Below are 72,089 nucleotides of genomic sequence, written 5' to 3' on the forward strand. Positions count from 1 at the left end.
GAATCGTGAAATACCATTTTTGTGGCGCAAAAAGAAATGAAATTCTACAAAAGAAAATAAATTTTGACACAGTGTTTGGAACTGTTCATATTAAGCTTTATATTCTTTTTTGAATTTGATTTGCTTGATGTTAACGTTTGTGGAGAACCCTAGGATTGCTGGGTTATCCACACACATTGAAAAAATATTGCAAAAATATAAAAAAAAGTTAATGTAATTTATAAATAATGGTCTGTTGAATTGTTGTGTTAAATAGTATTTATACCTTACAGAATTTGTGAACAGTGCGCTCTTGGGCTCAAACAGGTTCTCTTTGACATTTGTTCTTTAAAAATGAGTACAATTTCACACATTGTTATAATTTGGCTGCCTTTATTTGTTAATATCAGCTACCAAAATTCCATCTTTTCTACGATCCCCTAGAAGTGAATTTCAGGGAAGTCGGTATGTAGCCACAGTTTTAGATTACTGGAAGGAAGCTGGTACATATAAATGTTTTATTTACATATAACTGAGTATACAGGACAGGAAATCAATTAAAACATAGCATCTCGACAAAAGAAGAACAACAGCAAACTTGCCAATTTTGAAATCACCTGGTCAAAAGTGGAGGAGGTGGGGATCTAAGGCGTGTAAGAGGGGCTTAGAGCCAAGAGCTGGCCAAGCAGATGCTCCCACTCTGCACTAAAAACAAACTACGTAGGCAGCTTTTAGACTGCCAGATGGACTTCAGCTGAGTAGAGCCTCACACAATAAGCTAGAAACATGCTCTCTCCAGTGGCTTCCAGCTCGCACTGTGCACACTGTCTGATAACGGCTCTTCACCGGAACCCCATGTGAGAAATGCAAATATTGTGTGGCACGATGGTACCATTTGATTTGGCAGGTCTGCAACAGATATGCAGAAGATAGCAATTTACAACACCTGTCCTTCCATTCACTGGAGAAACAATGCAACCAACTGTCCAATCTAAAGATGATGAGATAAATAATAACCATATAATAAACCCAGTACACCAACAATGATATTGCAACACTGACAGCTGGCTCCTAAATTATACTTTTAACAAGTTGAGAAACCACACCTGCACCAAAGGACTTAGCCCAATAACAAGACTAACCTGCAACCCCAAATACCTTTCCTTGATGATTAATTTTTTCCAAGCAGTGTCTCAACTGTATGACCACACAGTTCAGGGGGTCCAATGAAAACCTCTCTCAGGGTGGATTTAACCTTCATGTTTTCAGAATGGGTCCCCTACACCTGCACCTTAACCGGTCTTGTTTTTACTAATTAGGAAAGTTCAGCCATGTATAACAATAAGAAAGAGTATTGAATACCTTATAAGAAAGCACTAGTGAAGAACTAGAGGTAAAATGTCTGCTTCAAATGTGGTAAAACAAAGATTAAGACATTGAAGATAAAATTATTTTAAAGACGTTAAGATAATATTTCAAATTATTACAAGGAGGTACCGAAGAATAAGAGGACACATCCAGTCTCTTAAACGATCCCAAATTATTTTAAGCTTGAACTGTCATGAATAGTTTTTAATAATTAAAATTTCTCAGCTGCAAATGTATTGGAACAGTGTGGAATACCCCAGTGTGGGATTCGGTAAAATCTGTAGGTTAAACTGGGTAAAGTACACTCACAGCGCCAGTTTCATTAACATGAACCCCCATGCTAAGTATTCCTGTTCTCTTTTTTTGTGTCCAGGTAGATCATTCCACTGTTATCACTATTTTTAGTATTACCAATCAACGAAAGGAAAATGTAAGTATTATTTCTAAAATAGTCTTTTACAACATTCGGGAAGCCTTTTGAATCTTCTAAATGCAAATATTCCAGGAACTGCAGCATTTACATCCTTTAGCACATGAAAACTACAGAGTGTTCCAAGCAAGTCAACAAACACATTCAAAATTATAGCTGTGATTTAAAAACTGAAGATGGCTAAATTGGCTGCACGTCTCAGAACAGAGTACGCAGTGTTTATAACATGTCTTTGATCAACAGCCATTACAACACCGCAAGTATGAAAGTGCCTTTAATAGAGACAAGCTATCACAAGTTATAAGTGGCATCATCGTTCCCTGGGCACACGCATTTCATTTTTTACTAATGCCATCGTTTAAAATGGAAAATATTGTCCAAGAAAAAAATAACATAAATAGGCAGCTCACTGCAGTGTACTTTTATAAAAACATTTGAACGGTGACACACTAACGATGGAACAAAGTAAAGTTCAAAAGATTAATATAAAACAAACAAAAAATTCGTGTTCCTGTACTATAAATGTCCAACGAATTCATGGTGGAAGTCAATACTGAAATTAGCTGTTTTTTGTGAAGTAAGACTTTTGTGTGTAATAGTTGGTATTCAGATCCTTATTTCTATGATCAACTATCAATGTTTATATATTTTAAAAAGCTATAGTATGGGACTAGGCCCACTCTATTATCTGAAGGAAGACCTCCCTTTACTGACAATTCTATTCTCCTTGACTATGGAAGTGCCTTCCAGTTTGTTCTTGTGGTTGGAGTGTTTAACATTCACTGCTGTATTATCCTTGTACTTGTGTTTGGTACCTTTTTGTAACTTGCACACACCACCTTCCCTTGTAACACACAGTATGCTACCTCTCACATTTTGTTTACCTTTGATACTTGCACAAGTGCCACCATTGCCTACGTTACGTTGATTCTTGTGCCTGAGTGTCTAGCATATTTTGCAGTATTATACCTCTATTTGTACTTTGTTTTCTCTTATAACCTGCACACTTGTCACTTTTACCTCATGGCACCTTTGCTACCTCATGTATTTTGTTTGCTCACAATTGTCACTTTTACCTCATGTAACTTAACGTCTGCTTTTGTCATTTGTTCACGTGTAATGTTCTCCTCATGTAACAGTTCTGTTCCTTTTGTGAAGCGCTCTGATGCCTTCGGGTAAAGTCCGCGCTATATAAAAACGCATAAATAAATAAAATATATTCGGAGTTTAGTTAACAAATCTACATCACTAAGCAACTAATTGCTTCTTTAACGCATAAGGTTCATCAGGACTCATAAACGAATACATTGTCCCCAAAGAAGAACATTTACCATTATTGCACTTAATATCTGGGGCATAAAACCACCACTGCAAAATTTTGAAAAATGAAAATGTATTGTGGCAGTCAGAAATAGGGTTATTATTGGATAAAAGCGGTGGGGCGTGGCTAAGGAGGCCATCATGGTGGACGTGCTCTGATCAAGGTCCGCTACTCACTCCCGCTAATTTGACAATTATCCTGCCTGGAACTCAACATTCTTTCCGCAAAACCAGTCCCCCCATGCTACCAGTCTCAGCTGTGACTCCCAGGAACGAGATTGCTGTCCTGGGAGATGGGATCGGAGAATTGAGGTGGCAGGACTGGTAGGCCTGGACCTGCAACACACAAGGCGGACGCGCCTGTGGAGTGGCTCTTGAGCAGAGAGTGAACAGATAGGACTCTTGGTCACTGTCACCTGTCACTGTTATGTTAAAAAATGTTATGTTAAAAATTTGTGTAAAGCGCGCGTACACAAGGCTGGTTTTATGGCGCTACTCTGAGAGATACCTGACCCTAGGGAGTTACTTGAAAGCTTGACTGAATAGCCAGGTCTTGAGGAGCCTCCTGAAGCTTAGGAGATTGTTGCATGATGATATTTCAGAGGGGAGAGAATTCCAGAGTAAGGGAGCTAGAACGGCAAACTGAGCGCCGCCCAGGTGCTTTAGTTTGAAGTCGGGGTTGACAGAAGGTGCTTATGGGCCAAGCGCAAATTGCGCATGGGTATGTGCCTATGAATAAGGCTATCCAAGAATTTCGGGTTTTTTCCATTCAGGGATTTGAAGATGAGACAGCATACCTCAAAGGTGCAACGCTGTGGGATGGGGAGACAGTGCAGCTTCCTCATGTGGGGTGTGACATGATGGTGCCTAGGCAATTGAAAAATCAGTCTTGCTGCTTGGTTCTGTACCAGTTGCAGGCGTTTGGTTAGGTAGAGTGGGATGCCAATATATAGAGTTGGCGTAGTCAACATGGGACATAACCATAGCAAGGACCATCTGGGTCAAAGCATTCTGGGAGAGATATCTTCTGATCTTTCTTATTTTACTCACCTGGAAAAAACATGTGGCTATCACTGACCCAATATGGGACTTCATGGTGAGGCTGTGATTAATTGTTACCCCAAGGCTTTTGGCTGAGGCAGATGGGGAGGAAGGTTGGCCCAGTTCCTTCGGCCAAAAGTGTGAGACCCATGGGTTGTGAATGCCCCATGTTAGAACTAGCTTGGTTATGTACGGGTTGAGTTTTAGGTGATTGCTATTCATCCACCCGCTAATGAATAGCATGGTGGACTGGAAATGGCAAACCAAGTCAGGGGAGGTGCAAATGGGGAATATTAGTTGGAAGTCATCAGCATAATTGAAAGTGCAGACTTTCTTCTCTCTCAAAGCCTGGATCAGTGGTAGGTGGTAGAGGTTGAACAGGAGGGAGGAAAGTGAGGAGCCCTGCGGAACACCACATGTGGTCTCATTTTTGGGAGCTGTATACTGGGCAATGCAAACCGTCGGGGAGCAGTTTCCCAAGAAGTAGCGGATCTAGCCCAGGGCAGACCCCTGGATCCCCGCGTCTCTGACACGGTCGACCAGTTTACCATGGTCAACCATGCCAAAAGCTGGGGAGAGATCAAGTAGGACAAGGGCCTGCGATGAGCCCTTGTAGGCATCGCTGCGGAGAGTGTCCAATACTGTCAGTATGACAGCCTCTGTGGAGTGTGCAGGGCGAAACCCTGCTTGATAAGGATCGAGGTATTCAGACTCTTCTAAGAATCCGGAGAGGTATCTAGTGACGTAGGCTTCCAGGACCTTAGCCAGGTATGGTAAAAGAGAGATAGGACAGTAGTTTGTCAGGGTTTGAGGGTCTGCCCCTGGTTTCTTCAGGAGGGGGACAATTGCCTCCTTGAAGGTTTCAGGGACAAGGCCCAGGGACAATGACTCTTTCAGGAGAGATAGAGCCGGGCTGGGACGAATAGTGAATATTTCTTAAGATGCCAGGGGGGATCACAGTCCCTTGGTGAGCCTGATCTTACTATGGAAAGGAGATCCAAGAATGTCTGGTTGCTGAGTGTAGGGAAATGAGTGAAGGTGCTGAGGTATTAAGGTGTAGTTGGGCTAACCTCAGGAATAGGGTATGCTGGAATGTTGGCCTTGATTTTTGCAATTTTGTCAATGAGGAATGTGTTCAGGGAGTTACATAGGGTTTGAGAGGTACTGGATTTAATTTGAACTTTGTCAGGGTTAGACAGCTCATTGACAATTAAGAACATCTCCTTGGACCTATTGGTTGCAGTCAAGATTTTAGAGGAGAAATAGGCAGCTTTGGTGTCAAAATAGCTTTTATGTAGGTTTTCATCAGGTCTAAATAGGACCTTTAAGTCCTCAGATAGGTAATTATATCTCCACTTTCTTTCAAGTTGCCAAAGATCTAGTTTTTGGGCTTTTAAGTTGGTAGAGAACCATCTCTGAGCTTAGTGACGATGGGCAAGGTGTGTTTTCCTAAGGGGTGCATGCTTGTTGCTGGCTGCTGATAACCATGTAGTTAGATTTCCTTCACTAGGGTTGATAGAGAGGAGATTAGGTAACACTGAGTAGGCCAGAGTGTTGAGGAATAGAGTGTTGTCGACTTTGTTCCAGTTCCTTGTTGTTTCCCCTTCATGGGTGGGGGTTTTGGCCATGGTAATGTTGTTGATGGTGAATTAACTAGATAGTGATCTATCCATTTTCAAGGTGTGACTGACATGGCGTACGTGGTAAGTTTAGTCATCCAGACCTGGTCAAGTGTATGCCTTTTGATGTGGGTGGCGGAGGACACCTGTTGAGTAAGATTTAGCCCTGTAAGTAGCTCGGATAGTTCGATAGATTGAGGACTGCCTGAAGAGTAGTTAACCCAATAGTTAAAATCACTGATCAGCATAATTTTAGCATGGTTGGTTGTTAATGAGTTACCTGTTCGCCCAAGGATTGTGGGAATAAAGGCATGCTATGAGGGGGCTTATACAGCAGGACACAAATCAGGGGGCTGGCTGCATTGGACTCTATTTTGATAACAAGGTTGTCTACTGACAGTAGATCTAGCGGTGTTAAGGCAGTACATTTCCAGTCATGGCGTATTAAAGTGGCTACACCTCCACCCACTTTCCCCTGAGGGCGGTGGGCTTGGAGGATGTAGTCCCCGGGTAGGGCTGCCTGGATGTCAGGTGAGGAATCTTGAGAAAGCCAGGTTTCTTTTAGCCGAAGGATGTCAGGCTGCTCGAGCTTTAGTAGGAGAAATATATCTAGCTGGTACTTTACCATGGAGTGGGTATTTAGGTATAGGACGGATATCTTCAGGGCTGCGATTCCCTCTAATGGCTGGGGGGTACTGCCCTATAGATAAGGCGAGCTAGTTTAGGAAATGAGGTTCTAGTAGCCATCATAATCCCATGTGTGACCAGTCTGGAGCAGGTAGAGGGATTAGGTGTAAATTTGAGTGAGTGAAGCTGTTTAAGCTCATCCGTGGAGTAGGCAAATATTTGAGCATAATAACTGGCCCCAGGCCCCGGACGTCCGCGGACAGGAGCTTGGTGCACCACCGGCACGCCCGCTGCACGCGTCTACTGTGCTCCTGCTCTGCAACTGGCATTTAATGTCTGGTAGTATCCTTGGCTCCACCTCCCTCCGTTGTGATTGGGCACCAGGCATGCGTCACACCAGGAAGCACCTGGGCCAAAGATTGAGCCACAGGCAGAGTCTGCAATTTACACAAGTGCAGGCAAATTCGAACATTGTGGGTACATATTTTTAAAATAGGTTAAAATGCTTAAAAGTCTAGGCAATTTGTCTCGTAAGGCAGCGGCACATCACTCAAGGTACCCGCACCCGCGCTGCAGCCGGCATTTAATGGCTGGTAGCAGTCTTGGCTCCAACCCCCTCCGCTGTGATTAGGCACCAGGCACATGTCCACCAGGAAGCAACTGGGCCAAAGATCGACCAATAGGCGGAGTCAGCAATTTACACAAGTGCAGGGAAATACAAACAATGTGAGTAAATATTTTTAAAAGCGGTTAAAATGGTTAAAAGTCTAGGCAATTTGTCCTGTAAGGCAGCGGCACATTACTCAAAGTGACCGCTCCGGTGCTGCAACCAGCATTTAATGCCCGGTAGCGGCCTTGCCTCCACCCCCCTCCGCTGTGATTGGGCACCAGGCACGCGTCACACCAGGAAGCAACTGGGCCAAAGATCAAGCCACAGGCAGTCGGCAATTTACCCAAGTGCAAGCAAATTCACCTTACAGGCTGGCTGCCTATAAGGTGGGCAGACCATGCTGTGAAGCTGGAGTGCTGAAATCAGACCATCACTGAACATGTTTCAGAGTGAAGATGACTGGCACAGTGTGCCTGGAGGGAAACGGCGAGGGCCAAGACGGAACGCAGTGCAGAGTGCCTCCTTGGATCGCCCATTGGTGATGGTATAGACGGGCAGTGTGATCTGCTCCACGTAGGAAACTTGCAGCCGTGTGGATTGCTTAAGGGGAGCACAGCTTTACAGCCCAGAACCCCACTGATGCCCTTAAAGGAGGGGTCCTGATCTTGAGTGAGCCTGCCCTTCCAGGCTGAGAGCTGGTGCACCTACATAGGGATAAAACTGGTGGCCACAGAAAGTGAGCTGCTGCTGTTAAGAGCTACTGCGACCTCAACATATGCTGTTATTGCCGTGTACTAGGTGTAGAGGTCAGTGTGGGACTGGGTGGGTATCCCTATAGTGACATGCACTTGGTGAGCACAGGGGTTTACATTACTGTGCACCCCCGCCCTCTTGTGCTTTTCTGGAGGACTTGGATCCACAACCCTTTCTTTGGAACTCCATCCTTGGCCTCTCTTAACTTATTGCAACTATCTTGACTTCCCATTGTTTGCTATAATAGTGTTATTTTCTACTGGGGTTGTGTATCTTTCCTTTACTTGCCTGTATCCTTAGCGAGTACTGTTGTTTATCAGTGTGTCCCAAGGCCACTAAGCTCTATGATTGTATACCAAGTTACTCTCTTTGTGTACTGCAATCACTAATATCAAGGAGTCAAATTCAAGGTCAAGGACACAAAGCTTACCATAGGGCAGTTGTCTTTTAAATGATCAAACAGGAAAGCACAAGATGCCAGACTTGAGAACTTCACGTGAACCTGCTCTAATATCAGGGCAGGAAAAACAGACAGTCCTCCCTAAAATCAGATAGGGCACCATATGCAAATGATCATATTCTCATGCAAGCAAGGCAGCCTTAGGCAGAAAGATCAAATACTGTAAATGAGACTACCAGTGACAAAATAAATTGTTCATAAAGAGATGGCAAGGATGATGGCCTATAGATCTCCACTAGTAACATCTTAGAAGAGAAAGATGTTGCAGAATTCTAAATCTTCAGGGAATACAATGTAGGAATTACCAGAACAGATACCAATTAACCATCTACACAAATGCATCATTTATGAATAAGTCCCTATCCTCATGTAAAACTAGTGATGGTACAGGTTTAAATAGCCACGGGCAGCGAACAGCTGCGTGATTGATTAAAGTCACAGCTTCTTGAAATTTAAAAGATTTGAGAAACATAATGGATGAAGAGTGGTGGATAAATGACTATGAGAAACAGATGATCAAAGGGGGATTCCCCAACCAAAAGGCAACATGGAAGTTAGAGACATGGAAGCTATTGCACATTCCATGCCTGTGCAATAAATACTGCTTTTTACATCTGTACTTCAGTGTATTCAATGGCATTTTCTGTAATGGCAGCTTTGCTTACATTGCATTAAGTAATTAGATACATCTTACAGAAATCTTGAGAACAGATCTGGAGTGGCAAAACCCAAACAATGCAGAGCTGCGGCAGAAGATGTTAGTCCTAAATTAATCCATTGCTACATTGCAAATAAACTGCAATTGATAGAGAACTTGAGCGAGCTGGAATCTGTCTACACTGAAAGGCAGGCATGTGGAGTTATATATATATAGATGTGTCAACACTCCAAACTAGGAAGTGTTGGCAGCCATCTTGTGCCTCGGTAGAACAGAGGCACTAGAAAGCAGCAAAGAAAACACAAAAAGGGGGCAGGGTAAAAACACCCTGACACCCTAGGCCTGCTTAGGGAGTCCCAGGAGGACCACCAGGGTCCCCCCCCCATTTTTTTTTTTTTTAAATAGGCAAAATCCTTGCAGGATCCTACGATAAAATAAAAAAACGAAGCACGGGCTTGCGAGCTTTGATGCTAATGAGCCTCTGGGCCAAGTTCCGGGGGCATGTTGAAAATAAAGTGGGGGGATCAATCCCCCCACACTGCCCCAGGGACCGCCAACCCCGGGGCAAAGTATAAATATTTGCGGGGGCACACGGACCCCCCGCAGACCCGGGGACTACCACCCTCCGGGGCTTAATAGTTTAATGTTGGGGGGCCTCTAAGGCCCCCCCCCGAGCCCCGGGGACTGCCACCCCCGGGCTTGACTTAATTGACATTGTGGGGGGCACACTGCCCCCCCCACAGCCTCAGAGACCGCAACCCTGGGGCTTTTTTGTAATGAAAAAATGGCCTGTGTGTGGGGACTCAAGCCTCCCCACACGCCCCAGGGACGGCCACATCCCCGGGCTCTAAATATTTGTATAGGGGGGTCCGTGATGGACCCCCCAGCCCCACGAACCACCACACCCCAGGGCTTTGGAAATGGTTGGAGGGGGCCACGCGGACCCCCGCTAGAGCCAATAATGGCCCTGGGGACCGCCACCCCCAAGGCCTGCTCCTGCAGTGTCCCGGGGTGCCCACCCCCAGGACACTGTAGTTTGCTATGGCAGGGCAGGAGCCTCGAGGCTCCCGCCCTGCCATAGCAAACTTGGTTTGAATTTTGAAAGAGAGAGCAGGAAAACTGCTCTCTCTTTCAAAATTCAAACCAAATTGCTTTTCCACAGGGGTAGCTGCATGTTAGCAGCTGCCCATGTGGGAAAGCAATGCCGACTCCCGAGGGACGCGGGGAGCCGGCGGGACCCCAAAGGAGCGGGCAGCTCCGGGTATGGTGCTGCAAGTTGCCCGGGAGGGGGCCACACGGTAACCCTCCCCAAAAATTACATTAAGAAAATAATTAAACAGAAAGGCCGGCCTAAGGGGATGGGTTCCACGGGGCCATAAGTGGCCAGAGACGGGGGGCAACGCAGGCACCTCCCAAAAAAAAAACAATAAAAAAAGGCCATGCCCTGGGGGCTGGGGTCCCCGGGGCCAAACAATGAGAAAAAGAAGGGGGCTGCACAGCCCCCCTTTTAAAAAAAAACATAAATAAAAGACCATCATCACGCTGGAGGCCACGCCCCCTCCTTTCATTACTCTGCAAAAGCACCCCTTTGCGCGTTTGCAGATGGGGAACGAATTCCCCTTGAATACTGGGGGTCCCTGGGGGCCAACTAGCCCACCAGGAACCTCCAGTATGCGCCAGGGGGCTGCGTTTCAGAGAGGTGTTCTGAGGCCACGCCCCGTTTTACACCTCTCTGCAACGCAGCTCTGTGGCACTGAGTGGAGGTAGCTGGTGGGCTAGTTGCACCCCAGAGACCCTCAGGATTCAAGAGGAGTTAATCCTCCAACCTAAAACATGCCACGGGGTGTGCTTGCACAGTGGTGAAGGAAGGGGGTGGGCCTGAGTTCACATGTGTGCAAACACACCCTGTGGCACTGTATATGTTGGGGAATAAATTCCTAGTCAATCCTGAGGGTCCCTGGGGGCCAACTTGCCCACCAGGTATCTCCAGTAAGCGCCAGAGAGCTGCGTTGCAGAGTGTTGTAAAAAGGGGCATGGTCTCTGAACACCTCTCCGCAACACAGCCCCCTGGTGCATACTGGAGGTACTTGGTGGGCTAGTTGGCCCCAGGGACCCACAGAATTGAGGAGGAATTAATTCTCTAACTTAAAACGCACCACAATGCGCTTACAACTTAATAACTTCTAAAGCGCACGGTCACCCGTAGGTTTCATGGCGATAATCATGAGGAGTGTCGCAGCGGAGTGACTATGCATAGGCTTGCTCAAACAGCCAAGATTTCAAAGCTTTCCTGAAGCCCAGGAGGTTGTCACAACTCCTGAGTGCCAGGGGAAGAGAGTTCCAGAATGTAGGGGCTAGGTAGGAGAAACGGCAACCTCCTTGCCGTTTCCGTTTGAAGGAGGGGATGCTCAACAGGTGGAGGTGGGCCGATCGGAGACTTCAAGGGGTGCGTGCTTTATGATCATACAATTAATGAATCTGGGGCTTTTACCGTGCAGGGCCTTAAAAGCTAAGCATCCAGTCTTAAAGGCTGCCCGTTGGGCCATCGGTAGCCAGTGAAGTTTCCGCAGCCAGGGTCTGGCTGAAAGCCATTTAGGCTGTTTGTGGATAAGTCTTGCTGCCTGATTTTGGACGATTTGTAGGTGTTTTAGAAGACAAGCTGGCAGGCCGAGGCAGATTGAATTCAAGAAGTCAAGCCGCAAGAGTACCAGAGCTATCACCACCTGTATGAGGGCTGAGTGAGCCAACAGGTGGGCGATTTTTTTGAGTTCACGCCGTTGATAGAAGCTGGAGGAGATCACCGCTCCCCCCTGTCCTTTGAGCGAAAGATCAGCATTGATGGTAACCCCTAGACTTTTCACCGAGGGGGAGGGAATGGGAGGTGGTCACAGTCCCGCCGGCCAGTAGTGTGGGCCCCAGCAGATCTCGCTCTTCCCAGGCAGCACTAATTCCGTCTTACCTGGGTTTAGTTTCAGGTGGTTCAGATGCAGCCATGAAGCATAGAGGCTTGAAACTCAGCTGCGGAGTCAGGGTAGTCCAGTGAGAATATAAGCTAAATATCGTCAGCATAGTTAAAAATAGTGATCTTACTATTTTTTAACGAGTGGATTAGGGGCCTGAGATAAGGATTGAACAGTAGCGGGGAAAGAGAGGAGCCCTGTGGGACCCCACATGTGAAGGTGAGCTTGGGGGCGGTGAAAGTTCCGAGCCTTACTGCTTGAGTACGGTCAGCCAGGAAAGATTTAATCCAGCTGAGTGCGGGTCCTCGCAGGCCTGCCTGCTCGACACAGTTCAACAAGATGTTATGGTCGACCGTGTCGAACGCGGGCGACAGATCCAGGAGCACCAGAGCCTGGTGGCCACCCGTGTTTGCACTTGCTCTGATAGTGTCCAGGACTGCCAGGATCACAGCCTCAGTTGAGTGCTTCGGTCGGAAGCTGGCTTGATTTGGCTCTAAGTAGTCTGATCGTTCAATAAAGCTGGACAGCCCCTGGCCACATGGGCCTCCAGTGCTCCAGTATTTTGGCCAGAAAGGGGAGGAGAGATATAGGGCGGTAGTTTGAGGGATTTGCGGGGTCGGCCCCTGGTTTTCAATGAGGGGAACAACCGTCGCATTCTTGAAGGCGCTAGGAACCTTGCCCTGAGTGAGTGACTCATTGAGGAAAGGGAGTACACTGGGAGGCATAACGGAGTAGATGTCTTTTAAGACATGAGGTGGACAACTGTCATCAGGTGACCCAGATTTGACACGGGTCATTAGCTCTAATAGTATTTTGGGGCAGATAGATGGAAGGATGTCTAGTGTGGATTGGTTGCTGGACATATCTTCCAGTGGTTCCAAGCTGGCCGTGTTAGGGATGCTGGCTTTATTGGTGGAGATTTTGTCCAGAAAAAAGTTGTTCAGGGAATTGCAAAGCTCTTGAATAGGTGCCTGAGTAGGCGATGTTCTCGCATCATTGCACAAATCATTCACAATCTTAAAGATTTCTTTAGAGACATGTCCCTTCAGGCCACGCCCCCTTCCTTCAACACTGTGCAAACGTGCACCGTGGCACGTTTTAAGTTGGGGAATTAATTCTTTTTCAATAGTGAGGGTCCTTGAGGGCCAACTAGCCCAACAGGTATCTGCAGTATGCGCCCGGGAGCTGCGTTGCAGACAGGTGTTCAGAGGCCATGCCCGTTTTTACAACTCTCTAGAACGCAGCTCTGTAGCGCTTACTGGAGGTACCTAGTGGGCTAGTTTGACCCTAGGGACCCTTAGGATTCAAGGGGACTTAATCTCTCAACTTAAAATGGCCAGAGCGCGTGTTTATACAGTGAGGAAGGCAGGGGACGGGGCCTGAGGTGACGTGTGCAAACACGCCCTGTGGCGCATTTTAAGTTGGGAAAATAATTCCCATTCAATCCTGGGGGACCCTGGGGGCCAACTAGCCCACCAGGTGCTTCCAGGAAGCGTCACTGTACTGCAATGCAGAGAGGTGGTGCAGGCCGTGCCCCTTTTTACACTTCTCTGCAATGGTGCTTACTGGATGTACCTAGTGGGCTAATTTGCACCTAGGGACACTCAGGATTCAAGGAGACTTTATCCCCCAAATTAAAACGGCCAAAGGGCGTGTTTGCACACGTCAGCTCAGCGACCCCCCTCCCTTCACCAGTGTGCAAACGCGCCCTGTGGTGCATTTTAAAAGGTAATTTTAATAACCCTGCCTTATTATATACTAGGGGCTTACAGAGGAGGTCATGCTAATAACACATAGTGTTCCCTAGTGTATGTAGGTGTTTTAACTGTATTCTAAGTGTGTTTTAGCATAGCACTGCCTCTAGGACTGGTTAGTCAGAGTCAGTTACCACCAGTAACCATCTGATAAAGTTGAGGGTACAGGATGATTTTGCAACAAGGCCTCTTTCTGCTCATCTGTTTGTTCTTTCTGCACGTCTTCCTTCTTCCTGCACTTTTCTTCGTCTTTGAGGACTTGTGTTGCTTTTTTCTGCATATCTTTTTCTTCTTTTTGTGTGTTATTTCTTTTCTTCACATGTCCTACCTCTGTAGGCATAGTTAGAAACTAGCATTTAAAAAAGCTTTGAAATTCACTTAAAAAACCATAGTTTTCAGTTACGTTAAAGTTAGAAATTAGCATTAAAAAACCTTTGAAATTCACTGAAAAAAACATAGGTTTCAGACATGATATAGTTAGGAATTAGCATTTAAAAAACCTTTGAACTTCACAGAAAAAACATAGGTTTCAGGCACATTATAGTTAGGAATTAGCATTTAAAAAACCTTAGAAATTAACAGAAAAAACCATAGGTTTCAGGGGCGGTATAGTTAGCTGGACATTTCACTCATACAAAACCATTGAAATTCCCCGTTATAGTTAGTTCAGCTAACTATACCTTGCGCGCCCACAATGCACTGCTGATGACGTCACATATTACATCACTCATGACATGGTCAGTGACACTGCTCATGACATCACTGATGACATCTCAAATTACATCACTGATGACATTCCTGATTACATCTTCCTTGTGATAGAGTGGCAGACTTCCTCTCAACCTAATATAACCTTTGATACACACATTCAAAAATAGAAACTACAATTTTCAAAAAAATGGACATACCAATACCAGTTACAACAACCTATTCAGTAATTCCAAGATCTACATACATATCCACTCATTCACCAACAGTCCTATATAGTCACTCATACATGTACTCACTCATCATATGTACTCATACACCTATACATCCTGTTACGCACTGCCACTCATTCATAGAGTTACTCACACACATAGTCACTCATGCTAATAAAGAATAAAACATCCATTTACTTGCATATACAGTTATACACACACCACTACACTTACTTCTACAGAAACGTACACATACTTAGTCTCTTAAACAATCACTTATAGACACACAAACTTATTTATACAGGAACTCTTCCAATCTCTCACGCTCACATATACTCACTTATATACACCAATACTCACATATACTAGTTTTAAACATATGTAGTTACTCATAAAGACACTGAGACAGTCATTCACTCACTAACACACCCATACACACACTCATCCACCCATAGTGTCCTGCATACATGTCTTCAAAACACATACAGTGAGTCACTCAGACGCTCATACTGATACTAAAAAAACAACTAATAACTCACATAGACTCATGTAGCTACTCACCAACCCATGAAGCCACGTATACACAAAGTAAGAGACTGATTCAGATAGTTACATATTTAAACATTACACACTAACTCATGTATTCACTAAGGTTCACTTAATCTGTCAGTTACACAATCAATTTTACAAAACAAACCATCAATTTAGACACTTATTTACCCATTTATTCTTCCATCGACCTTGAGATATAAATATATAAAAAATGTTAAATTTTTAGAAAGACACACATTCACTGGATGATGTCATCAGTGATGTCATTTGAGATGTCATGAGTGATGTCACTGACCATGTCATGAGAGATGTAATATGTGACATCAGCAGTGCATTGTGGGTGTGCGAGTTGTAGTTAGCTGAACTAACTATAACGGGGGAATTGCAATGGTTTTGTACGAGTGAAATGTCCAGCTAACAATAACGCCCCTGAAACCTAGGTTCTAAGTTTTTTTCTGTGAATATATATATATATATATATATATATATATATATTCAATAACCAAAGTCCAATACCCACGCTCTCTGGAAACAACACGGAGACACCAAAATAAAGCCAGTGCTATTTAATCCACAACGCGTTTCGCCGACAAACGGCTTGATCACGTGATACTGGCGGTCGCCAGTAGGTAGTTATAGTTAGGATTTCTTTCAATGCAAAATCTCAAAATTCTATCGTGAATAACTTTGGCGCCGGTTAACGAATCTGCCTGAAAATTTCCTCAAATTTGCCTCGCGGAGCTTCGGTCCTTCCTTTAAAGTTTGAGGGGGATTCGTCAAGCGGGGCCGAGATAAAAGGGGGGTCTCAAAACGTGTTTTCCCATGTTAATTTCCATAGGGTGGTCAACCTCACTTTTAGCTCGAACGGCTGAATGGATTTCCACCAAACTTGGCAAAATTGTAGGGACTGGTACCCCGATGTGCCTTTGCTATGTCTCAAGATATATGCTCCAGTGGTTTTTACGAAAATTAACTTTGAAAAAATATATATTGGGCTACATTGGGCTATATATATGTTAGAGCCCAAATGTAGCCCAATGTAGCCCAAAGATGGCCACCAGAGACAAAAAAAACACAAATGTAGGCCAAATATCAGCCAGATGTAGGCTAACTATAGCCCAATGACAGAATGACCCAGAGTGTTCTAAAGAACAACTAGAGTGCTAACAGTCTTACTTATGACAAAAGTATGGCACACCTGAAGTCATCTTGATTGGAATAAAGTGTTAACACTTAAAACATTTAATTTGCAAAGGAACAAAATGAGGGGGTTCATTTTGCCATAGAAATTATGATTAGTGCTGAAGAAAGAAAAATTAGGGCACATTTTGAGTGACTTCTCAAATCCTCTTATATTTCATTAAAAAAATTCTGATATGCAGTCTCCCAAGATGGCCACCAGAGACAAAAGAGCCCAAATGTAGCCCAAATATCAGCCAGATGTAGCCCAACTATAGCCCAAAGACAGAATGTCCCAGAGTGTTCTAAAGAACAACTAGAATGCTTACAGTCTTACATATGACAAAAGTATGGCACACCTGAAGTCATCTTGAATAAATGGTAACACTTAATACATTTAATTTGAAAAGGAACAAAATGAGGGGTTTCATTTTGCCATAGAAATGTTATATGAAAAAAACATAGGTTTCACACCAGTTATAGTTAGGAATTAGCATTTAAAAAACCTATTAAATTCACTGAAAAAACCATAGGTTTCACACCAGTTATAGTTAGGTGGAAATTTTACTCGCATAAAACCATTGAAATTCCCACGTTATAGTTAGTTGGACTCACTATAACTTGTGCGTGCAATGCACTGCTGATGACGTCACATATTCCATCACTCATGACATGGTCAGTGACATCACTGATGACATCACTTATGACATCATCCAGTGAATGTGTATCTTTCTGAAAAATAAATATTTTTTATATATGTATATCTAAAGGTTGATGGAAGAATAAATGGGCAAATAAATGTCTAAATGGATGTTTTTTTTGTGTAAAATTGATTGGTTAACTGACTTATTAAATGTATCTTACTGAATACATATATTAGCGAGTAATGTTTAAATATCTAAATATCTGTATCTGTGTCTCACTTTGTGTATAAGTGGCTGCATGGGTTGGTGAGTAGCTACATGAGTGTGTATATGGGTTATTAGTTGTTTTTTTGAGTATCAGTATCAGTGTCTGTATGGTTCGGTGGGGGATATTACTTAGAGCACAGATGCATGAATGAGTGACTCACTATTTGTATGTATTTTGAAGACAGCATGTGTGCAAGACTGTATGGGTGGATGATTGTGTGTATGGGTGGGTTAGTGAGTATGTGTTTTTATAATTGATTGTTTAAGAGAGTAAATATGTTTCCGTTTCTGTAGAAGTATGTGTAGTGGTGTGTATATAGCAGTATAATCAAGTAAATGGTTTTTTGATAGTTTATTTGCATGTGTGAATTTGTGTGTGAGTAACTATATGGATGAGTATTAGTGTGTAACAGGATGTATAGGTGTATGAGTACATATGATGAGTAAGTACATGCATGAGTGACTATATAGAACTGTTGGTGAATGAGTGGATGTGTATGTAGATGTTGGAATTACCTAATAAGTTGTTGTAATTGGTATTGGTTTCTCCTTTTTTAAGAAAATGTTAGTTTCTATTTTTTAATGTGTGTGTCTAAGGTTATTTTATGCTGATAGCAGGTCTGCCACTTTGTCACAAGGATGTTGTCATCAGTGATGTCATTTGAGATGTCATCAGTGATGTCATGAGTGATGTCACTGACCATGTCATGAGTGATGTAATATGTGACGTCATCAGCAGTGCATTGCACGCGCAAGTTATAGTGAGTCCAACTAACTATAACGTGGAAATTTCAATGGTTTTATGCGAGTAAAATTTCCACCTAACTATAACTGGTGTGAAACCTATGCTTTTTTCAGTAACTATGTATATATATATATATATATATATATATATATATATATATATATATATATATACATATATGTATCACAAAAATCCCGACCGCCTCTTGCTGCGGTCATAAGCGGGCGCAGACCTCCTCTCCACAAGTGCATCAAGTACCAATGATGAACGCCATTACACCATTATAGTGCCAGCAATGCAAAAGTTTATTCCAATGGTGTCAGAGCAAGTGCCCTCCCATATATATATATATATATCAAACATGATCCTTCCCACTGCCTCTCAGAGCATGGAAGCATCCTAAAAGATGGTTGCTCAGCTCATAACTCGGATCTGTTTGGTCCTAATTGGCTCTTGCACTGCCCACCTGCAGCAGGCATCTGTAAGCCAATAATGAACATAAATAAACAATATTACTTGGAATAAACCAAATCCCTGATATGTTACAAAAGGGGTTCTGTCAAATGGTGTTAGTTAAAGTCTAGGGGTGGGCCGTTGATAATGACATCCTTTCTCCCTTTCATACTGAGTTTAGATCCAAGGTAGGAACAGTGGATCACATTTTTCGTTTCATGGTGATACTCTGGAAGTATGTCGAGATCCAGAAGGACCATCTAGATGTAGTCTTTATTGAACTGAGAGCTGTGATTGATCAGGTTCCTGCAGTCCAATTGTCCAGTTGAGCAACGGCGGACCTAAAGTTCCGCACATCACGCCAGCTCCAATTAGTGATTTTACTGCGCAGCCAACCCAAACGCCAGCCATTGCATGATGCTACTGTGCTCCAGATCAAAAAGTAACTTTTTGTGAAATGGGGGTGCACAGATCATAAAGTCCAATAGTCAAGTAGTGATGTAGAAAATCAATTTCTTTATTCCAAATTCTTAAAATGTACCAAACTGAGACACTTAGCCAACGTGTTTCATTCCCATACTGGGAACTTCATCAGGGCAATGAAAGTGAAGACTGAAATGTACCCACTCACAATCGCCAGTGTAGGCGTTCCGGAATACCATGAACAATGGGTGCTCCCAAAATCAATGAGCGTCCATATATCAACCTTTTAGAAAAGTGGTGTCATTGCAATTGCTTTCCTTGAAAAATTGTACAAAGTAGTTCAGTATATTGCACTGGAGCCAAACAGAAAGATAGCAGGTATGATAATTCCTGCAAAAGAAAATCCAGACGCCTTGTCGGTAGATCTGTATCTTCTTGTGTGTCTGAATTTATGGGCACCTCTCAGTTCAATAGGGACACATCTCCTCCTGATAGAGATTTTAAGGAGATTGCAAGAGAATAATTATACTCAAGTACTATAGGGCAAAGATGGGGAGATAACAGAAAGGTTTAGTGCAACAAATGCGGGGTGGCAGGGATGAGTCCTCACACCAACGCTTTTCTCATTGTATATTAATGATGAAGTTCCTAAACTTGGCTGTGTTTCTATCCCTCAGTTGTTGTTCGCTGATGAAACGCTACTCATTTCATGAACTCCTGTTGGAATTCAGAAGCTACTAAATAAATTCCATGACTTTTGTAACCTCAGAGTGCTATAGATAAAAGCTAAGAAATTTTTATTTATGTCTCAAAGGCCACCAAGGTCATTGCAAAGAAAAATTGACACTTGGGACCCCGGTAATCAAGGTAGTCAATCATTTTGATTATTTGGGTATAAGAATTAGCAGTTCTTAGGCCTTGGACATTGTACAGAGGTCTGTGATGGGACTCATGAGGTGCGATATATAGGTTATCCTGGGAGTGTTCAGTGACGTATTCCACTGAGGGGTGTGCGGAATTGCATAAAATGTAAGTATGTATTGCATGTTGTAATGCCTGGTAATTGTCATGTCTTTGACATGAATTGTATATGTATATTGTGATTTGCTTGATTCAGAAGCTTGATCTTTGCTTATAAAAATAATTATTTTTAAAAAGTTTAAAAAAAAGAATTATCAGTTCTTTGACGTGGACTGCCCATATCGACATGTGCAAAACCACCATATTGCATAAATCAGCTGCTATTAGTAAGATGCATAGGGCAATCTTTCCAGCAGTCAAAGTTTATAGGGTTGCTGAACTGCATTTTATGGGTCTGAGGTCTGGGGTATGGCATCTATAGATTCTCTTATAGCCAGAGAAAACTATTTTATATGATTATTATTTTCTCTTCTCCAATCCAAAACACTGTTCCCAGTGTATTACGATCTAGTTTTTAAGTGGATTGGTGATCTATCTGTCTTGAGACCTCTGGTCTACTGGGTCAGGTCTGGTCTATTCCTGAATTGGAGACTTATAGGCTAGGTCTGTAAGAACTTGTCCAGTTGGACAATAATGTGACTGTTCCATGATTATCCCCCATTAAAACGTGGCTCTATAACTTGAGCTTGGATTCCTGAGCAAAAGTCAATTCGAAGACATCACTTTGGTTGCTGACCAACAATATTAAGATTTTTAAAAGACCATACAGGTCATGAGTTCTGTTTGTTTTTATTTTCTCACGGTCCCATTCAGGAAGTTTAGGCATGTATCCAATAGGAGGATGTGATAGTCTCTCCAGAACCACGGATGCAATTTCAAATAAGTAAAATAAAATAAAAAAAACGACCTAACGTTCTGTGAGGAAGTGTTTGGATCAAAATGCAGTGCAAGGTTTTTTTTGTTTTGTTTGCCTCAGACACTTGCAGGTCCTGCCGTTACCCCCGAAACAGGCCCGAGCGTGCCTTCAGAGCTTGCCTTTAAGCTACAGTCTGATTTCTTGAAAAACCCTTACCTTGAAAGTTTTCTGTGGTTGCTCCAAGAAACAACTAAATGATAAAGCACCTCCTCCCCCTGCCCTTCGGAGAGATCGCTCTAAGTGACATAAACTGCTTTCATTACCACTGATCAGCCCCTGTCCCTGAAAGAGTCGTCCTCCCTGGAGAAGCCACTTCAAGCGCAGGATGATTTTTTTCTGAACTGCAATTCATAAATCTATGCAATTCCCAGGATACTCCCAGGAAAGTAAAAAACTGGCAGTTATTTATGAAGTATTTAATGCATGTGATAAAAGTTTCATGATCCAGGGAGTAGTGAGGCTTCGGTATTCTCTAGTCCATGGGATAACGAGACATGAGTATCGCTGGCTTCTGAATGTTAATGTGACATCAAAAGCGGAGTCATGCGCTGTTCTATTAAGACTAATGCTCTGGGCTACACTCTGTGGGTATGAATCGGCGAATTGTGCTACTTAAAGCGACACGGTTCTCCTTTCACTCGCCCGCAAAGGTTTGCAATCAAATAACTAATTTCATTGGCCCACATTTCTGCCTTTAATATTTTAAAACGTGAAAGCATATTTTCCCGAAGGGGAGTACGCGATTTGACATAATCCTTAAAACTGCTGTTAAGCGCAAGACAAGTCTTTCTTTTAAATACACTGGGCTTCATTTATGAAAATTGACGCATTGCTGCGTGAAAACAGTGATGCATCACTTATCATTGCGCCCTCCTTGTGACATGCTGGATGCATCAGATTTACAGTATGACGCATCATGTCGCAAGGAGTTATAGATATGTCAGTATTTCTGATGTATCTGTAGGCGCAAAAATGACGCATTGCTGGAGTGTGCCACAAAAGTCACGCAACTCCAGCAATAGGTCATTACACATGGGTAAGTCCTATGTTAAATGCGCCAGAGTCACTATTGCACCTGCCATGAGACAGGCGTAAGATATTGACGCAATGGCGTCCTTGAAGTGAGGCAGTGAAATCTCATAGATTTCACTGCGTCACTTCTACAAGGCTTACTTGTGTGGGAACGCCCCTCCAGCATACATTATACCTGGCGCAGGCAAAATGTAGCGTAGGGGTTTACAAAGTGACGCATCTGCTTAGATGCATCACTTTGTAAATAGAACGCAACAGGGGGCATGTGTTACGCTGCCGTTGCATCACAAAAAGTGACGCAACTGCAGTGCAAAACTGACACATGGCCTCATAAATAAGGCCAACTATTCTTTAAAAAAGCGCGAGCCCTGCTCACTCCACTCTGTGGCAACAAGCACAGATTGCTGGTGATGTGAAGACCAAGGTTCGTTTTCCTTTTCTGTCGATATGTATTTTATTTAAAACATCTGATAATTATTGGATGCATTAAATAATCTAACCTTCATTCAATTTCAGCAGGTTAAACATACTGAAATGTAACAGGGGAAAACATATGGTAATCACTGTATCATGTGGGTTTTGGTGCGGTAAACGACAAAATATGTATGCTATTTCCCATAAAATCATAATAGGTGTTATTTATTGCACCCAATAAAGAACGTACCTCTGGTATTGATAATTATCAGGGGTGATAAATCACACCTCCGCTCTTATTCAGGCCCTGTGTCTTTCAAAAGAAACACAAACAATCTGGATGACATTCCTACATTTGCTCAAATCAGGTTCTCTATGAACTGAAGACAGTCAGAATGGCAAAATCAGTAATTCTGATCAAACTCTGACTGAACGTCTTACATAAGGACCTCTGATTCAGGCCCCCTTTCTATTTGACAGTTGGGGTGAGCACAAAGTTTGCAGAGTTTTGGCAACTCTGCATTCCGCTTGGAACGCTGAGTTCTAGTAAAACTATGGCAATCGCTGCCTAGCAGAGTTTTTTCTTGTGATCAGCTCACCAACTTTAAGAAAGCTTTTGCTGATTTTAGAAATTTGGTTTGCCTCTAACTCTATATTGTCAACTAGTAAAATGTCAATATGCCCTAGGGTGACATCGGACCATAACCCGCTTTCATTCATAATAGAAATTGAAACGGACAGGCATCCACCTAGGCCCTTTTCCTTTCCCAGATATCTTTTCTCTGATACTAAGTTTGTGAGTTTGTTGAAAGGACATATAAAAGATTTTATTGATATCAATGGGTCTTCTACATCTCCTTTGATGGTGTGGGATGCATGCAAGGCTAGCATCCGTGGGTTTACACAACAGTTTGTTTGGCAGCAAAATAAAATCAATAGAGTTCACAATAAAAAATTACTAGATGATATATCTAATATCGAAGAGAGGCTATCTAAGATGCTAGCTACTTTTACTACTACAAGGGCAAAAGAAATTGAAGATTTAAATTTAAAACTGATGGAATCAAGACTAGTTTTGAAAAACATTTTTAGGGAGAAAAGCATTTCTAAATTAGCTAAATATAGGCTGAATCAATATGAAAGTGGGGAGAGGATAGGAAAAATTTTGGCATATAAAGTGGCAGAAGACCGAGCCCAAACGCTGATCAAGGAAATAGAAGGTGACGACGGACAATTACATCAAGATTCTAAATCAATTTTACATCAGTTTGCCACATACTACCAAAAGTTATATACGCCTGAAACAATCCCAACAGGAGATAATATAAAAGTCTATCTGACAGAAAATGTTGTACAGAATATAGAGGATGAGCAAGCTGATCACTTAGAAGCAGATATAACAGTAGGAGAAATACAGGCAGCTATTAACTCCCTAGCACTGGGAAAAGCTGCAGGCGAAGATTCAATCCCACTAGAACTTTATAAAAAATGCATGGAAGAATTAATTCCTCTCCTGATTATGGTTATCAAAGCTATTGGTAAAGGAGAACAAGCTCCAAAATCCTGGAATCGCACTCAAATTATATTTTTTCTTAAGAAGGGGAAACCCCCACAAGAGAGAGGGTCTTATAGACCTATATCATTAATTAATGCTGATGCAAAGATATTTGCAAAAATACTAGCAACAAGGCTTGCGTTACTAATGCCACAGATGGTTTCACCATTTCAACACGGGTTTATCACCAAACGGGATACTACCGCTCACATTAATACAGCTATATCGGCATTTGATGTTGCTAGGACGTGTCCCACCCCACTCGGAATGATCCTTTTAGATGCGGAAAAGGCATTCGATCGTGTGGGGTGGGACTTCCTCTGGGCAGCTTTGGTTGCATTCGGCATAAAAGGTCAGTACTTGAAATGGGTTAAATCCCTATATGATCAACCAAGGGGTAAAGTATGCTACTCAGGACAATGCTCACCTATCTTTCCAATTGAACGTGGCACTCGACAAGGGTGCCCTATGTCTCCATTGTTATTTGCTTTAGCAATAGAACCCTTCTTGATTGCATTGCACAAGCAAGAGATGATTGTACCGTTTAAAAATGGCCTTAATGCACTAAAAATAACTGCTTATGCAGATGATGTAGCAGTTTTCTCTACAAATGTCCCTGAAGCGATATCAGGTATAGGTATCGAAGCAGATAAATATGGTATGGCATCAGGGTATAGGTTAAATATCAGCAAAACGCAAATAATCACAAATTTTACTTCACTAACACCAATAGATGGAGTATGTAATGTGGCAACATACCTTGGGGTAAAAATCTCTTCTAATCTTGATTCAATAATTGCACTCAACTATGAACCTTTATTAAAAGAAACTTCTCTTCTTCTTAAGAAATGGCATAAACTTCCAATGGGGATTTTGGGGCGAATTAACTTAATCAAAATGAAGATCTTACCTAGATTTCTATATCTTTTCCGGTCTATACCCTTAAGAGTATGTAATACTTACTTTAGCAGACTGGAGGGTATCATTAGCAGCTTCATATGGGGGTATAAGAAAGCACGACGGGCGATATCTCTGCTTAAACTCCCCTATGACCAAGGTGGACTTGGGTTACCAGACTTTAAATTATATTATTGGGCTGCTTTTTTAACTCGCTTTCGCAGCCTACTTATTTCTGACAAATGTCTTTATTTTCACAAATTCATATTAGGGGATGAGGCTATTATGTTTTTGTACAGACTCAATGACCCCAACTACTTTAAACGAGTACGGTTCAAGACGATTCGAGACACAGTAAATATCTGGCGATCTATCCTTGTTAGGAATAACATCTCCCTATTTCATGCCAAAACACCACTCTGGTATAATCCAGGGTTACCAGATGTTTTTCACGATCCAGCTACTTTTATGCTCTCGGATAATGGCATAAATAATTTGGGAGATTTGTATGACCATACTGGATTTTCTACTTTTGAAAAGCTAAAGATGATGTATAAACTACCAGAAAGGGCTTGGTTTAAATACAATCAGATCAAGGATTATATAATCCGTAGAACAGGCCTTGATAGTATATCTGAATCTGAAATCTGGAGCTGTATGTATAGGGATTCTGACAAGGCACTGATCAGTTGTGGTTATAAGACTTTCTCTATCTTACACAAGGATGATATTAGTAAGGTGGCAGAAAAGTGGAGTGCAAAGTTGGATGTGAATGTAACACCAAATATGATAACCTCCTCACTAAATAGCCTAAATAATGCAGTTCAATCGTCTAGTCTGAAACTACAGCTGTTTAGAACTTTGTTTCAACTGTATTATTCACCAGACAGGATTCTAAAATGGGCTTTTAATAATGAATTGAACGAATCGAATGATCGTACAAAATGTCCTAAATGTGCACTCAAGGGGGCAAACATTGTTCATATGTTTTTTTCATGCCCCGAGCTATCCATTTTTTGGAAGGATGTAGCTGGTGTCATCTCGACCAAATTGGCTAGGCCAATTATACTCACGCAATTGGATATTTTGATTGGAGTTGTTGGGGTAAACAATAGATCTCGTGACCTGATGAATATACTTTTTACATGTGCCAGATTAACTATTGCCAGGGCCTGGATACAAAGTCATCCCCCCACGGTCATGGAATGGTGGCTTTTGGTTAAAGACATTTATAATATGGAAAACTCTTTAGCGATGACTAAGGGACTGAGGCAAAAACGGAAGATACAAGAAATTTGGGGAGTAATTATGTCTTAATGATCCAACAGAAATATTGATTTTTAGTATTGTTTTTTGATTGATGCCTTATCTTATATGAGTTGTCTGACATTGTATATATATGTATTTGATGTTACTCATGATGCTAATAAAAATATTTTAAAAAAAAAAATTAAAAAAAAAAGAAATTTGGTTAGAGAAAACATGGAAAAAAATCAGAGGAAGACTGCAATATTCACTGAGAAAAACAGATTGAAATGACGCTATTGAAGGATTAGGTGCTAAGACTTTAATTTATTGTCACGATATGCTCACCCAGGACCTGATACGCGAAGAAGAGGAAGACCAGTTACCTCCTGTGCTTTTCTTGCAGTCACCATGGGAAACGCTTAGCCAGGATTGCGGTGGTTCCTTTAACCCAACATCTTCCCACTTACTGGAGGAGCAGACATCCCACGTGACGGGGTCACATGCACCTATAGGATTACCGGATGACGAGGCGGTGGCCTTTTTAACCAATACGGAAAGCAAGGAGGTTGTCATGTATTGAGACCACAGAAGCTGCGAGTCCAGAAGAAGCCGGAGGGGAATCCTAGGACAGAGGGAAGACACTGACCAGGCCCCGCTGTGCTACGAAGAGCAGGGGACACCGAAGCCTAAGCACAGCCATCAAGGGAGGAATTACGAGCGGGAGCCGAACCCGATCCGGTACCACAAGACCGCCAGCCATGCTCACGGGGAGCGTGGCTTTCAGAGGTATGTGCTCAAGTGCATGGTTGGTTCTGCAAGGGGTCTCCCACAAGTGTTCATAACCCAGGGGAGAGAGGAGAGTGCTGAGTCTTTAACTCCCAGGATGACTGTATTGTTTTCTTCTTTTTTTTGTTGTATTACACAAACGTTTCAACTGGCCTTGACTTATATTTTCTTCCTTTGTTTTGGTTTAAAAGAAGATTGAATAAAAGTCTTCCTAGCCCACTTGTTGTGTCTGTCTCTGGCTGAATACCCACATATGGTGTGAGAAGTGGGATTCTGTGCATGGTAAGACAAAATGGAATACCATCAACTTATTGCCGGTCGGACAAAATTAGAGTGGGCTCTCGAGAGGCACATGTCATCAGTGCAAGCGGATAGAGAACTCTTTAGGCACAACCATGAATCAGCAAATGGAAGGTCTATACAAAGTATCCGATCGACAAGAAGAGTCCGCCAAAGAGACTACCCCACATCAAGGGTCTCCATCCCCCTTTCCAAACATTGTCTTACAAAAGTATGCCGCCGGGGATGACCCGAATTCTTTCTTTCTGAATTTCGAATGAGCTTCCTAAGCATCAGGCTGGCCTGAAAGCAAGTGGCCTTTTTTTCTGGCTCCCCTAATAATGGGAGAAGCCCAGGCCGCTTATCAAGCGACCAATCCTACAGGCACCTCATGCCATACTGAAATAAAAGAGGTCATCTTGGACCACCTGGGGCTTGATGCCAAAGCTTACCGGGTGCATTTTAGGAAGGAGAAGGGTATCCCCAGGGATACACCTAAAACTCTCTTTCATAAATTGAAGACAGCCGCTGACAAATGGCTTAAACCTCAAGAACATACCAAAGAGGAAATAATGTCAATTATTTACCCCAAGCAGTTTCTGGAAGCCCTGCCTTACCCCACCCGGAGATGGCTAAAACAGCACACTGGCCTTTCTGTGGAACAGACCGTAGAAATGGCCACTACTTATTTCAAGAAACTAGATGGACTGGACTTGACTTATATTTTCTTACTTTTGTTTTGGCTAAAAAGAAGATTGAATAAAAGTCTTCCTAGCCCACTTGTTGTGTTTGTCTCTGGCTGAATACCAACACTTTTGTTTAAAAAATCCCAGAAATTCACTCAGAAACGGTTGAAATTACATTATAGTTAGGTGTTAACACACAAGCTGAGGTAAAAAAAACAAAAAAAAACTGATATTCCCAGTTATGTTAACGTGCCCAAATATCATGCACTGCTTATGACTTCACATATTACATCTCTCATGAAATGTTAAATTACATCATTGATGACACCATTCATGACATCTCAGTCTTAGCCTCTGGCCAGACCCTGAATGTATATATATCTCCGATGATTTTCATTGTTCATGATGAAAAGACATGCTCAACTCATCACAGGCAAATTCAAAAATTGATCCCCTCAGGATGAGCACTCTCACTGCTAATCAGCCGTTAATTGGGGCATATATGTTTGTATAAATAATGTGAAATGATCACAAATACATCGTGAGTATCAGTGAAATTATCATATCAGATGGGATCAACATTTGAATGTGCTCATGATGGATTGAGCACATCTGTTAGTCAAGAAGAAAGAAAATCATCTTGTTTTTCTCTGTAGTTCTTCATGTCTGTTTGATTTTTTTTTATCAAAAAGATTGTCAACAAGCTCCCTTTTTAATAGAGAATGTCACGTTGGTACCATCGGCAGGCATGAACCCAAATTTCAGTTGCTCAAATTGTTTTTGTAAATATGTTTGGTGGCTTATATTGTCTCTGTTTTTTTTCAATAAAGGCATGCTTGGGGCCAGACTGTAGTTGGCATTTCTTACACACTAATGCTTTTCCTAGGTGTAAGGTGATATACCTGCACAAAGTGTTAGACTAATATTTCACCACCATTACTAGGAACTGGAATATAGACTGTTGCTATAATTATTTGGGTTGGTGCCCTCCTTTTTGTTATAGAGTGGTTTGGATGAGCTGACGTGTTAAGGATATTTACACAATTTGTTAGCGTTATTTTCAGAATTTCTACTTACAGAAAAGTGTATCAGGCTTTACAACAGGACTCTCGTTATGGAAGGGAGTATGCTGTGGATAAAATATCTAATTGCTCATACTAAAAAAGCATAACAAATATGTCTTATTTTGTTGGGTATTATTGTCACAATTGTTGATTGGAGGCTTTCTGGCACAACAAAAATAAGCCTTAAGATGCCACACATTTACCATGCACTATCAATATAAAAAAAAAAAAATCAGTATTATATTTCTGACAGAATTGATCCTGTTTGCCAGTAATAGTACCGGGGCATAAATAGTTTGTTATATAGTAATGCCTTTTTCAACTAAGCAGTTCTTTCACAGCGGTAGGTAAAAATGTTGACCAGGTCATTCTTCACTGCAAAAACAAGCTGTTTTTTAAAATTGGGGCAGGACCTCAAAAGCATCCATTATGCGGTCCATAACTACAACAACAAAGACATTCATAATCCACTACAGAGATTTTGTGAGTGGTTCAAAAGTACAGCATCGTAGTCATGGCCAGTTGCCCAGATTCATAGAAACACTGAACTATGAATCCTTTTAAAATGTGGTAACAGTTCATACTTATGGGAGGTCAAAGTCTACGTTTTAAAGTGCCAAACCTAGTAAATCTGCTTTTTTATTTCCAAAAGTGTGCTTTCAAGCAAATTAGTCAGAATATCTTTGTGAAAGAAAGTGCCCTAATGTGTATTTATTTATATATTTATTTGAGCGTTTTATATAGCGCTAGCTAAACTCGAAGGTATCAGAACGCATTACAAAAGTAAATGTTCACATCAAAGATAACAAGTCCATCTTCCTAGTTTTTTCTATCCTTCAATTCTGATGCCTTCCTTTTAACTTCTACTAAGTTATAGTGCTTTTAGTAACATGTATGTTGAAAGTAGACGTGCTGCATTATCACATTTTGAAAGAAGTATTATAATGCAGAAATCACACAGCCTTTCTTTATTGTCTGATGGTCTATGGATGAAAATAAGGCCATCAGACACATGGTGAATTCAGGAAACTACTCTCCAAAGGTCTGGGATTAGGTACTTAGCACAGGTATTCAGACCAAGAAGAATGCAGCACAAAAAGAAAGAGGAAACAACAAAGAGTAATAAAGATTTTCCTCCTTGTTACACCTTGCCTGGGAAGGTGCAGCATTTTCACATATTCTCGGGTCGACCACTCATGGTAAATCTGGAAATGCTCCAACAACCACACATTACCCATGGCAGAGTAACACAAGGCAGCGTCTTTGTGCAGCCTTGGTTACTCCAGATTCCCCAAGCACTGCAGGGCCTTGCAAGCTGACCTTGCATGGCTTAGTAAATCACATTTATGTTTTGTGTCTCCCTTGAATTACCTTGCGTGGCACAAGGGGCGACACAACATTGATGTATATGGCCCTAGGTCACTAGGTCCAATGAATTCCATCTATAGCAGTCAGCAGTCTTTGACAGCTGCAAAGGAATTCCAACTCCCTCTTCGCAGACCCTGTAAGCTAACTGAATCCCCAATGCACCCCTCTCCTCCTGTCAGTTGAGTGAGCTGAAGGTGACTCATCGGGTTTGTGCGAGAGGCTGCTAGTTTTCTGCTGGTTCCCTGCTGCCAGTTTCACGTTTGTTGCCCCCTCACAAGGCTGCAGGGGCTGTGTGGGTCTTCTGCAGTGGCGCCGGAGGAACACATCAAAAGCCAGCAAACAGCTGCACACCCACCTGCCCACCCACCACGGGAGCCGCGAAGGAGCAGGAGGAGCTATAACGCCCGCCAGTTGAGGCAGGAGCCGCAAGAGGTACCCGTCTGGGGGGGTTCCGCCACAACAGGCATCCCGTGGCGGCAAGCACCCGTAAAAGACACCCAGGAGACAGGGAAGCAGCGTGGAAAAAACCTACCTGCAGGGTGCCGTGCATTGTCTTCTGCTGCAGCTGCGGCGGAGGCTGTGGAGGGGTCGCCCGAGGCTGGCGAACCGAACTGCCAGCTGCCTTCTCCGGAGCGGTTGTAGGGCTGGTGGCAGGAGCGGGAGCTGCCAAATCAGCAGTAATTACCTGGCTCAGCCATCATTTACTCCCTAACCGGTGGGAGCCTTCTGCAGGGGCCTCCCATGGAGCTGATCCTAGCAGCTGACAGGAATGCTCTTCTTCTTCTGGAGTGCCTGGGCCTGCTGGCTCCTTTCCTTGAGATGGAGAAGGGGTTCACATAACCAGAGCTGGCAGCAATCATAAGCACAAGCACAAGGTGGGAGGAGTTTGCAGCAGTCAGCCAGGTCAGCCTGTGCAGTTGTCCAACACTGTACCTAAACTGTGCCCAGCAGAGCACTGAGAGCCGAGATCAAAACGGGGAAACAGAGACCCGACAGAGAATCACTGGATAACAGGGGGTAGGTAGGTGGGCCAGCAAGCTAAACAAAGCGCAAAACCAATCTTAGGCCTATCGTAAGTTAGGCAAGCCAGGCAATCAGCAATTACTGAATTTAACGGCCAGAGGAATCTACAAAAATAAGCGCTCAGAAAAAACATACAACAACTAGCTCCTGACTCAGCCCTTCAGCCCGCAGTCACTGACCCCCTCCACCTACCCCGACTTAGCTACTGGTCTCCCGCGCCCAGCGACTTGTGTAACCAGCGCAACCAACGCAAACTGACTCAAGTGTAGCACCTCGTGAGGGGGGTAGATGAAAAGAGAAGGAACAGGGGGCCACAATGAGGTCCAGGAGGTCTAGGGACCCACAGGCACCTCTGAATCCTACTAAATAAAGCCAGGAGAGCAAATAAGGGCAATAAGAAACCCAGTAAGGGCCCTAAGAAGACCAACGAAGACGACTTGAAGAAAGGGGTGATGGAAGAGGACGGAGGAGGTGAAGTGCAGCTGATCTCCCTGACCCACTTACCCCCGGGTCTCACAAGCCCAAATCCTTCACTAAATCTCAAAGGGAGAGGAGAAGCAAGTGGCACAGCTACATTGAGCAAAACTAGTTACCAACTAAAAATCTACACAAAGTTTTCATTCATCAAGGACTCTGGCTCAGTCCTCTGCCTGAACAGCCGGAATGTAAATAACCTGCCTACACCGATGCAACCTAGAACCTACGCACCGGAACAAGAGCCACAGTCAGAGATAATGAAAGAGCCAACGAGAGGTTTGAAGAGAGAGCTTGCCGCAGAGGAGATAGATGACAAAGATGACGAAGATGAAGAAGTTAGCGATGATAGGAAGGGCTCTGATGTGGAACAGATTGAAAAATGCAGTGAGCACCACAGCGGGTGACTTATACAAATATTAGAATGCGGGACACTGACATGGACCTGACCCTGGACCAGGTGCTAAAGACAAAGTCAAGGGAAAACAAGAGCGAACATCAAGACCCCATCCAGAGTGCCCTGAACACTGGAACCATAATAAACTGGACCATGAAGGGTATTCCAAAACCAACTGGAGCGAAAGTTTCCTCAGAAGATTGTCACGATACAGTCAGAAACGTTGAGGAAAACCCAGGGATACAAAAGGCACCCGAGGCGCCTGGTGCACCTGACGCGCATGATACCCCCGAGACATCAGCATCAGTACCTAGCACATCAACCAATCTGAACAAACGGAACATGGGCCCTGGAACAATGGCAGGACAGGGCGCCCCCCGATCACATCAGGATCTCAAGTGTGAGAAAAACATACTCTCAACACAAGATTGCAGACAGGAGCGACCAGAGCACAATAAAGGAAAGGGTAAGACTACTGACAAGTGAGACAAAGCAAAGGGGCAGTCCCTGGACACTCCTACCGGAAAGCATACCATGGCACAGGACTCGCCCGTACCCCAGGTACACGCCCACCAACCAGCACACTCTGAGCAAACCTCAGATCCTCCTCGAAGCCTTCCTCCAGTCCTTGCCAATTCAGCCTCTAATCCATCGAATGCCATGGACCCAGAAGCCTCGTACCTTGCACAAGAGGAGTGGGAAGAATTGGTTGCCTCTTATACAGCACCCCCTCATGAGGTCCCAAAAGAAGTGGCCACAGGCCCGAATAGCAATGTCTTACAACCCATCCCCAGTAATACAAAACCGCAAGCTAAAGAAGACATTTGGGAATCTCTCCTGCACACAATGCAACTGTCCGTTAACACCATCCAATATCAAGCGGATAAGATGGACCTCCAGTTGTCAGTTCTAAATTCACTCTCAATCTTCGGCGCCAACATTGACAATAAGCTAGCCGAGCTGAACAGTCTGGTTAAAAGGGCACAAGAAGAGACAAAATGTATACAATCGAACTGCACCGGCATAGCAATTGTGGACAAGTTGGCCACACTCCCAGCATTAATGGATAATCTTCTCTCAGACATCAGGGTGGCTGTAAAAAACAGTTCATCAACCGAGCAACTTGAGAGGAACAACAGAGGACGGCAGACAAACAACAAGGGAATTCTGAAATCAATTGAGGGGCCCTTAATCCAAGTACAAGAGGTACAGTGGACAAGGGAAAAGGAGCATATAACATTACCAAGATCAAACAGTCAGCCAAGGGATGGAGATCTCTTATCGCCATCAAACAGTAATACAGCAGCTACACAGGCACATTCGCAAAAGGAGGAACTGCAGGAACATCGCCGCTCCTTGAAGCAGGGCAGAAAGCAAAGAAGGAAGGGCCGCAAGTAACAGTTAAACATCCTCATAGAATCTAAAGGCAAGAACAACAAAGCTTGTAATTTGTCACCAGACCCAACACTTGATAAGTCGGCCCAAATGGGCTGTGAAACTTACACGGATCAGGACTCGAGTTCCATCTCGGACCAGGAACAGTGGCACAGGATCCAAAGGAAAAAAAATCGGAAAAGAAAAACTTCCACAAGGGAGACTCCCAAAAAAGAAGACGTCCCCGCCCAGATGAGCAATGCGAAAGTCGCAACACCTAAGACCAGCGGAAGCTTGAATAAGACTGGGAAAAAAAATTAAATTTGAGCACCACCAGAAATAAAAAAACCTCCCCAAACTCAGATAATGGGATAGAAGCAGGCCACTCCCCAGTGGCCACATCAATAGCAAGTACCGCAAGCCAGGAGTTCACGGGAGAATATGAACTGAGGGCCCCAGACAAGAGAATGACAGCAGAGGAATCCATTAGGTTTGAGAAGACCTCAACAACCTCACAGAGCAGTCCAAACCGTAAACAGGGGCACCTAGGTAACCCCATAATTTCTCTGATTCCGGAATATACATCTAGGGGCGCTTTCAACATCCTAAACAGGGGTAACATACTACGCTTGCTGAATTCCATTGACAGCTTAAAAAATATATCCACCAATGATCTGGAGTCAGTGGAATTCACAGTTTTACGGAACACCCAGGGGTAGAAGACACTGAAACAGTATGGGCCAAAACGGAATTAGCTGAGAGAGTGCTCAAAGAACAAGGAAAGCTTAATATCTGGGGCATAAATCTTCGACCATTTGTAAAACCTAGATACTCAGACCCTTTGGCATTTGATTGCCAACAACGGAATGAACATAATTGGGCCAACCAGGACCTTCAGTCACTTTAAGTACTGCGAGGGGCACGCAGCAACACATCTGACAACCTAGAACGAAAAGAGCAAGGCATTAGAAGGCAACATGTCAAGGAAAGAGGCAACCAATTTATACTGGAGTTCATTGTCCAGGACCTTAAACAACAAGTCGGAAAAACATTGACAAAGTAAGTCCGATACCGGGAAATCCTCTAAAATTTTCAAAATCTTCTCCTGGAATATCAATGGCCTAGGAGATAAGCTCATGGACACGGAACTATACCGCTACATGCAAAGATTCAACCTTATTGCATTGCAAGAAACATGGACTGACGCACCTCCAGCACTTCCAGGCTATTCCCTGATTTTAATCTCTCCTACACAGAGTGCAAGATTTGGCTACAAAAAGGGAGGCCTAGCTACATATAGTTCATTAACCGCATCGCTGCAGCGGTTATTTTCGCGCTACGCGGCTTTTTTCTAAAAGCTGCGTTAGATGACAAGCTCAGCTCGTCATCCGCACACGCCCCCCATGGCTGATGACGAGCTGAGCTCGTCATCAGCATCGAAGGGGTTAAGAAGCATATTTACAGTAGTGCCACTAGCACACACAAATTAGACCCACCAAACGCAATGCAAGCACTACGAATCCCCATTCGGGAACAGGTCAAAAATGAGGACATAATTCGGTTAAACCTTTACTTACGCCCCGATGAAAGAAGCAAGGAGCCCAACAGCTGAAAGAAGAGCTCATAAAGCTATTAACCACAGAGAAAACAAACAGTCTGATCATCAGTGGTGATTTTAATCAGAACATGCTCAACAACCCAGCCACAGAAATCACCACAGATGAGGACCCATTTGCAAGGGAACCAAGCCCTTAAGATAACTCTTCTGGAGGAAGAAGTACAAAAACAGCGCAGCGACTCCTAGTGACACCAGAAGAACTTGGTCTCCGAGCACTAAATGGAAGACTTCCAGGTGGCAACGTTCCATAGTACAACAACCAGTTCAACAATTGACTTTACCTTCCTCTCCAGTAACCTGTTTCAATCGGCAAGAGATTTCGGCGCAAAATGCAATAACCGAGCTAATTGAGAGCTGGGAGAAATGTGCAGAAACACTACGCAGTAATATTGGAACAAAGCAGGGGAATAACCGGTTTGAAGGAGCTGGCAAATACATGAACACGCAGTTCCATAATCTTCGAAACAATGCTCATCTAAAAAAACCTAAAGGCTCTCATCGGCCAAGCACTAGGAAGTGTAAGAACAGATCTCGCCGCCAAGGAAGAGTTGAGGCAGCTAAAGTGCGACCACAGGAGGCAGATCTGGTGACTTAAGCGAGGAGCAGAAGAGTTTCTCTGGGCCAAACTCTTACCAGATACAAAACTAACAACAGCGCACAATTCTGGCAAAAGATCAACAATCTGTCCAAGGAGCGGAGTCAAGGCATTAACTCTTATGTCACAGAAGATGACTGGATAATCTTTCTTAGCATGCATTTCAACGGTACTGACATAAATAGCCAAAGAATATCTATTCCCACAAAGGACACTGAGGGTCGATTAATGCTGCGCTGTGAACACCAAGACCCTCAGCAGCTAGATCAGGCAATCGTAATAAAGTGTGCACTGATCAGTAATAGAATCTCAAAGGGAAGATGTGAGGGGACGCCTGGACCAAATGGGATTCCCCCCATACTGTTCAAGCAAGATCCAGAATAGTGGGCCGTCGCTCTTAAACCAATGTTCGAAAAAATCATGCATGCATCAATAATCCCATCATCATGGAGGGGAGCCATCATTTCACCTTCAAAAAGGGAAACCAAAACGACCCAAAAAATTATCGGCTAGTGGCCCTGCTCGACAACGAGGCCAAATACTTTGCGGGACTCCTTCTAGAGGAACTGCCATCATGGCCAGCTGATGTTTCAGCAATTCCATACAACCAAACAGGCTTCTGCAAAGATATGGGTACCACCACCAACATTTTAGCTCTTTCTTTATTAATCAATGCCGTCCTTGAAGCGAAGCAACCACTATATCTGTGCAACATTGACTACAGCTCAGCTTTCGACCATGTCAACAGAAACCTTCTCTGGGAAAAACTAAAAAAGCTGAACATCCCCCCGTTGCTCTTAAAACAACTAATCCTTCTGCACAGCGAGACATGGGTGCAAGTTAAGTTAGTCTCTGGCGAATACCTAACAGGGAAGATCCCAACAAGCACAGGGGTAAAACAGGGCTGTGTACTCGCCCCAATGCTTTCTAATCTTTTCATGGGAGAGCTATCAACGCTGCTAAATAAATGCAACTCGCACGCACAAAGCTAGGGGGCTCCCAGCTGTTGAACCTCTTTTACGCAGACAACCTGTTACTTATCAGCAGGATCCCTGTAGGCCTACAGCGACTGCTGGACATTACGTCAAGATACTCTGCTGCTAACAGGCTAGGCATCAACATCGAAAAATCTAAAGTTATGTGCATTAACCGCCCCAAAAAGAAAATAACACGAAATTGGCTCTTGGCATCCAGGAAGCTGGAAACAGTCCGTGAATATCGATATTTGGGGGTCATCATTGACTGCAAGGGCAACTTCAAGCTGCAATGTGAAGCCATAAAAAGGAGAGGGTAATGGTTGCGGTGGTACTGAGAAACTTAAAAAATGCAGTTTCTGGCCCAAGCTTACAACCTCTCATGAAGGTGATTCAGGAAAAATTAATCCCAGCCATCAATTATGGAAGCGAATCGAAGAGGGGGAGTGACGCTTCCTCAGTAGATGCAACGGTAACAAAGACGCTATGCATGATCTTTGGCCTACCCAGGTATACATCGCCCGCTCAGATGAGACTTGAATTTGGGCTACCAAAAGAAGAGCTGGCATGTAAAGGAACCTACATAAAAAGCTGGCACAAAGTAACCAGGGGAGATCCGAAAACTCCAAATGCTCTCCTGTGGAAGAAACTTCAAGATAAAGAAACTTGCCCCGCAAGGCTGTACTTGGAGGCCGCTATTGACGATCTTTGCTTACGGCAACTATGGGAACTCCGGGCTCCCCAGCAGGCATTCAAAAAGGTGGTCAACGAGACAGTCCGAAAAGAATCATTGCTGCAGGACTAAGCCGCCTTGGCAAAGCGTGCTCACGGCTGGCCTACAGTTAAATAGTACATTACGCCCTCACCCCAAGATTATCTACAGACAGGCTTTACTAAAAAAATAAAAGAGAAGTTCCTTAAATTGCGTCTAGGGCTATTAGCATCAGCGGCCAACTTACCCCCATGGTTACTGTCGCAGCTACCAATTACATGCCGACTTTGCCGGAACGGCAAAGAAAACACAGTTCATCTGATCGCCATCTGAGGCCAACTCATTCAAGGATGTCGCTCCTTCTTGAGACCACTTTTCAACATCCGTAGGATACGGACCTGCAGGCAAGCTGTGCTTGCTTGTTTCAAAGGAGATAATAACCAACTGAGCTGCCGAATGGTCAAATTCCTTGGAACGGCAGAAACCCGCTTTAAAATGTTGAAGGAAACCCAAAAAACCTAGCAGCACAGCGAAGGACAAGAGGATCAATCCACCGCTACCCCCGAAGAGCAAGTTCTAGCTGTCCACTTTGATTTATGCCGAATAACACGGACTATATAACAGGGATACTCCGAAAGTCATTATAATTAATCACTTTTGCTTTTTAATGTATATGGGTTTTTATTGAAGGGGCACTTTTCTTATTCCACCCACACTTTACTATATTACCCCTTGGCCGGCAACAAGGATGAACTTACTGCACATCTTATCATGATAAATAGGCTGTGTAAACTGAATTCATACTTTATTTTGACTCTGTTGCTGCTGTCTTAGTACTTTTTATTGAACAAATTATTGTCTTCAAACGTATGAATTTGACTTATGTTTTATTAATTGAACTTTTTTCTACATTGTAAAGGTTTTAAATAACCATGTACAATAAAGTATTACTGTAACTCCCTCTTCTAGTATCAATCCTAACATGATATTCCACAGACAAGGGGCCTATGAAGTATGGATGGAGCCACAGCTGGACAGGCCAAAAGAGACAAAAGGAAAAAACACAACATAATCCATCTCTGCTATTTCTAGCGCTAAAAGGATAACTTAATGCCATTCTGCCAAGTACTATTTTCCAGACAAATAACCCAAGCACTGTAAACAGAGTTCATACAGTGTGAACAGAACGCTGAATTAGCAGACCGAAATTAAGAGTTTTGGGTCAAATGCACATTTTAAAAAAAGATCATGCAAGAGAAAGGGTTGTCAGCTTTTTGCATGGCTTTCGGGGTGAGAGAACACAGTTTATTGACTATGGGGGTGAACATCTCACTCCACAGTTCTATAATGGGCATATTAGTAACAGGGCAGGGAACCTGTACTACTGCAGTTAAATCACCGAACTAGGAAAAATGCAGTACCTGTCTGCAGCCCTCCTACTCAGAATATCCTCCAACATTTTTGGATGGCTGCTAATTCACACAGGCACAAAGGGCAATCAAATGGTCCTCTGGGCACCTCTTTAATGCACAGACAAGAGCAGTAACATACTGTGGGAGAAGGCACACATTGCTAAATTAGATGCATGACTGGAAACTGCACCATGTGAATGTGAGTTTTCAAGTGCTTTCCTCAAGAAAAAGGTATGCACGTGGTTTGCAATATTGTTCTCTAAGAGCAAACTCAATTTACATATAAATCAGATTACTGTAGAAAATCCACCTATATCTGTGAAAAATAACAGAAAGACGTTTCCTAATGGTATTTCCGCATCACAGTTTTATGATACGCCATCCAATTCAGATTGACTGAGAATTTTGGTGGAACTGGTCATTTCCCACTCTTCAATATCCACAATGATTGAAACCCCATTTCTACATTCTGTGTTTGCATAAAAGGATATTCTGAATTAGTCATTCATTTACACATTTCCCTTAAAGTACTCTCTACATGTCAAACATGAATATTTTTCAGAAACAGCAAGGTCAACTGTGCAAGTCATGTATACTATTAGGTTAGGGTGCCCACAGAATTGCGCTTTGTAGTATAGAGCACGTCCAGTAATTAAGAAGAGCTTAGATCCTAGTCACAACCACCACAAACCACAGTGAACCAAGCAGGAGTGACTTGTGCAGGTAAGAGTGGTGGGGGCAGCAGGCCTGGGTTGCGGGGGATTCTACAGATGACTACAAGGGAAAATGTAATAAATAATTCATTTTCTCTTGTCGTCATCTGTTAAAATCCCCCACCCGGTCCCACCGCTCTTATCTGCATGGCCAATGCTGGAGCCAAGGTTCCCCATTGAAAAACCACAGATAAATGTCTTTGCAAAGCAGATAAGGACATACAAGACCATGCCTTTTTCTTGAAACAAATGTGTTTATAAAACATTTAGAGTACATTTCCTCTCAGTTCCTCTCAACAGCATTGAATCATCGTTTTAAAGTAAAGGAACCTAGGAAGGTATTCATTGCAGAGCTTTACATGTTGTTCCTTTTTCACAAAAAATGCTCACAGCTCAATTTCTAATGAAATTCATTGATGAGTTATGTGAGGCTTGTGTGGAAATCCTACTTATTGTAGGGAGTTTGCAGCAGTTTCACGGGTGGTAATGCAATTTTCCCTGGTGACTAAGGTCTTTGGCTCTGATGTCTGCAAATGGGAGATATGAATTGTTGATCATCCAGTAGTAGACACACAGAAGACTTCACAACTGGGCCCTGGTGGTAAGTCACAAAACAAATTCAGTGAATCACAAACTTTCACCATCAGTATCTAGCTAGCCACTTTACGATCCTACCCTACAGCTAGATTTTCATGACACTTAGAGACCCATTATGAGTCAGCTGGAAATGTCCCAGTATACGCCCACACCCAAAATTACTAATACTAAGGGTGTCAGTAATTCAGCCAGGGAGGAGTTTGCTCCCATTACAAAATGGACCTGACTGTCTTTTAAGATTTGGGGAACTACTAAAGAAATTAGGAGCATGACATTTGATTCCCATGGTATTTCCCATTTTCCCCAGAGTTTCTCTTGGAGATTTCAGGTACTAATGAAATTCAACATATTTTTCAATTGGACACACCAGAGCACCTCTTGCATGCCCATTTCACAAGCAAGAATCCTTGGAATCATTATAGACAGCAAATTGGACATGTCTGTTCATTGTCCTGTTTCAACACCCTGAAGATCCTGAAAAAGATTTCCAAGTGGCTACCCAACAGCACCAGCAAATGGTCACTTAATTATAATAAAAATGTATTTTCTAAAGTGCTTAGCTACTACAAATGAGGTGTCCCGGCGCTAGGTACAGGTATCCGCAGGCCTCCCCTAGATCCCACTCTGATGAGCCAAGTTTTAATTTTTTTCCTGAAAGTACACTCCAACTGAACCTGATGAACCACCAGTAGCAATGCTTTCCACAACTTCAGAGACAAGTAGCTAAAAGGACTTCCTAAATGATTACGCTGCATGTCATCTGCATATGAGATGATGGTTAACCCATAGCACATTGAACAGTGTTGTACTCAAGGATGAGTCTAGCAGAACGCCTTGCTCCAACTGGAGAACTTTTGAGTGGTACGTTTTTTGTGATACCCTTTAAAAAACGAGGCGACCCAGCTCAGTGCTTTATGGCTCACTCCACATTTCTAGAGCCAATCAGGATGTTGTGGGACACAATGTCAAAAGTGGCACATAGATCCAATAATAATAGTGCTGCAGAATTGCCTGCATCCAAAATCTGATGGTTTGACTCTGTTGCTAGCTACAAGGCTTACTCCACACTGTATGAGGGGTGAAACCCCGATTATGTCCTGTGGAGTAAGTTGTGACTCTCTAAAAAGCTCAACAGCTTCTTATTAATGAGCTTATCCATGATCTTGGAAAATAATGGTAGCAGCAAAACTGGACAGTGGTTTTCCGCTTAGTGAGGTCCAACGGAGTTTTGTTTTAAAGTGGCATTGCCACACCATGCTTCCAAAGGATTTAAGTCCTCCACACCAGAATGCTTGAATACGGGAACCCTGTATATGCAGGAATAACTAGCCAACTCACAAAGTGCCTCTAGAGCACTCAGAGCACTGCAGCAGGAGTAGTCCTCAATCTTCCACACTTGGCCCATATCACACCTCACCTAAGTGAACTCCACTACCTCCTGACACACAAACTTGAGCACTTCAAGTTCCTCGTCCACACTTACAAAGCACTTCATAACACAGGCCATTCCTACTTAAATGGCTGCATACAATTCCACCATCTCTCCAGGCACCTCTGTTAGTTGGACTCTCACACACCCAATGCATACACAAAAGAAGATCAGGAGGTTGTGCCTTCCTTACTTTGCCCCTATAGCCTGGAACGACATCCCACAAAACATCAGAGCCTCCTCCTCTTCTCTTTTTGAATTCCAAAACAAGCTGAAGATCGGGCTCTTTAAGTATGCCCTCCTGAGGCTAGCCTCACAACCCGCTCCAGTGCCAGGATACTTTAACAGGTGATAACACATTTTAAAAGTACAGGTAACATAACATTGGAATAAGGCGGGTAAGTCCCATAAGAAAACTCTTTGGGATCTAAGTGGGACTTATTTAGGCCCTTAAAACGATGTATCGTGAAGACTAGGAATTGTGAGTCTGTGTGAGTCATACAATAGGTCCTCATATGGTTTTGTAATAACATAATTATGATAGTGGTTAACAATTACTACATACACACATGTTGACATACAAAAAGGAATCCTTGCAGTCTTTGACAGTACTTTAGAATGTAGGATTTGTTAAACACCATCATCTTCTAATAGGCAGTAAATAGGCCAGTGTAACAATGAGAAATTTAGCACTACACGATATACAGCCTCTGTAAAAACAGAATGCTTGTTTGAACTGTTGTGCCTATAAAGTCTACTGTAAAATGCTTAGATTTGCTGATGAGATTTAGAAGGAAAATAGGTTGGGATCTCAAAACATCCTCTGTTTATCTGACAAGCTACAGAATGTTGGGCTATGGGGAAGAATGTGCCCTTCAACCCCATGCCAGACATTTCATAAACATATTTTATCATGACATTTCAAGTGTTTGGGGTGGGCGGTAGAGGGCCATGGTGAGGGGTGATAGGAGATGTTCCAGCAACATCCTTCAATTCTTGATAGACGGCCACTAAGCCTCTACATGACCAAACAAGGTAGGTCCCCTGTGGAATAGGTATTGGAAATCTTCTGATGCCTTCGTGAGTCAATAGCTGCCTGGGAATAGAGTGGTTCTCCTGTTGTAAGGGTGACCATCTCCACTTTATGCCATCACGGACAGTGTTTCCTGTCTTGACTTTATCTCCTTCAAATCACTGATATCAGGTGTTTTAACCTAATTAGTTCAATGAACGCAAACTAAAACTTCAAAACCGAGCTGACACATAAAAGTTCAGGAATTAAAAATGTGGGCTGAATTTTGAGTTTGGCAGGCAGGGTACTCTGACACATCTGTCCCCCAAACTGACAGCCTCTCCACTTCATTTGGAGTCATGTGAACTGTCATGACATGACAGTCAGGTGGGCTGTCCTGTTTTGGCAGGGTTCCCACTGGCTCTGCTGTCAAAACATCTACACTGATGACCTGACTGAGTTGCGTACTTGCTGTGGTGGCAGCTCCTCTAAAGGCACAGGATATCCAGAGAGCCAGCAGAGCTCTCAAATGATGAAAATCAGTAGTCCAGCCAGAGTGACAGAGAACACACCTCTACCACCATTATGGAAAGTGGTCTGCCCACCAATGTCAAAATCAGGCCCTGTCTCTTTAATGATATGTAGTGAGGAGATCACCGTACCTGTTGATCAATATAGAAACTTTCAAGGAAAAGAATGAAAAAACGCGGGGTGGAACAGATGCCATCAACAGTACCAGACGGCGGCTGTTACAATTGCACTGGCCTGTATGTTAATGCCACAATTGGACATGTTACATTCCTGTACTGATTGCTTTGTCTTGTACTATTGCTTTTGTTTCAGGAATGCTACTTTGTATTATGCAATTGAGAGGGAGAGAGCAACCTTTAGACTAGTCTCAGCTATTTTAGCCTTTGGGTGGCAGCCAACTTTATTTAGGCATATTGGCCTGAGTGTGGTGCACAGGAAGGAGTGTTTCCTTGCCTGGTGATGAATTGAGGCTGACCACCCTAGCCCCTACTTGGAACAAGCATAGGCTCTATTAAGTAATGGGAAAAACTAAAGTTTACATATTTGCAAAGTACCATTTAGTTTCAAGCCAATGCAGATATAGCACCTAACAGTATTTTCTCTCTCTTTTTTTAGTAATGACAATTATTATGCCACATGTACAAAACGTTCTAAGCCACAATATTTACAATGTAAAATCCTTGTAGACTTAACTATAAATCTGCATACATTTCAATTATGAATGTTTTATTTTTGATCATTTAGGTACAGCATAAATATTCACTACGACGGACCGTGCGTTATGTATCTGGACAATTGTGATTTTCATCAGTAAAAACAGATGAGAAATATTTTATTTTAAAATAGTGCACGTCTTCAACCTGTGCAATCTCTTGGGCTTAGGCAGTGTGGAGCCCCATGTGTTTCATGTGCTTTCTTTGTAGGGCACTGGCTTGCTTGGGGCACAAAAAAATCAATGCACAGTATCCTCCAGAGAAGGGCCTTGTTCGTTGCACAGGTAGGAAACAGATTGCCTTATCTCATTTGGGAGCTCTGACAGGGCCAGACATCTGGCTGACTATCACTTTCTAGTGAGTGAACAATTGGCAGCGTTAATATGGAAAACATTATTTTCACCAAGTATTGATCTTGCCCCAAGAATGCCCTGAAGACCATTTAGGAATCCCTACAATAGATGTGTTCCTGTTTATCTGCAAACAGAAGCCTAACCTATACCAAATGTTTCCATTCGTTAATAAGCCTAAAATGTAACAAAATCATAAATAGATACACTGTTGTCATTTTTTATGTATTTATTTCTCCTCCTGTTCGAACAGTAAAATGATAGAAATGTAGCAAGGCTCAGTTAAAGTGATATCATGGGCTGAATCATATAAAGAGAGCACTGGAAGCGCTAAATCAAGACACAGTGGGCAGGATTAGTAGGGGTTTTTGACTAGCAGTATTCCATGACCTTGGTGGTAGTTTAAGGCACTGCTTACTGCAAACACCTCTTACCACTATATGATGAAAGTGGTAATGGGTGACAAGAACGTTTGTGCACATTTGTTGTGTGACCTTGTGTTGTAGTACTGATGTGCTCTGTAGTTTTTTCTGCAGCTGTGTTGTGCTCTGTTATTACAATGTGATGTTGTTCTCTTGTATTGCAGTTCTTGTGTTCTGTTCTATTATGACTATTTTGTTGTGCAATCAGCTATTTTCACTTTTTGCTGTTAGCAGATGAATGTTGCAAAGCAATCCATAAATATTCTGAGGATTTATACCATGCAAAACTCATCCCTGCACAAGAGTTCAAGAGACATATGTAGGGTGAGGATGGACACGATTGTAAACTTTGCGCTGTAAGTTGGATGAATTTTGGAAAAATGCACTTTAGGGCATTTCTGGCCACATAATTGCTAGAAAATGTTCTTAGAAAGAATAATCGCCATTGGGGGTAGTATACTAATTTCCCTCAAATTCTATCTTTTTAATACTACTCAGTGATTGCTTTTGTCGAGTACGTAGTGCTAGTTGCTTCCCCACATTTTCCCCTGATTCGTACAGTCTATCCTTATTGGCTTGATAGGTTTCCGCGGCTTTTTGAATTAGCGTACTATTAATCTCATTTTTTAATATCATTATTTTATTTAAGATTTTCCCAGGATCTAGGGTAGGATCGACTTGCCCTCTACGAGACAGATTTAGCTGGGAGGCATGAAGGGCCTCAAGATTGGACAGCTCCTGCATCATTTCCATATTGGATTGTTTTTCCACCTTTCGTTTATTAGCTACAAATGAAATAGTCTCTCCTCTCAATGCTGCTTTAAAACAGTCCCATACTATAATACGGGGTGCACTAGACTGGTTACACTCAAAAAAGGACTGGGTCCATGATTTAATATACGTTATGTATTCCGGATTAACCAGTAACCTCCTATCAAAAGTCCACTGTGTTATAGGTTTAACTAAATTAACCGTATCGAAGGTAAAGGTCAATGCATTGTGGTCAGATAAGGTTTTCGGGGATTTAATTATTTCTATAATATCCTTCTGATTTATTCTTGACATAATATAATCGATTCTAACATATTTGTTGTGGGGGAAAGAGAAATATGTATAGCCATCCACATTTGGCCCCCGGAGTAGACCCCAGACGTCAACCAAGTTGTGACTTTTCATCATCTGATCTAATGCTCTGTATACCTTTGGTTTGCGCCCTTTATAGTTTTGAGATAGATAGTTCCCAGAGGACAACCCTATGTCGATGTTGAAATCTCCACAGAAAACCAGGGAGCCAGACCAAGAGGCCAATTCAATTTCGAGCTCCTGAAAGATAGCAGGGTCATCTAAATTTGGGCCATAGATTGCACAGATAGTGATACCCAGCTGAAGCTGAATTATGACCCATCTACCATGTTTATCAGCTGATTTACGAATTGGGGGGCCTATTATAGGTTTGGCGAAGATGGCTACCCCTCTAGTTTTAGATGTTTGGGATGTAGCTGCCATTAGATTATAACCAGGTAGTTTAAGTAAGTTCCTGTCAGAATATGCGATATGTGTCTCTTGGAGACATAATATATCAACGGGGTTTTGTTGTGTTAATTGAAATAGCTGGGCCCTTTTATCTTTATGATTGAGGCCTGCCACATTCCACGTACAAAGACTTATTCTCCCCATGTATTAACTTGAAAGACTAGCCCGATAAGCTTAAGACCCCCATTCTCCTTAAGATATATGATACGGTTTTGCTTTTCTATAACTTTTCTATAACTTTTTCTCCTTATACAACGTAATCTATGACCAAATTTGCCAATTTTTCTTTTTTGGTTTCCCCCTTTCCCTCCCCCCCTCCTCAGCCCCCTCCCCAAGGCCTTCCCCCCCACCACCCCCCACACACCACCCTTAGAGGCATGTAGACTCTCACTAGAGTCTATAGTGATGGAGAGACACCCTGTAACCGTGCCTTATCATTAACTCTATATACTTCAAAAAACACATGTGTAGGCTAGTGGAGGGGTATGTAAAAAAGGAAACATGCAAAACTATAAAAGAATAATCATCCTAGAACCACGCAATACCCACTGAGCCAAACGGAAGAACCCATAAATGCTAGCAGAAAAATTCATTATAACGATAATAGATTATACAGCATATTCTAGTCCTATTCTAAGCGATTTATCCCCAAAAAAATAAGAGTTGGTGTTAGACTTAGGACTTTGAGATATGCTTATTATTTGAGATATGCTTATTCTTTCTATATTGCAAATCAAAACCCACCATCCGGGGGCTATACAATAATCAAGATAAACGTTGCATTTAGAGTTTTTAAAAAAGAAAAAACCCATTGACTCAAAAGTTAGTTCAGGCTATCTAAAAAGGCCTTTGCTTTGATCTCGGAGGAAAAGAATTTTACCTGACCATTATACAACACTTTGAGTGTGGCGGGGTTATTCAAATAGACCTTAGCTTTTTTGTCCAAAAAGGGTTTGATTAGCTGACGGAGACGCCATCTCCGCTCCACAGTTGTGTGGCAGAAGTCCGGCCTGACAAAGTATGAAATGTCACCTCGGATCCGATGGGCCTCAGGTCTCGCTTTCTCTGCAATGGTTTGACGTAGCAAAAAGTTACCAAAATAGACCAGGATTGCCCTAGGATATTTGCTTTGCGAGTTGGTAGACCGCAGTGTAGCAGGGGTTCTATGGACACGTTGAACTTCCAGTTCCCAGTTCCATGAAGATAACTCAGGAAAAGTGTCTTTAAAGAGTTGGATCACAAAGACGCGTATGTTATCTCCTTCACTTTTTTCGGGTACTCCCAGTACTCGGAGATTGTTGCGACGCATACGATTTTCCATCTGCTCAAGCTTCCATCTTACATCAGTCATCTCAGCGTCGTGGGCATCGACCTGCTCTTTCACCACAGTTGCTTCAGCCTCAATAACCACAATTCGATCTTCCATGTCCGACATTCTTGCATTGGATGCTGCCACTGTTTTTGAAAGTTTACGTACCACCCCTTGTACTTTTTGTAGAGCTTGTTGAGCTTTCCGACCATCCTTAGACGTTTGTTCTCTGTGGGATGCGATTGCCTGCAACACCGTGTCCATTACCGCAGTTAAGGTAGTGTCTTGCCCCTTTGAAGAAGAAGAGGCTCCATGAGAGCTAGAGGCTGATGCAGGATTGCCTTCCCGATAAGGGCCTGCTGGGATATGATGGCTTCTCTTTTTTTTGATCACTGTGTGTCTTCCGGCTGTGGCTTCGCCCAATAGCTCATCCGGTTCGCTATCTTGAGTGCTGGTACTGGAGCCGGTATGCAGGTCGGATAGGGAATCTAAATCAGAATCTAAGTCATGGTGCCAACCTAGATCCTCGCGACCTTCGGAGATAGTATAAAATTCAAGAGGTTCCAGGTCTGTATCAGACGCGATTCCAGCTCCACCTGCGTAATCTGGCCCAGGCAATATTGGCTCTTCAACGTTTCTTTCCCCATCTGGTGCAGAGATGCCTTGGGATTGAGCAAATGTTTGCGTTGAAGAGGGTGATATTAATTTATCCTCCTCGTTGACCAGATTTAGCAATGTCAAGTGTCTTTCAGGCTGAGGATCAGTGGGTATATTTGTTGCACCACTTGCGTCGCTTGTGCCATTTGTAGAGGCTACTGTATTAGTAGTAATTGCTGTAGGCTTAGCTGTAGTTCGTACTTTTTCTGGTGCTTGTTGTTGTGACTGCACCGTAATTGTTGTGGCTTTTTCTACTGCCGCCGCCTCTACAATGAGATTCTCTAGCACTTCTGCTGTTCTCTATAGTAGTGATATCTCACACCCTGACAATGAAATTACAACATTTCTAAATAATTGGCTCCCAGACCAGACTTATCATAAAAGTATCGATGAAGAAAATAAGATTTACCTGGACAGAGAGATTACGATCACTGAGGTGGAGATTGCATTAGCCGAGATGGCCAATGGTAAGGCGGCTGGACCGGATAAAATTCCATTGGACCTATATAAAATCCTTGGTAATCAGATAACTTCTTTTTTGTTTGATTTGTTTCTTGGAGTCCAATACCACACAATTCCCCCTGAGTCATGGAAACAAACAAATATAATAATTTTCCATAAGAAGGGTAAACCACCCCACCTGCCTTCCTCATATAGGCCTATATCCTTGATTAACTCCGACTCAAAGCTATACGCTAAAATATTTGCAAATCGACTGAGCGGGGTCATCGAACGGCTTGTATCCCCGTGGCAACACGGCTTTATACCCGGCAAAGGCACTACAGACCATACTCGTAGAGCCATAACCCTTCTTGACATCATGGGCGCCACGGGGGGCGAGATGTCGATGATCTTCCTCGATGCCGAAAAGGCATTCGATCGAGTATCATGGCAGTTTCTCTGGAACATCTTGGAAAGCAAAAATTTTGGAAATAATTTTATCAATGCCATTAAAGCCATTTACACCAACCCCACGGCAAAAATCTGTATAGCAGGAAATGAGTCGGAGGTCATTACGATCCAGAGAGGTACAAGGCAGGGTTGTCCATGCTCCCCGGTTTTATTTGCATTTTATATAGATCCCCTTATTCAAAAATTATTAATTTCAACATCTATACAACCAGTACTTACAGGGTCCTTTTCCACCAAAGTTATGGCATATGCGGATGACATTGCCGTAATAACCACTAAACCTTCTGAAGCAGTCTATGAAATTGAGACAATTACCCAAGTTTTTGGGAAGTACTCAGGGTACTCTTTGAATAGAGATAAGACCATGGTATTAGCCACTATTAACACCCAATACGAAAGCACACTCAGGGTCAAACAGGCCACTTATCTAGGTGTAGTACTCTCGGCAGAGATAAGTAAGATTAGCGATATTAATTATTCTCCCCTCATTGATAAAATTAAAAGCGATCTAAGAAGGGTAGATAGTTTACACCTCTCTATTATAGGTAGGGCCAACTACGTTAAAATGAACGTATTCCCGCGTGTCTTATATTTTTTCAGAGCAATCCCCCTATTACCCTTTATAAAGACTATAGACTCCCTCATAGCAAAGTTTATGTGGAGCTACGGAAAAATAAGGCGGGCCCTCCCCCTGCTAGCACTCCCTCAAAGTAGAGGCGGCTTAGCCTTACCAAATTAAGATTATATTTTTGGGCATCATTATTGCAACATTTGGATCCTCTTCTGACCGCTAAACCAGGAGGCCCAACCTTTATAATTCCATATATACCATCGATATATGAGCTCAGTCTAGGCAAAAAACATAAGGGACTTTTTTTAAGGCAGGTTGAAGCATCTTAGTATAAAAAAATTAAATTAAAAACTGTTTTAGATGCTCGTTCAGTCTGGAAAGCTATTAGCAAACATCTAGGGTTTCCTACATATACGAAATATACTCCTTTATGGCAATGCAAAATATCCCTAATGACAGTAGATTCCAGAGGTGGGAGCTCCTAGGTATAAAAACAATCGGAGATTTTTTTGGTAATAATCTCCCACTTTCTTTTGAGCTCTTTCAAGTAAGATATAATGTCCCCGCGAGCGATTTTTTAAATTTTTATCAAATATCAGCTAGTATCTATAATATCAAACCAAAAATTCTACTAGATAATATCCCACTATTTGACATTATAGGGAAAAAATCTACTAGAATTGGGGTCCTATATCAGTTACTTTTGGCCAACACTCCTGATGATTTAGAGCGCACGGAACAATCTTGGGCCTTAAAATTAGCTAATCCAAATGTAGATTTAGATCTCTCATTAGCCCTCTCAACAAGATATTTTATAGCCTCTAACTTAAAGGCTCAATATTATAGAATCATTTATAATTTATATTATACGCCAGCTAAATTGTTTGCATGGGGGCTTAGGATTGATGACAACTGTCCCAGATGCAAACAACCACTCGCAAATCTCCTACACATGTTTGCTGAATGCCCTACATTGGTAACAATCAAAACTATGATGTTGGAATTTTGGACCCAAATTTTTGGGCATCGAATATATGACTCTATAACATTGCTCCTATTGGGTCATGATGACTCTTTGAAACACAATAGAGAAGAACAGGCGGTACTTTTTCTGGGATACGCCGTGTTACGGATAATTCTAGCAGCTAGGTGGAAAGATACAGAGCCTCCTACCTTTAATATGTGGCTTAGCCGTTTCATAGCTATCTATAAACAAGAAATCTCAATATATGCCACAAGAGGTAGGAAAATGAGAGCAATAGGAAAACAGATATGGGAACCTATTACCAGATGGTATAATGAAGAAAGGGGAAACCAGATACAGGGCCTCTGATTGATTCTGATCTTGATACTATTTATCCTTTCTTTTCCATTTTCTTTGTTTTTTCATCTTTCTTCATCTTTCTTTTCAGTACTCTTTTTCTTAATCGTTATATTTTTCCTTGAGGTAGAACTTTGTTTATTTATATCTGTGTATCTACCTCGTAATTCATGTATACAGTATCATTCCATATTGTTTATCCTGTATATTTATGTTTCATGTTTCGAATTTGCCAATAAAAAAAAAGCAAAAAAAAAAAAAAGAATAATCGCCAATAAGCTTATTACTTACACAAGCCCATATTTATTGAAGGTTTTCTTACTTTCATTGTTTTGTTAAAAATTCTATAAGCTTTCTGAAGTTCACAAAAGTTGAGAAATGTTTACGAAATCTTCACAAAACTGTAAAGCAAAATCCTTGCCATCTTTGAACATAGCCCATCAAGAACTACATAAGATTTTGGAGTAACTCTGCTATAACTCTATGGAATGCGGGAAAACCATCATTCAATCTAACCTGATGGACTAATGGTGGGCACCAGTTTTTCTGAAACACCAGCCAAGAACCAACCTGCAGATAGTAGGCAGAAGTTAGAGAGGATTGCGGGCTTCATTTGAGCAGACTGCCCTTATTACAGGACAGTGTTTTACAATGGAGGAGTAAATTACTTCATCCATGCTACACTTGTTCAACCATATAGTAAGATTAACGCCTTCCAGTAGATGAAATGAAAGTCCTCATTAAAATCCTAGAGACAACTCTCTTCTTTTAGTTGTCAACCGTAGGTTAAAGACAGCTGTGGCATGATAGGAATTAGACCCAATGACAACCACCTGTGGTTCCTAATGGCTCAACAAACCCATTCCTTCAAGCTAGGCTATTTACCGATCCAACTAGACTGATTTGAAATTGATACCTTGTGTAGCTAGAGCTCGTGAGATTGTAAAAAGCACTATTTTGTATGACTCCATGTAGACCTACACTAAAATAGACAGCGTTAGGTGGTTGACCGCACTAAAGATTCAGAGGCATATTACCAAGGGTGGCGATAGGCAAATATCGCCGATTTAGCGGCCGTTTTCGGCCGCTAAGCGGCTATAATTCTATCGCTCTTTTAGCAAGCTGTCGCTAACAGCAGTTAGCGACAGCTTTTATGCGATAGCGAGCGGTTTGGGGCCCGCTTTGCATGTTAGCGATATTTATCGCTGATGACATGCAAAGTGGGCGTTCCCAACCTGTTAGCGACTGAAAGCAGTTGCTAACCTTGCTATCGCCTATTCGCAAGGCAGGCGTAGCGATGGAAATATTCGCGCTAAGCGCAAATATCTCCATAAACTAACACCTGTCCAGACCAGTTCTTAGCCATGTTATCCAATGGGAGGTGGATAACATGGCTAAGAGCATTTCATCGCTAATGCGTGAATATCGCTATATTCTCAGCGATATTCACGCTATCGCCGGAAAATGTATCGCTTTGGAGATAAACGTTGCTAATAGCACGTTATCTCAGCGATGATTTCTGGCAATGCTTAGCGATGAAAAAATAGTTGCTAATCCTATTAGTACATAGGTAGTTTGCAAATCAATTTTTTAGTTGCATATATCGTACTACTTTTTGCAACCAGAACAATAGTACATCTGGCTTCAGCTTTTCTTAGTCTTGATCTTGTTGAGGCTCTCATAACAATACTTTACTCTCTTTAAAGTATTACAAACCCCTCAGTGGCGTATATGTACTTTAAAAAATAATGATTTACATATAAAGAGTGTCACCGAAAGCAGACTGCTGGTTGAACAACAGTAGTCTCCATTGAGATATTTGATCTCATGATCTGCAACTTTGTACAGAAAAAATCTCGTTTGTGGTCCTTCCATATAAGTTTTTTTGTGGTGTGAGTAGAAATGTAAAGAATGTTGATGAATCGAGGATTAATGTAATATGCCGACCTGAATATGATAGCTATATTAGTGAAATCTTCTGAATTTCAGCCAATGAACTTGCATTATATATTTCTCTTTCATACAAATAGATATTTTCTGTTGGTGAGACTTTGATTGACACATGCTCCAAGAAATAGATCATGTTAATGATCTCATACTGTCTGTTCAAAGTACATATAATTTGCATGCACATGCTGCAAAATGACCTCGTCAGGCTGTTGGCTGTGTTTGTCGTTGAAGCTGATATATTCCTTCTTATGGACTACATAATGGATTCTAGTTCATTCTGGAATACAAATGAAGGTGTGTTGAGGTGCCTTATAGCTTAGATGGATTGATGTCTACATAGCTGCAACATAAGATAAATCAATATAAACTTACAAGGGCATAAAAATCCGTGGATAAGAATACCCTGGTAATAATTTACTCTAGCTTCCTTACAGGAAACTGAGTGGATCCATGTTTCATATGGCCACATGAGGAATAGAAAGCCATCCAGGTTATATAAAATTAGCACTGGCTGTTGGAGCTGTGGACATCTTTTAAAGACCTGTATTTTTTGGACATCATTGCTTTTATGAAGATGTCCTATTTTCTGATTTTAAATATATAAATATACGGTTTCCGTTCTTGTTATGATATTCCATCTTGACTATTTCTGTTGTAAGTTTTGAGATTAATGATTAACTCTTGTGCCAGTTTTACTTTTATTGTATGTAACATGGACTCAATATGTACCATCTATAAATTCTTGCTTTTAGTGTTAAAATCACAGATTAATGTATGCCTCAGGGAATTAGGGTAAAATACATCACTGAATAACAGTGTTTGAAAAAAAAAACTCAACTCATTATTTAATTTTTTGATGGGATCCTACCCTATTTAGAACTTGAATTCAAAATAGTCTAAGAAAAACAAAGAGAGACTACTCAAGCTAATTAAAAAAAAATTAAGAACACACAATTCCTTTTAATGTCTGCAGGGAATCAATGGCTTCACATTTCATTGTGAAGATCAATGGCTTCACATTTCATTGTGAAGAACAATTAACGTGAATGGAACAAACCGAGATCACAATGTTATAGCTGCACAATGTGAAAGATAATGCAGTGTTATTATTACTAGAATAATGCTACACCCCCAGTTAGAATGTTAAATCAAGTATTTATTTCACAACAGTAAAAAATAAATCCACTTGATGGCTGCTAAAAAAGAAAGTAACACCATGTTTTTCAAAGCTATATGTCTAATTTCAGTGCAATAGTCGCCCATTGTTTAGCCACTCTCAAGGGTAAATCTAGAACTTTATCCCAACAACAGCAATACAGTAATGTTATAAATATTTTTAGTGATCATTTAAAAAATAAAATAGTTACATTCACACTCATTATTTAAAACCTATGTATTGTGTGTCTTATACCTTAGGAGAAAGTATTGTGTGATTAGCACCACAACACTCCTAGGAGCAACTGTGCGCTTTATAAATCTGTTTTCATGATCTTCATCATTATCGTTATTTATTTAAGTATTATTGACACCACCGTTCCAGCCGAATCCTTGACATCTTTGGTGAATTGTGCATGTTTTTGTACAAGGAAACATAACAATCGCAAACTCACTTTTTTTTTTCTTTTTTCCTGCATTGGGGAAATATTTTCCGAGCTGGTTACCCCTCCACCTCTACCAGTTTTGGAGGTTTTTGCCTCTCCCTTTCAGCTCCCAAAACGTACATGCTTGTGCACGTGACAGGTTCAAAATTCACAAAAATTTCTGGCGTTTAAACCCCTTGGCCGCGGCAGAAGGTGGTTCCGTCACGGCCACGCCCGCTCAATAAAACCACCGCGCAGGCGCGAAATGGCGGCAGCGTGGGCGGGGCAGCCGCGCCGTGACGGAACCACACCGTCACCAGCACAGCATGTCCGTAGCTCGTGACAGAGTGGTTCCGCCACGAGCACGCAAGAGGTTAAAGGGTCAGAAACAGTTTGAGAGAACCAAGCTGTGCCTAATTTGTAAGAAATAATTGGCTAGGCCTTTTTCATTGGACCACTGCAGCTGAAACTCTAATTTGCCCCTGCCAGCTCTGCCAGTACGTACACAACTACTGACCACCACACTTCTAAAAGTGTGACGATTGGAAATCTTTTAGGCCCCTCAAAGCGGTGAGAATGGCATGGGAAGTAGGTATTATTGCTTCCTATTGTTTATTATATTACTAGCACTCTGTTATTATCCTAATTATAAAACTGACAAACAGGGCCACCATGAGATAGACTGTCATAAGTGCCGGAATTGAAAATGTAGGGGCATATTTATGAGCCCACGCAATAAGGTGCTAGAGCGATGCAGATTAAAAATTAGATTTACGAAGCCATGCAAGGCCACCTTGTGTGGCCCTGCGTGGCTTCATAAATCTTGAGCAATGTAACAGCAGAAATCACTGCATTACATTTCTCTGCACCAGAGAGGCATTTACATTGTTGTTATGTGGGTGTTCGCAAGCAGCATCCATGCAACACAGTCATCCTTGCACCATGGTGGAAGGATGCCTGCATTAGCACTCGGCAGCCCAATGCGCGCCAGTGCAGGGGAAAGGACATTTAAAGCAATGGGGTGCATTCCTGACCTTTCCCAGTGACAGAACAGAGCAAGGTGACTTGATGCGCTGTGAAACTTTTTCATACATAAGGTCCAAAGTGCCGGTGCAGAGCACCGCAACCAACAGCTCAAATTAAGCATTGGAACCCAGAAATGTGTAAGTTTCTGGGTGTTGCTAAATCTCCAATACCATACTACCCTGGAAAATCAACTCCTCACACACAGGACAGACGTCTGTCTGTGAGTGAATAATTTTATGAGCTGAAAACCGAATTTTGTAAATTGTAAGTAATATTGTAACTCAATACAATGTCTATTTGTCAGTGGTGGGGTGTAAAAGTTCTGGATGAGTGGCTGGTGGCGAGTAAGCATAGCGAGCGTGCTTCAGTGTCATAAAGAGGGTTCAGGGGAGTTATCCCCCAGGGAATTTTATTTAAAAAAGAGTGGGCAAACAGTGCATTTTCAAGCAAATTTGAGAAAGCAAGAAGGTTACTAAAGCTATTTTGAAAGTGTAGTTATGCAGTGGTGTCAGTTTGTGAATGTGACATGAAGTACCACACAATCCATCTTATGCTGCAAAATCATCAGATTTGAACAAAAAACTAATTTGTTTCTAGCTCAAACAGATCAAAAGTTACGAAAAACATGGCAGCCTGTCTCAAAGGTTGACTTGTCATCTTTCAGCTGCTTATTACTGTATGTGGGTGGTAGTAAACTGGTACTAATTAGGCAAAAGCTATCCCCAGGCAGTTACCATATGTAAAGACCTAAAGCTCACACACACTGCACTTCAAAAATTAAATAAAAACACTGCCTGCTTTCCAGCACTGAGCAGATAAAACCAGTGACACTAGCACCTCTCACAGGGCCATGATACTGCTATACACCTGCATCCATTCCCCCCACTCTTGTGATATGTATAAACCATATTTACACTACTACATGATATGGCTACTGGCTCTTTTTTGATCTCTTCCAAGGCATACTTCTTGGAGTGCTCACTGACTGCATCTAACCTCTGGAAAAACGTATCAAACCTGCACTTAAAAGTGTGAGAAGTTGGCCTGATATATAATGTTCACTATTCTAGTGAGCACTTTGTATCAGTCCAAACAACCCTTATTGATGATTGGTTGTAAGTCAACCGTAGACCAGCTATCCTAGTAGCATGGACAAGAGCAGTCTTTAGGCTAAACTCTAGAGGGCGTGTTAAGCCAGCTTTTATACCATCACATATACCCCTTGAACACCAAGTGAAAGGACACCACACAAGTTGTTATGAAAATAAAAGGATATTTATTTAGAACACAACAACCCTGGACTCTTTATGAGGACAGGGTGCTAAGCACAATACAAAGCTCTTAGGAAAATACGCAAAGTTGCACAATTTACACAAATGCCCGAGGGGCACGAAAAACCATATACTCTAAAAGTGGAATGCGAAATTACAAGCAGGTAAGCACTACGCTAATAGGCTTTGGGATCGCTAGGACTTGACTACTGAACCTTCAGATTACTAGCAGGAGGCCTAGGGAGATCGGGTGCAGAGTGTGCACTCTCACGCGGGATGCGGAACAAAGTCTATGGTTGCTAGGAATTACAAAGTTAGTGATATCGGACGAATCCGACTAGGTAGAGCTGAAACGAAAAAGGATCTGGACCCTTGGATAGCAAAGCTATGCTGGAGCACCGAAATGCTGAGTTTACCTAGCCCAGGGGCTGCGGCTGCATAGGTCTGAAAAGACGTCGGGAATCCTCGTAGCAGTCTATGGAGCCTGAAAGAAGAAGTTGCTGGCAGGCGACCAGTGAAGAGATTCGGATGGATCCAAGCCTGGATCGGAGATGGAAGACACCTGTAAGCAGAGGGGACCAAGTTCTGAATCACTAGCCAGTGATTAGATGGGCACCAGGATGGCACCGGATGGAGTCACCTCGACCAGGTGAGGAGGCGACGCTGGGCTCTGCAGTCTCACGGACCAGGAGGCGTTGTCGGCAACCAGGATGGAGGTGAGAGCTGTCCCACAATGGTATCTGCTGTCGACGTCGCTGGACCCAGGATTGGGGCAACAAGTCTTGGCAAATGCAAGCCCACGCGGTGGACTCAAAATGGCATCTGGGGTGGACCAGGAGGGTCCGGGGTGCTCCTCTTTTGGAGGGGAGCAAGGGCCGGTCTGGAGCAACCAGACCAGTGGTGTTGATGTCGTCGTTCGTCGTCGGGAAGGCCACAAGCCAGCGGGCTAGTAGCCAAACAACGCGGTGAGCAGCAAAGAGCAGAAGAGCCCCACGCAGATCTGGTGGATGCTGGAGGGCTGAACTTCGGTGCTGGAGCTGCTCAGGGCTGGGGCTTCTCACACCCCGAAGCACTCACTCGAGGATCCCTCGGCGGTCGTGCTGGGCAAGCGTCGTGCAGTCTTGAAGATGGCCGGTCCCTCTAGGTCTCGTCGCACCCACGGATCTCAGCTGAGCTGACGATGTGGGTAGAAGACAGAGGTGCCAGGGAAGCCGGGTCTCGTTGTGCTGGTCAGTCGGATTCCAGAGGAAGAACGTGCAGCAAACCGCAGTGTTCTTGGATGGTGCCTGCGGGTGCAGGGTGACTACTCCTTAGTCACAAGTGAGAAATCTTGAGAAGAAGTCGAGAGTTCCTTTCGTAGAAAGTAGTTTCAGGTTTCAAAGATGATCTAATTTGGAAGGGGGCCCGCTCCTATCTTTATACTAGGAAAAGGGGCTGGCACGCGACTAGGTCCTGCCCATGGGTGGGACCAGGAAGGGGGGTGGTTACACCCCTCTCCCATGCCGGACTTTCCCCAGCTCAGGGGCTGGTGTGCCCCTGGAACTGGTTCTAGCCGGCAGATGCATAGTGAGCACCGGGGTGCCACTTGCAGTCACCTTCCTCTAAAGCCCTGCCTACCCAGGATATACAAAACCCTGTCTGGGATGGTGCTAGCACCGCCCCTGACAGGAAACCCTTTGACCAAGCCTCCCTCGCTGGAAGGACTCCCAGCAGCAGGAGGTCAGACTTGTGTCTGTGGTGGCAGCATCCATTTTGTGATGCTGAGGCTCGAGTTAACTTTAACCGGGGTTCAAAGTTACATACATGTCATGTCCCTCTAGAAGGGTGGAATGCTAACCCCATTGCCAGAATTGGCGAGGGGTTAGTATTCCAATTCGTATGACACCTTACTCGACATGTTTTGATAAAGCGATACCAGAGTTGGCATATAACCGCGAGGATTATAATGCACTTAAGAGTATATGGTATGAGTTATCATGGAACAGCTATTGGGACTTGGTTCCGCAAGCTGCAAATGGAATCAGCTCATGCCAGAGACCCATCTCACACGATTCCAAACACTCTGCCTTCAGGATTGTCAAGGCCTGCCATAGGAGTGACTGATAGGAATCTGTGTGTCCATTTAAGGGTTAGATATAGGTATACTATATCTAAAGCAAGGGGTGATTACACCACCCTGCCCCAGGTGTCGTGCAGCCAGTTGTGTCAGATTTAGATGGCCAGCCAGGGGTGGCATAATACATGCTGCAGCCCCTGGTAGGCCCTGGGTACACCTATGCCCTGAGTTACAGGGTCTGATAAGGTGGCCCAGTACCAATTGGTTATGTACCTAAGGTACATGGAATCCATTTTACAGAGAGAGCAGTAGGCCTGGGGCCCTGAATAGCAGGGTCCCAGGTCAACTAAGTCAGAAAACCAGCAAAACACCAGGCAAAAAGTTGGGGGCAACCATAGTCAGGTATCCACCTTCCTACACAACCCCCCCCCCCCCCCAAACGAAAGGAGATAAGGCTATCCTTGGCCAGGTAAGCCTATATTGCCTGAGTGGCCATATGAGGTGGTACCTGCACTGGCATGGTTACCCCCTATTTCATGGTCCACTAAGCAACCCCTCACCCTAAGGGTATCTGAGGGTCTCCACCATAGGGAATCACTACCTGTGGTGTGTTTTGGCAAAGTAAAAGGCTGGTGTGGGAATGGAGTACTGAAATGAGACTCCACTACTGTTGGGCTCAACTTCCTCCAATCACTATCTACCATATGTGCCCTTCTTTCCAGTACTGAGTTGCTATGAGCTCTCAGGGTCAACCTCTGGCTACCTAAAGCTGGAGGCTGGGTCCCTCTGTTTGGCTTACTGGAGGGACAGGTCAGGTTTGGGGTTTTTAGGCCCCATTTTTGGCTGTGCCCAACAGTGTCCAGCTGTGGGAGGTCCCTAACTACTTTTAAGGGGGATCCCTCAGGAGTCTGTTTTATTTTCACTTGGCTAGGTCTACTAGCTTCAGTGATCCTAATCTGTTGATTGGGGAGTTCTCTTGGACAGGGGGCCCTTTGGGGTCCACCACTGGCCTCCCTGACCTCTTCAGCCCTGGGCTGACTGAGGCAGGGTAGAGAGGGGCAGGTTACCTGCTCCAGACTGGGTCCCACCTTGGAAGGGTCCACTGACATCAGAGGTTCTGCCAGGCTAGGCCTGACTACCTCTGGGGCAGTTCCTTCCCAAGGGGTCAGATCAGTTCCCTGAGGAGGCTGATCCTTTCCTAGAGTCTGGTGGGAGGGAGATTTCTCTTCCTCCTCAATGCTCTCTGTCTGAGTGGAGTGATCCATAGTTTCAGGCTTCACAACACTATTATCTGTCTGAGTTTGAGCTGTGGCCATTACAACTCCACCAACCTTTTCAGGAAGGGACTCAGTTTGGGTATGGGCTGTGACCATCACAGCCTTGCCAACCTGTTCAGGAAAGGCATCTTTCTGGGATAGGGCTGTGACTGGCACAGCCCTCCTGACCTGTTCAGGGAGGACATTCTGGACTGGGGCTGTGGCTATCACTGCCCCACTAACCTTACCATGGAGGTTTACCATTTTAAAATGGGGTTCTTGCACTACCTCAGCCCAGGCTGAGATCTCTAAATCATTCCCCAGTAGGCAATCTACAGGCAAGTTTGGTGACACTGCCACTCTCTTGTGACCAGTGACACCTCCCCAGCTGAGATTTACCACTGCTATGGGATGAACTCTCTGCACTCCATCAATGTTCATTACCTGGTATGTGGCTCCAGGTATAAGTTGCCTTGAGGGGACTAGGCTCTCAGTCACCATGGTGATGCTAGCCCCTGTATCTCTATAGGCCTCAAATTTTGAACCATTGATGAGGGGCTCCTGTCTGTACTTTCCCAAAGTGTTGGGACAAGCTGTGAAGTTGGCAAACCCCATGCCAGTCTCACAGACAAGAGTATCTAAGTCAGGGGACATGGTTAGGCCAGAGTCCCCAGGAACTCCCAAAGAAAATGCACCCAGATTCTTGGGGACACTCCCACCACCTGGGGGATTACTACTAGTAGTAACAGGAGGCTGGGAAAGTTTATTTGGGGGTATGTTCTCCTTATTGTTGTTGGCCTTTGGGCAACTACTGTCACTTTTATAATGGCCTACCTATTTGCAGGTATGACAATAAGGTTTCTTTTGGGTAGGGGGAGAAGTTTGGGACCCACCCTTTTCAGAGGATTTTTGGGGCCCTGTGGTTTGATCAGAAGATTTATTCCCACCCTTCTCTTGAGGCTTGGTTGATTCCTTCTTTTGGTCACCACCCTGGTTTTTAGGCCTGACCCTGGTTCTGACCCATTTGTCTGCCCTCTTACCCAATTCTTGTGGAGAGGTCAGATCAGAGTCTACCAGGTGCTGGTGTAATAACTGGTTCTGACAATTACTTAAGATTTGCTCTCTCATAATTAGATTGTACAATCCTTTGAAATCAGTAACCTTACTTCCCAGTAGCCAGCCTTCAAAAGCCTTAGTGGCACAATCAACAAAGTCAGCCCAATCCTGAGACTGAGTTTTCTGGGTGTCTCTGAACATCAACCTGTACTGTTCAGTTGTTAAGCCAAACCCATCAACCAGTGTATTCTTCAGGACTTGGTAATTGTAAGCATCCTCAGCTCTAGTAGTGAGGAGCTTATCTCTACCTTTGCCTTCAAAGGAGAGCCACAAGATAGCTGCCCACTGACTCTGGGGGACACACTGTACAGTGCAAGCCCTCTCCACAGCAGTCATCCATTTGTGGATGTCATCCCCTTGTTTAAAGGGGGGCACTATCTTACTCAGGTGTCTAGTGTCTAAACTCCTGTCCTTTTCTCTTGGTAAAATGCTGCCACTAGTGAAATCTAGCCCACTTAACTTTTGCTCTCTAGCAAAGGCAAGCCTCTCTTTGGCCAGGGCAAGTTCTTCCCTTTCAATCCTCAGATTGGCTTCCCTCATCTTAGCTTCATGCTCTCTCCTCTTAGGGGATGACATCCCTCTATGAGAAGAGGTCTGAGAGCCATTGGCTCGAATGGATCTGTTAGAGCCTCTGGATAGAGACCTAACTCGCCCATTCCCAATGTTAAGTCTGCCTGAGAGTGGCCCTGGGGGTCCCCCAAATCCATTCTCATGCCTACTTAAGTTGGTCCTAGTGAGTCTACTGACTTCTACCTGACCTTTGTCTGCCTCATCCTCTGATAACGCCTCTTCCTCCTCCTCCTCTGCATCATCTGTTGCCTGGAGGTGGCGGTCAGGGTCACCAGTGGTTCCCTCTAAGGGGGGCATATTCCCATCTGGATTAGAAGAATCTGGGTTAGCAGTTCTCCTGGCATCATAAGTCTCTAAGAGACCAATCAGAAAGGGAATGGTAGGGTTAGAACCCTGTTTTAGCTTCACGGAGGTACACAATTGTCTCATCTCCTGGAAGCTAAGAGCTGCATATCTGGACATGACCTGTGGAGGGTCAACTGACACAAGGGGAGACTCAGAGTTTCCTCATTTGTCTGACATGCTTTTCTAGTGTGGTGTAAGTGATGCACCTACCTACACTATTTGTTTGCCTACTGATCCCTTGCTAAGAGTTGTAGTCAGGGTGTGCTAGGCCCTGTTGAACTACAACAGCTGGTTCAGTAGAACTCAGAGTATTCTAAGCTAAGTTATATGTACCTAAATACTTATGTGATCTTTCACAATGATATTCTTAGGATACGTGTGGTAAAACAACAGCAAGCTCAAATCCCAACCGCTGCTCACCAATGTGAGAAGTTGGCCTGATATATAATGTTCACTATTCTAGTGAGCACTTTGTAACAGTCCAAACAACCCTTATTGATGATTGGTTGTAAGTCAACCGTAGACCAGCTATCCTAGTAGCATGGACAAGAGCAGTCTTTAGGCTAAACTCTAGAGGGCGTGTTAAGCCAGCTGTTATACCATCACATATACCCCTTGAACACCAAGTGAAAGGACACCACACAAGTTGTTATGAAAATAAAAGGATATTTATTTAGAACACAACAACCCTGGACTCTTTATGAGGACAGGGTGCTAAGCACAATACAAAGCTCTTAGGAAAATACGCAAAGTTGCACAATTTACACAAATGCCCGAGGGGCACGAAAAACCATATACTCTAAAAGTGGAATGCGAAATTACTAGCAGGTAAGTACTACGCTAATAGGCTTTGGGATCGCTAGGACTTGACTACTGAACCTTCAGATTACTAGCAGGAGGCCTAGGGAGATCGGGTGCAGAGTGTGCACTCTCACGCGGGATGCGGAACAAAGTCTATGGTTGCTAGGAATTACAAAGTTAGTGATATCGGACGAATCTGACTAGGTAGAGCTGAAACGAAAAAGGATCTGGATCCTTGGATAGCAAAACTATGCGGGAGCACCGAAATGCTGAGTTCACCTAGCCCAGGGGCTGCGGCTGCATAGGTCTGAAAAGACGTCTGGAATCCTCGTTGCAGTAAATGGAGCCTGAAAGAAGAAGTTGCTGGCAGGCGACTAGTGAAGAGATTCGGATGGATCCAAGCCTGGATCGGAGATGGATGACACCTGTAAGCAGAGGGGACCAAGTTCTGAATCACTAGCCAGTGATTAGATGGGCACCAGGATGGCACCGGATGGAGTCACCTCGACCAGGTGAGTGGGCGACGCTGGGCTCTGCAGTCTCACGGACCAGGAGGCGTTGTCGGCGACCAGGATGGAGGTGCGAGCTGGCCCACGATGGTATCTGCTGTCGACGTTGCTGGACCCAGGATTGGGGCAACAAGTCTTGGCAAATGCAAGCCCACGCGGTGGACTCAAAATGGCGTCTGGAGTGGACCAGGAGGGTCCGGGGTGCTCCTCTTTTGGAGGGGAGCAAGGGCCAGTCTGGAGCAACCAGACCAGCAGTGTTGATGTCGTCATTCGTCGTTAAGAAGGCCACAAGCCAGCGGGCTAATAGCCAGACAACGCGGTGAGCAGCAAAGAGCAGAAGGGCCCCACACAGATCTGGTGGATGCTGGAGGGCTGAACTTCGGTGCTAGAGCTGCTCAGTGCTGGGGCTTCTCACACCCCAAAGCACTCACTCGAGGATCCCTCGGCGGTCGTGCTGGGCAAGCGTCGTGCAGTCTTGAAGATGGCCGGTCCCTCGAGGTCTCGTCGCACCCACGGATCTCAGCTGAGCTGACAATGTGGGTAGAGGTCAGAGGTGCCAGGGAAGCCGGGTCTCGTCGTGCTGGTCAGTCGGATTCCGGAGGAAGGACGTGCAGCAAACCGCAGTGTTCTTGGATGGTGCCTGCGGGTGCAGGGTGACTACTCCTTAGTCACAAGGGAGAAATCTTGAGAAGAAGTCGAGAGTTCCTTTCGTAGAAAGTAGTTTCAGGATTCAAAGATGATCTAATTTGGAAGGGGGCCCGCTCCTATCTTTATACTAGGAAAAAGGGCTGGCACGCGACTAGGTCCTGCCCATGGGTGGGACCAGGAAGGGGGGTGGTTACACCCCTCTCCCATGCCGGACTTTCCCCAGCTCCGGGGCTGGTGTGCCCCTGGAACTGGTTCTAGCCGGCAGATGCATAGTGAGCACCGGGGTGCCACTTGCAGTCACCTTCTTCTAAAGCCCTGCCTACCCAGGATACACAAAACCCTGTCTGGGATGGTGCTAGCACCGCCCCTGACAGGAAACCCTTTGTCCAAGCCTCCCTCGCTGGAAGGACTCCCAGCAGCAGGAGGTCAGACTTGTGTCTGTGGTGGCAGCATCCATTTTGTGATGCTGAGGCTCGAGTTAAATTTAACCGGGGTTCACAGTTGCATACATGTCGTGTCCCTCTAGGGGAATGCTAACCCCGTCGCCAGAATTGGCGAGGGGTTAGTATTCCAATTCGTATGACACCTTACTCGACATGTTTTGATAAAGCGATACCAGAGTTGGCATATAACCGCGAGGATTATAATGCACTTAAGAGTATATGGTATGCGTTATCATGGAACAGCTATTAGGACTTGGTTCCGCAAGCTGCAAACGGGCTCAGCTCATGCCAGAGCACCATCTCACACGATTCCAAGCACTCTGCCTTCAGGATTGTCAAGGCCTGCCATAGGAGTGACTGATAGGAATCTGTGTGTCCATTTTAGGGTTAGATATAGGTATACTATATCTAAAGCAAGGGGTGATTAAACCACCCTGCCCCAGCTGTCGTGCAGCCAGTTGTGTAGATTTAGATGGCCAGCCAGGGGTGGCATAATACATGCTGCAGCCCCTGGTAGGCCCTGGGTACACCTATGCCCTGAGTTACAGGGTCTGATAAGGTGGCCCAGTACCAATTGGTTATGTACCTAAGGTACATGGAATCCATTTTACAGAGAGAGCAGTAGGCCTGGGGCCCTGAATAGCAGGGTCCCAGGTCAACTAAGTCAGAAACACCAGGCAAAAAGTTGGGGGCAACCATAGTCAGGTATCCACCTTCCTACAAAAAGCTCTGAATATGTTAATGACATTTGATTCCCTGTAAAAAGTAGCATGAAATAAAGCATTTATGAGACACCAGACAGGCTACGAAAGAGAAGGGCTAAATAGATATGTTTATCTATGTCAGGCATAGGTTTTCTGTCAGTATTTTCAACAAGTTATGTATTTGCTTCCTGTTGCTATATGCCGCACTCCACACTCCTGAGCCTAGGCAATTTTCAGAGGTACTTCTGAAAGTTGGGTTAGTTACAATATTCATGAACCAAACCCCTTGCATCGGTGTTATACAGTTGCCAAGTTTCCCGGTTCCAAGTGTAACTCGGTACTCCAGTCTTGGTCTTTCCTTAGAATTCTCGGGATGGCAGCCCTAGATTTGTACTGGGTTAGGATTAAATAATACTACAAGGCCCGGAATTATAAAATGAAACTGAGAGTGACCTTACCAACCAGACACGACTGCTATGAAATGGGTTCTTTTTACGGTCGTTTGCACTAGAAAATACGCAGAACCCTCCGAAAAGCAAATTTACCAGATGACTATCACTGAGGGCTCAACGCTTTTGGTCTTTCTTTTACACGGCATTGTATTAAGTTGAAGTGAGTCAGAACTTCAATACACAAAATGCATTTGATTGTCACCATCTGGTACTGAAGACCCATCACAGTATTCTGCAAACCTTGCTTACATGCAGAGCATGTGTACATGTGATTCACACAGTGCATTTCTTGCTCCACTCCCTTCCAAGGCAACGCTCGGGGTGCAGTAGCTTTGCTGACCAAGGATGCTATGCACAGCAGTATATACAGTACTGCATATTGTGCACAAAGAAGAGTGCGTGTTCCTGACACATACAAACGGGTCAGAACATGGGAGCCCAACCTGTGATGGAAGAAAACAATCCATGCACCACACCTGTTGTACACCTTTAACAATACCTAGAAGTTCAGAATTAAACAGTTTATTTCTTAACGTCTAGGTATTGTTAAAGGTGATGGTAGCATAGATTTATTATTATAAACCTATGTTACCATCTTCGCCAGACAGCTCCCAATTGTTTTCTTTGCAATAGTAGTCCCAGCCATGAGCACAACAGGACTCAGAATACCAGAATGCAACACCAAAACTCAGAGCTGGTACCTTCTCCCACTGGCAAAAGGATCTTTGATACAACGATATGTTATCTGCTGACCCATGAGTTTAATAATGCAGCTCTCTCTGCCTACCGGAAGGAAGCTGAATTTTAAACTGTAGTGAACTTTCAATGCCCCGTTGCTTAGCGAATCTATGCACTTGCCTGGACATTCTCAAGTGGCCAATAAAGCCATGCTTTTGAACACAGCTCAGTTTCGTCATCGTGGCCCCCTTCACTCTGCTTACACCTCAAATCAGCTGTGGGGTCCCTAATTTTAAGAAATATCAGTGCTCAATTTGTTGAGGAACTTGCAAGTGGCGGAACCGGCCATGATTTTTTTTTATCATAATTTGGCCCAGAGCAAGAGAGAGAAAAAGTGAGTCAAGAATGCGAAAACAATAACCAATGTTCGTAGCAGAAATAGAGATGAACTAGCATTAGTGCGATAAGTAGAGAAGACTTAGGGAAGTGGAAGAAAAGAGGCGTGGGGTGAAATCAAAGGTACACCACCAACGTATTGTCCTTGCACTCGGCAGCACCAACTTTGCTCTCCAAAGAAACCTACACTTGTACCCCATACAAATTATGTACTGAATGCCCCCAGGATTAAGAGTATCGAGTCAGCAACGCGGCAGCGGCCCAGTCCTCCGGACACATGGCAATAAAGTTACTTTTTAAAGACAGGCAGTAGGACTCGAAGGGCTCTGAAAGGAGCAGAGGGAACGTTTTGAAGTTTCTTCCGTTGTCATTGCACTTTGGCAACTAGTATGGTGACCTTCTGGTGTCACCAACGGCACTATTTCTCGGAGGCTCCAGCTCATGCCTCGAGATTAAAATCCATCTTCACAGTGTGTCCTTTCTTAAACAGTGACACACAATGAATAACCGTGTCAAATTAGTTTGTACAGTTCGTGATTAATTAACTGACTTTATTTTCAAAATTATAGATTCAAATGTAGTATTGAAACATATATCAAAAATATACTTACCCACGCTTCCTCGTCCTCCGCTCCTGTTTCTTCTAGAATGGAGTCCGCGTGAGTCCTCCGAAGAGCATCTGCAAACTTTCCTCCACGATTCCGGAGTCCGAGTCTGGGTAAAGGAGGTGGTGGAATGTTCTAGAGAGGCACACTCCACCACATCAGAATGATTGTCGTCACCACCCAAAAATGGCCAATCACTGCATGGCTTCACATTATATCACACAGTGATTGGCCATACATAAGTGCGGCTGCAGCAGTGTCACCACCCCGCGGCGTGGCGCATAATAAATAGATTGCCTCATTTTACCTGCCCTTCTGCATGGTGGACCAGCCAATCCTGGCGATGCATGCACCGCCAGGATTGGCTAGGGAGGCACAGTTACTCTTCGCCCATAATGAGACCCGGGGGCTGAGGCCTTGGCGCTGCTGTTTGAAGCAGCCCCCCCTTGAGTCCTTGACTCCCTCTAATGGGAAAATTGTTGTGCGTATGTTCGAGCTTGTCCTAGCCTAAAAATGCACATGTGCACTCTCTCTACTGCTGCAGGCAGCTGAGTCTGGACTGTCACTCAGCTGCTGCAGCCCAGCTCCTGCCCCACCCCCGGGCTTCAGCAGCGCATTTTTAGTCGGGCGTGTCCCGGTACTTCTAGTACCGGGACACGGGTATAAAGATTTATTCCGCAAGATTGCGCTTGAGCTATGCCCCAACTCCCCAGTGGCCCCTACTCTTTGTACCTTCACTTCTTGGTTTGAGAATTGGATCCACGGTGATTACCGGGGTGAGGAAGCAATCAAGGCCTTTATTCATAGTTGTGTATGATGTCAGGTTACAAAAGGAAACATGTATTCCTCAGACGCTGAGAAGACCTCTGGATCCAATCTGAATACCAGTTCCATGTAAAGCATCAGCGGTATGATAAATGAACAGCCAAATACAATGAAGGACGCTCTATTATAAATTACTAGATTGTATCAGATTATTACATTGCTTATTGAATTCAACCAGCACATTGCTTTATCACTGCATAATATTAAGGAAGAGGATACAGCTTTTTCCAACAGAAACTGTTTGGTTTATAGTTTGCGGTTCTGCAGGGCTTCACATGTCTTTATAAACATTTACTTAAGAGTGTTGCAAACATTAACAAAAGGAGGTTCGTGGAAGCCAGAGAGCAAATATAAAATAAAGACAGAGAATGTTTGAAGTACTCCATGATGTCTAAGAATTTTAGTCAATAGAACTGTAAGATTCCTTGGAGGCTGCGCTTATTACAGGACTGATTTGCTTATCTAGTTTAGAAATTCGTAAATCTACATTTTATAATTTACATTCTAGTGTTTGTCAATATTTCCAACTTTTCAGGGTTTTCAAAACACCAGCGACCAAAGTACAAAATCTTTTCTTAAGTTGTTGAGATTTACCCTGCTTTAGGGTCTAACTACACCTGAATTCTCATGGATGAGTTACAAAGCATTTTGGGGCCGATTATGATGCAGCTCGGAGGGCTCCAACCAATAGTCAGAACCTTCCAAGCTGCATCATAATGGGCTCCTCAGTTTACTTTCCGACCGCCTAATTAAGAGGAAGACAGACAGTAAACTTGCTGGTCATTCTGTCTGGTTTCTGACGTTGGCCAGATGGAATCCAGCCAGTAATCTCAAGGGAAGGCCTTTCCGCCCGTGAGATTACTATGCATGGGTTCCATCATGGTTTCCATGCCAGCCTGTCCGACATGGAAACCATGTCGGAAAGTGTGTTTGGGGGCCCCCAGCAGGACCCCCTTTGGTGAATGGCCTCCAGTGGGATGTCGAGGGAGCACCTATGGTGCACCCCTGTTGATCCCTGCACCCTGTGTCAGGCACCTTGAGGTGCCTGCTAGGGGGTGCAGGGATGAACCACACCTCACATTTCACTATAGGAGCATGCATTATGGCCGGTTTACGGCTGTAATGCACGCTCCAATAGTGAAATGTTGGAATGTGACTGAACAGTGTTTGGTCGCATCCTAATGAAGAGGTCAGGACTGCCAACCGGGTGTTGGTCAGTCCCAGGACTGAGGCGACGTCGGGCGGATGGAATTCCACCCAACATCGAAATCAGGCGCTTTGTGTAGGAATTGTACCCTAACTTAGACTTAGGCGTGGCTTACTAGTAAGTGATCAAGTGTAATATATAGCCACGGAAAAAAAGCTTTGTGGATCAGGGGCATCCGTGTGTCTTACTCTTAGAAATTATTGAATAAATTACGCATACGTTTAAAGTAAAACACAACTACTCGCATTAAATACTTATTCAATTGGGGTTATAAATTTAAGAATAATTCCCACAAGTTTGGAGTAACACACAACTACTTTATTAATTAGTCCCGAGAAGTAGCAATCAATAATTATTTAACCCATAAATTTACATAGGCACCCTTCTTCCAGATTAGAGTTCATCAGACAGGCTACTCCGGAGCATAAATGACAGATATCTAGTCCGCTGTATTACAGGTGCCATTTGATATAACGCACTTAAAATATGGCAAAAGGGATACCTGTCACATTTGTGATGGAGTAACCCATCTGCTGAACTCTACGCCAGGCCCTTACTCCTGTGGAATATGTGCAGGTTGTGCAATACACAACAACCACTATAGGAAAACAATGTGCAATGGTAAACAATGTGCACTGGTACATTCAACTGTCCTTGGATGGGAGATATTTTAGATGTTGGTGTTGAAAGATTAATATTTCCCTCTTTACCCCGATTTTCCACACCTTATCAACTTAATTGCAACCTTTTAGCAGTATCTTTATATGTAGACATAGGGTGAAAAGGTGCTGCAAAGAATTGTGATCAGACAAAAATGTTTGACTGTGTTGGTGTATGCTTCCTTTCCCATGGCCACATTCATGTCGCTCCCGAGCATCATCCATGTTCCTTTTCCTTTTTTTCCCTCAGAAAATCGACCATTGTGTATATGTTCTGTGCTATTATGTTCTATCTGCATATGGAAAGCAGGAGCTAACTTTTATGCATAAATATGTTTTTGTGCACCCAAATCGAGGCCCATATTGATCATGGTTTTGTGTCCCCTTCGTGCCAATGCAAGGGCAACACAAAACCTAGAATGACATTTAACAAGCCACACAAGGCCACTTTGTGTGACCCTGTGTGGCTTGGTAAATGTGGAGAAATGCAAGGCATCGCAAGTCACTGCCTTGCCTTAGTCTGCCCCAGGGAGGTGTTCCTCGGGTGGAGGGTGGGTGTTCCCAAACATCCACCCAAGGATTTTGACGCATTTCCAGGTTTACCATTAGTGTTGCACCTGGGAATGCATCAAAACGTTATGCCGTGCCAGGTGAGGCGTAACAAGGAGAAATATGCCTATTTCGCCTCTTTTTTTCCTCCTTCCACATGTGCGGCATTCTACATCACATATAGAGACAAAAGCCTAAGAAATGTGTTTCTTCCCGCACAAAAACAATCCTGCCTTCAACGCAGGCACTCTAATACAATGGTGTAAAGGTGCTTGCATTGGTGTTTGACAACAGTTTGTGCATCCATGCAGGCCGAGAGCAGCAATGCGCCATATAATGTTAAATACGGTACAGTCCTGTCCTGTCTCTTTCACACAGTTTAGGAATGTGGCTTGAGTATAAAGTTATCCAATAACATTATGCACACATTTCAGTACCTTGTACCTCAACATTAATTTCTAAGCAACTTTAGTGCAGAACGAACGTGTTTAAAATAAACCTCTTCTGTTTTAAAGTGATACTACTACAGACATATTTCCAGAGTTAGAATAACATAAATATTTAAAAAGCAATTGTGAACATGTTCTTCATACTGTAAAATGTATTAACAGCAGTAAATTAAAGGGATGTGCACCTTTCTTTCAGCAAATATTCCAAATTGCATTTTTTGTTTTCAGTAATTTTTATGGATTCTACTTCTGTTCATGAAGATTTAAAAATATAAACAGAAAATGATATATATTAACCCCTTCCATGCTGGTGAAGAACCCCAGCCGTCATGCACTACGGTGCTCGTGTGCTGATGACGGCTGGGGTTCGTCATGGCCCGCCCGTGTTCGGCCGGTGGCCGCACACGGGAAAAATCGCGGCCGCACGGAAGGGGTTAAACGTATAAAATATCATTATTATCTTTAACAATATCAATTACATTTAATATACATTTTAACTAAATATAATAATTAAACTTAATTAAAAAAATATAAACACACAAAAATAATAATTTATATGTATATACATAAATTTACTTTACAATAATTTATTACCGATTATCTTTATTTATTTTTTAAACTTTTAAATTATATAAAAATAAAATATATACATAAATCAATAACCTAAAATAAAAAAAAACATTCTATAATTAATTAAAACATTAAACTATTAAAACAAAATTAAAACGTACATTTCGCAATACAATAAATACAACAGTAGGGGAATATATTGGATATCAAAACAACTAAATTTACTATTCCAACTGCAATGAGTGCAACAGTAGGGAAAGTGGTGGCTAGCGGAGGGGTAAAAATTACTATATCCACTCCAAAGAGTGCAACAGTAGGGAAAGTGTTGGATAGCGGAGGGGTAAAATTTATTCCCACTCCAGTCAGTGCAACAGTAGGGAAAGTGCTGTATAGGGGAAGGGTAAAAATTACTATTCCCTCTTCAAAGAGTACAACAGTTGGCAAAGTGCTGGATAGCGGAGGAGTAAAAATTACTATTCCTACTCCAGTGAGTGCAACAGTAAGGATAGTATTGGATAGCGGAGGGGTAAATATTACTATTCCCACTCCAGTGAGTGCAACAGTAGGGAAAGTGCTGGATAGTGGAGGGGTACAAATTACTATTCCCACTCCAGTGAGTGCAACAGTAGGGAAAGTATTGGATAGCAGAAAAACAAAAGTTACTATTAACATTTAAAAAAAAAAATAATATTAAAAATAAATAAACAATATTTTTTAAATATACAATTAAACATATTAAACTTATAAAAATAACCCATGTTATAATGTTAATTACATGTAACAAAAACCTACAAATATGATATAATAATTTTTTTATAAAATCAATTAATCAATCAGGGAATTGTAC

Source organism: Lissotriton vulgaris, chromosome 6 (genome assembly GCF_964263255.1).
Source record: "Lissotriton vulgaris chromosome 6, aLisVul1.2, whole genome shotgun sequence".
Classification (NCBI taxonomy): Eukaryota; Metazoa; Chordata; class Amphibia; order Caudata; family Salamandridae; genus Lissotriton; species Lissotriton vulgaris.